The sequence below is a fragment of the Homalodisca vitripennis genome, chromosome 3, assembly GCF_021130785.1.
Source record: "Homalodisca vitripennis isolate AUS2020 chromosome 3, UT_GWSS_2.1, whole genome shotgun sequence".
Taxonomy (NCBI): Eukaryota; Metazoa; Arthropoda; class Insecta; order Hemiptera; family Cicadellidae; genus Homalodisca; species Homalodisca vitripennis.
Genome location: NC_060209.1, coordinates 197,407,861 through 197,479,949, shown reverse-complemented (window position 1 = coordinate 197,479,949; position 72,089 = coordinate 197,407,861). Strand labels below are relative to the sequence as shown.

The window sequence follows — 72,089 nt, the reverse complement described above, 5'->3', positions numbered from 1 at the left end:
TTGAATAATGTCATGTAGAAAATACTCATCGTTCTTCTGATGTGTATATTTGTTTTATATTTGAAGAACATTATTGGATTATGTCCGTACATTTCTTGTTGTCCTTCTTGACCCTGTTGATACAAACGCACTTACTAAATCTAACGAATATAATTTATTAAAAACCGTTTTAAATAAAATGTCTACAGTGAGGTGCAATAATTTTTCTAGCACTCGTTTTAGTTTTACTATCTATCATTGAAATCGCCAAATTAAACCAATTAGTCTATAACGGAGTATATATTGTTTCGTCAATTTATATTTTACAGCTACGGCCATTAATGCTACGTGCTGTAAAAAACGGTCATATAGCCCCAGCAATTGCTATCCGCTTACAGCTAGTCCTCAAGTCCATAAATTTTGATACGCCATTTCTTTACAACCAATATAAGAGAGACGACGCACACTGGTGGCGCCTTATACATTATTGCTTCGACTCTGAAATATAAAACGTTTCTTACAATAAAACCATGATAACATCTGGTGTTACTATTAATTAATCTGTTATTATTTGCGACAGAATTCACCTTTAACTTTTTGTATTTCCTGATAAATGTTCATTTTACTGTTGTATCTCACGTTTCTTTCTTCATTTACTTTTCATTACCAATACTTAGTGTTAACAAAAGCTGGTCGTAGATTTTAGCACATTATAGGCAAAACGTAGAATATTTTCTATAGCTTAAATAGGAACTACAAGAAATATCTAGTACACAGCTAACAGATCACTTGGCAGATTTCTAGGCGCGGTGTGTCAGCAACTGTGTAAACATGTAAGTGTAACATATTGTAAGCAGAATGAATAATATTGTACATAACTCAGAGTGGCACGACAAGAAATATCTAGTACACAGCTAACAGATCACTTGGCAGATTTCTAGGCGCGGTGTGTCAGCAACTGTGTAAACATAAAGTGTAACATATTGTAAGCAGAATGTATAATATTGTACATAACTCAGAGTGGCACGACAAGAAATATCTAGTACACAGCTAACAGATCACTTGGCAGATTTCTAGGCGCGGTGTGTCAGCAACTGTGTAAACATAAAGTGTAACATATTGTAAGCAGAATGTATAATATTGTACATAACTCAGAGTGGCACGACAAGAAATATCTAGTACACAGCTAACAGATCACTTGGCAGATTTCTAGGCGCGGTGTGTCAGCAACTGTGTAAACATAAAGTGTAACATATTGTAAGCAGAATGTATAATATTGTACATAACTCAGAGTGGCACGACAAGAAATATCTAGTACACAGCTAACAGATCACTTGGCAGATTTCTAGGCGCGGTGTGTCAGCAACTGTGTAAACATAAAGTGTAACATATTGTAAGCAGAATGTATAATATTGTACATAACTCAGAGTGGCACGACAAGAAATATCTAGTACACAGCTAACAGATCACTTGGCAGATTTCTAGGCGCGGTGTGTCAGCAACTGTGTAAACATAAAGTGTAACATATTGTAAGCAGAATGTATAATATTGTACATAACTCAGAGTGGCACGACAAGAAATATCTAGTACACAGCTAACAGATCACTTGGCAGATTTCTAGGCGCGGTGTGTCAGCAACTGTGTAAACATAAAGTGTAACATATTGTAAGCAGAATGTATAATATTGTACATAACTCAGAGTGGCACGACAAGAAATATCTAGTACACAGCTAACAGATCACTTGGCAGATTTCTAGGCGCGGTGTGTCAGCAACTGTGTAAACATAAAGTGTAACATATTGTAAGCAGAATGTATAATATTGTACATAACTCAGAGTGGCACGACAAGAAATATCTAGTACACAGCTAACAGATCACTTGGCAGATTTCTAGGCGCGGTGTGTCAGCAACTGTGTAAACATAAAGTGTAACATATTGTAAGCAGAATGTATAATATTGTACATAACTCAGAGTGGCACGACAAGAAATATCTAGTACACAGCTAACAGATCACTTGGCAGATTTCTAGGCGCGGTGTGTCAGCAACTGTGTAAACATAAAGTGTAACATATTGTAAGCAGAATGAATAATATTGTACATAACTCAGAGTGGCACGACAAGAAATATCTAGTACACAGCTAACAGATCACTTGGCAGATTTCTAGGCGCGGTGTGTCAGCAACTGTGTAAACATAAAGTGTAACATATTGTAAGCAGAATGTATAATATTGTACATAACTCAGAGTGGCACGACAAGAAATATCTAGTACACAGCTAACAGATCACTTGGCAGATTTCTAGGCGCGGTGTGTCAGCAACTGTGTAAACATAAAGTGTAACATATTGTAAGCAGAATGTATAATATTGTACATAACTCAGAGTGGCACGACAAGAAATATCTAGTACACAGCTAACAGATCACTTGGCAGATTTCTAGGCGCGGTGTGTCAGCAACTGTGTAAACATAAAGTGTAACATATTGTAAGCAGAATGTATAATATTGTACATAACTCAGAGTGGCACGACAAGAAATATCTAGTACACAGCTAACAGATCACTTGGCAGATTTCTAGGCGCGGTGTGTCAGCAACTGTGTAAACATAAAGTGTAACATATTGTAAGCAGAATGTAATAATATTGTACATAACTCAGAGTGGCACGACAAGAAATATCTAGTACACAGCTAACAGATCACTTGGCAGATTTCTAGGCGCGGTGTGTCAGCAACTGTGTAAACATAAAGTGTAACATATTGTAAGCAGAATGTATAATATTGTACATAACTCAGAGTGGCACGACAAGAAATATCTAGTACACAGCTAACAGATCACTTGGCAGATTTCTAGGCGCGGTGTGTCAGCAACTGTGTAAACATAAAGTGTAACATATTGTAAGCAGAATGTATAATATTGTACATAACTCAGAGTGGCACGACAAGAAATATCTAGTACACAGCTAACAGATCACTTGGCAGATTTCTAGGCGCGGTGTGTCAGCAACTGTGTAAACATAAAGTGTAACATATTGTAAGCAGAATGTATAATATTGTACATAACTCAGAGTGGCACGACAAGAAATATCTAGTACACAGCTAACAGATCACTTGGCAGATTTCTAGGCGCGGTGTGTCAGCAACTGTGTAAATGCAGTAAGTGTAACATATTGTAAGCAGAATGTATAATATTGTACATAACTCAGAGTGGCACGACAAGAAATATCTAGTACACAGCTAACAGATCACTTGGCAGATTTCTAGGCGCGGTGTGTCAGCAACTGTGTAAATGTAAGTGTAACATATTGTAAGCAGAATGAATAATATTGTACATAACTCAGAGTAGCACGACAGGAAATATCTAGTACACAGCTAACAGATCACTTGGCAGATTTCTAGGCGCGGTGTGTCAGCAACTGTGTAAACATAAAGTGTAACATATTGTAAGCAGAATGAATAATATTGTACATAACTCAGAGTGGCACGACAAGAAATATCTAGTACACAGCTAACAGATCACTTGGCAGATTTCCAGGCGCGGTGTGTCAGCAACTGTGTAAACATAAAGTGTAACATATTGTAAGCAGAATGTATAATATTGTACATAACTCAGAGTGGCACGACAAGAAATATCTAGTACACAGCTAACAGATCACTTGGCAGATTTCTAGGCGCGGTGTGTCAGCAACTGTGTAAACATAAAGTGTAACATATTGTAAGCAGAATGTATAATATTGTACATAACTCAGAGTAGCACGACAAGAAATATCTAGTACACAGCTAACAGATCACTTGGCAGATTTCTAGGCGCGGTGTGTCAGCAACTGTGTAAACATAAAGTGTAACATATTGTAAGCAGAATGTATAATATTGTACATAACTCAGAGTGGCACGACAAGAAATATCTAGTACACAGCTAACAGATCACTTGGCAGATTTCCAGGCGCGGTGTGTCAGCAACTGTGTAAACATAAAGTGTAACATATTGTAAGCAGAATGTATAATATTGTACATAACTCAGAGTGGCACGACAAGAAATATCTAGTACACAGCTAACAGATCACTTGGCAGATTTCTAGGCGCGGTGTGTCAGCAACTGTGTAAAACATAAAGTGTAACATATTGTAAGCAGAATGTATAATATTGTACATAACTCAGAGTAGCACGACAAGAAATATCTAGTACACAGCTAACAGATCACTTGGCAGATTTCCAGGCGCGGTGTGTCAGCAACTGTGTAAACATAAAGTGTAACATATTGTAAGCAGAATGTATAATATTGTACATAACTCAGAGTGGCACGACAAGAAATATCTAGTACACAGCTAACAGATCACTTGGCAGATTTCTAGGCGCGGTGTGTGTCAGCAACTGTGTAAGCAGTATGCAGAATGTATAATATTGTACATAACTCAGAGTGGCACGACAAGAAATATCTAGTACACAGCTAACAGATCACTTGGCAGATTTCTAGGCGCGGTGTGTCAGCAACTGTGTAAGCAGTAAGTGTAACATATTGTAAGCAGAATGAATAATATTGTACATAACTCAGAGTGGCACGACAAGAAATATCTAGTACACAGCTAACAGATCACTTGGAAGATTTCTCGTCAAGTTGTGTCAGCAACTGTGTAAATGTAAGTGTAACATATTGTAAGCAGAACGTAGAATATTGTACATAACTCAGAGTGGCACGACTAGAAATATCTAGTACACAGCTAACAGATCACTTGGCAGATTTCTAGGCGCGGTGTGTCAGCAACTGTGTAAACATAAACAGTAACATATTGTAAGCAGAATGTATAATATTGTACATAACTCAGAGTAGCACGACAAGAAATATCTAGTACACAGCTAACAGATCACTTGGAAGATTTCTCGTCAAGTTGTGTCAGCAACTGTGTAAATGTACGTGTAACATATTGTAAGCAGAACGTAGAATATTGTACATAACTCAGAGTGGCACGACTAGAAATATCTAGTACACAGCTAACATCACTTGGCAGAGTTCTAGTCGCGGTGTGTCAGCAACTGTGTAAATGTAAGTGTAACATATTGTAAGCAGAACGTAGAATATTGTACATAACTCAGAGTGGCACGACTAGAAATATCTAGTACACAGCTAACAGATCACTTGGCAGATTTCTAGGCGCGGTGTGTCAGCAACTGTGTAAATGTAAGTGTAACATATTGTAAGCAGAATGAATAATATTGTACATAACTCAGAGTAGCACGACAGGAAATATCTAGTACACAGCTAACAGATCACTTGGCAGATTTCTAGGCGCGGTGTGTCAGCAACTGTGTAAACATAAAGTGTAACATATTGTAAGCAGAATGAATAATATTGTACATAACTCAGAGTGGCACGACAAGAAATATCTAGTACACAGCTAACAGATCACTTGGCAGATTTCCAGGCGCGGTGTGTCAGCAACTGTGTAAACATAAAGTGTAACATATTGTAAGCAGAATGTATAATATTGTACATAACTCAGAGTGGCACGACAAGAAATATCTAGTACACAGCTAACAGATCACTTGGCAGATTTCTAGGCGCGGTGTGTCAGCAACTGTGTAAACATAAAGTGTAACATATTGTAAGCAGAATGTATAATATTGTACATAACTCAGAGTAGCACGACAAGAAATATCTAGTACACAGCTAACAGATCACTTGGCAGATTTCCAGGCGCGGTGTGTCAGCAACTGTGTAAACATAAAGTGTAACATATTGTAAGCAGAATGTATAATATTGTACATAACTCAGAGTGGCACGACAAGAAATATCTAGTACACAGCTAACAGATCACTTGGCAGATTTCTAGGCGCGGTGTGTCAGCAACTGTGTAAACATAAAGTGTAACATATTGTAAGCAGAATGAATAATATTGTACATAACTCAGAGTAGCACGACAAGAAATATCTAGTACACAGCTAACAGATCACTTGGCAGATTTCTAGGCGCGGTGTGTCAGCAACTGTGTAAACATAAAGTGTAACATATTGTAAGCAGAATGAATAATATTGTACATAACTCAGAGTGGCACGACAAGAAATATCTAGTACACAGCTAACAGATCACTTGGCAGATTTCCAGGCGCGGTGTGTCAGCAACTGTGTAAACATAAAGTGTAACATATTGTAAGCAGAATGTATAATATTGTACATAACTCAGAGTGGCACGACAAGAAATATCTAGTACACAGCTAACAGATCACTTGGCAGATTTCTAGGCGCGGTGTGTCAGCAACTGTGTAAGCAGTAAGTGTAACATATTGTAAGCAGAATGTATAATATTGTACATAACTCAGAGTAGCACGACAAGAAATATCTAGTACACAGCTAACAGATCACTTGGCAGATTTCTAGGCGCGGTGTGTCAGCAACTGTGTAAACATAAAGTGTAACATATTGTAAGCAGAATGTATAATATTGTACATAACTCAGAGTGGCACGACAAGAAATATCTAGTACACAGCTAACAGATCACTTGGCAGATTTCCAGGCGCGGTGTGTCAGCAACTGTGTAAACATAAAGTGTAACATATTGTAAGCAGAATGTATAATATTGTACATAACTCAGAGTGGCACGACAAGAAATATCTAGTACACAGCTAACAGATCACTTGGCAGATTTCTAGGCGCGGTGTGTCAGCAACTGTGTAAGTAAGTGTAACATATTGTAAGCAGAATGTATAATATTGTACATAACTCAGAGTAGCACGACAAGAAATATCTAGTACACAGCTAACAGATCACTTGGCAGATTTCCAGGCGCGGTGTGTCAGCAACTGTGTAAACATAAAGTGTAACATATTGTAAGCAGAATGTATAATATTGTACATAACTCAGAGTGGCACGACAAGAAATATATAGTACACAGCTAACAGATCACTTGGCAGATTTCTAGGCGCGGTGTGTCAGCAACTGTGTAAGCAGTAAGCAGAATGTATAATATTGTACATAACTCAGAGTGGCACGACAAGAAATATCTAGTACACAGCTAACAGATCACTTGGCAGATTTCTAGGCGCGGTGTGTCAGCAACTGTAGTTTCTTACACAATATCACGTTTAGATATTACTAGACGCAGAAACGTTACGAAACAAGACTCGATCCTGGAACCGGACATGTGGAACATCGCCTTCCTACAGAAGGTCTGGAGGAGCATAATCGTTGTATACACATACGACATCATTGCAGTTACCACTACGAGGACTTCCAACGATACACTGTGGCTGCTTCACCGAGTCATGCTACGTGCACTGGCTTAGATGGTGACGGCAAAGGCCAGACGGAGGATCCAGACCGTCGTCCAAATCTGCGTGGACCCGGATATCATATAGAGAAGAGCACTGTGAGGTATCTCAGCGTGATGTCTGGTACGAAGCTCACGTCTTGAGAGGAAATCTCTGGAGCAATAAACACCTGTCACCGTCTCTTTGAGTCAAGTTGATAAGCAACATCAGTAGACCCGCTGAGTAAGTGAGATCCCGAACAATCCCTGAACCGGATGTCCTTGTGGTGACAGCAGACCTGCTCCCTTCCAAAACGAACCCTCTATAGAGGGCAACAGAGTGGTAACGCGCATCGAGGCACAATACTCACCTTAGGAACGATGGCTGTTACAATGCGGAGGACGTTGGCTGATAGGAGTCTTGTGAGAACGGGTGGAGCAGGAACACGGTGGGACGAAGTTGTACTTGATCCAGTTCCTCACTAAGTAAGCAAGTTTTCCAGGTAAAGCTCGGTATATCACTATAGAGACATGGAGTATCACTATACCATCCACACGGTCTTATCTTGCATACGGTGGGAAAACGCAAGTAGGGAAATTCATATTGTCATAGGCCAATTTCTCCTGGACACTATTGTTCTAACATGATATCTTATATTAATGGCTTTGAACTACTGTTTCTGCCTATGAAAAGGGGGTGCTGTGATGCAGGGCACTGGCTAGAATTATGTCGAACGATGGAGGTCTGTGGCAGAGCCAGAGTAGGCCAAAGCGTTCAGACTGTATCGTACTATGTCGTCAAGATCATCTCTATCATGACACCAATCCACTTAATGGCAGAGGAACGGGCAGAAATGTACAAGCGGAACTATTAAGGGCTAACAATCAACACCACGATGGCCAGTACGGCTACAATAGCACGTTGGAAAAGGCTCTCAGATGAATCCAGTAAAGGACCATGGACTTGCCTAATCCCAGGTGTTATGGCGTGGTTATAAATAAATGACGGAGGGGTAAATTATTACCTAACGCAATTCCTGGCGGTTTTAGGGCCTATCAGCATCACTTCAGGCTGGAGGTCAGCGCTTAATGTCCGGCATGCCAGCACAACGGAGAAGACGTGGAGCATGTATCTTTTCACTACTCACGTTTTTGAGGAAAATGGAAGACCCTGAAGCAACACCTTCAACAGGAACTAACTCCAGAGAACATCATTGGGGAGATGTTGGAAAATGGGTACATCAGGAAAGCGGTGTGGGAATTTGCAGCAAAAGCAATAGAGAAGCAGAGAAACGTAGAAGCCACCTAGAGGAATAGAGAATAGCCATTCCGCCCCCGTAAAGTAATGCCTGACGGCGATCCCAGACAAAGAGGAAGTGAAGTACTTTTGGTGGTGGGTACAAATAGTGGGTATGCACCCTTTACGAGTAAGAATCTTACTCTCTAGGGGGTTTACAATCAAAGAAATTCCCTGCACCAGATAGTCTATTAAAGATTTTTCCACCTTTTTACCTTCGCAAAACAAACACACAAAATAAAAAGCATATGCACTGTTATATCGTCAATCGTTTAGATTTTACTACGCGAGTATCGGAGGAATATTTTACGACTAATTCGTTTAGTTATATTTGTACAAACATCTAGATTCTATAACAAAATGTGTTTTCAGTGTTCTCCATACTTCAACTCCCAACCGTGCAAGTCAGCAATAGCGGTCGCGAGGATCTACTTCAGGGAACCGGAGAAGAAGGGAGTGAAGTCATTCGTTAGCTCAGTAAAGTATGTAAAATGATTACACTTCCTTCACTTGTGTCTCTTGGGGGTGAGCGCTCGTGTCCGTATCTTGTGCCCCCCCCCCCCCCGTGGACTGTCACTTGTTACGATTAATACTCCTCATTTAATTATCAGATATCTGTAGACTACTTTATGTGTAGAAGCACGTTCCTTTTCAAATTACATGGGACGCTTCTAAATATATTTCAGGGAATTGTATCATGGGACCTACCAAACAGAGCATACCATGCACAGGCACACTATCAACTGATTAGTCGGAATTATACTACTATACCATAAGTTAATTTTTCAAAAGTGTTAATTTTTAAGGTGTTGTTATTTGTGCCAATATTTGTGTTATATTAACCACAAGGTTTGATACTTAACGTATTACGATTAAATTACTAGTAGTTTCTATAGTATCTGTACTAAAATATGTCCACTTAATATATTAATTCTCTGTGAAACATTGGCAGAAGAATAAAATTGCAGAAGTTGGCGTTTAATGGCCATTCTAAATCTACAAGGGTAGGTAGTAAATATGGCGAGGTACAAGTTGCTAATTAATGTTCGTTTTGGGTTACGATTGTTTTTAAATATACAACAGCTTTGCATTACCTGGGAGTGAACTAAATAACTTATAACCAGTATCGTATTATTAGTTTTGTTTTTTAGTAAATATTAAATGAGCCAAATATTGTGAATCATAACATTGATTTCTTTTATCTTTTATTTCGTTTTCTATTTGTTCTCTTGCTACAATCTTAAAATTGCTTAACTCCTTTCAGCATTTGTTTCTTTTTTCCGTTTGATTCTCCCAGCAAGTTAATAAAGCTGAGTTGATCAGTGATTGAATAAACTGATTGTACTTTTTAGTGACTTAAATATTATATATGTAAATATAAGTTACACACACGCGCGCACACACACACGCGCGCGCGTAAATATCCTTGTTTTACGTATCTCAGGTGTCAAAATATAAGTTGTATAAATATTGTATGTAAATATTTATGGTTAACAGTAAAAAAACTTAATCACATAACCAACAAAATGAATGTATGAATGAATGAATGTATAAATGAATGTTTGTATGTTTGTCCTTTATGGAATCGTAAACTGTGTGACCGATCATTATGAACATTTGTATGTATATGTATTTTTCCATGGAGAAGGTTTATATGCTATGCACATTGATGTAACTCGCCACCAGGCGGCACTTTAAAAAGAAGTTTTCGAAGCGCCTGCACATTATAAACTGCAATTACGAGATAGATACGTATATTAAACAGTGAAACACTATTTGAAGGCGATAAGTTATGATGCATAATTGTCTTTAAACTAAATTGTTGGTTGAACTTAAAGCTTGAGCGGTAGACCACTTTGTAATAAAGTACATATGCATGTACAATACATTTTTGACAGATTTTCTTCATCGTGACATGAAGGTAAAATCTACATCGGCGGTGGAAATATAATTTACTTCAACCAGAAGTGCTCATACGCGGGCAAAACTTACAAAAAGCGTGCGAAGCCGCGGGAAACAGCTAGTGTGTGATAAAAAACGACATTTTCGGAAAACAACAAGGAAACGTTCGGAGTAATATTTCCAAACACTTGGTAATATTTCCTTTATTAAATGTTGTCACTGCATTATACACACCAAGTTTGAGAGTTTCCAAAGAAATAAACACATTCTTTGGTAACCATAACCACAATACATTGTTAAAAGATTCGTTCTGATTTTGGCTCTTGCCATGTAGGCACATTTGAAGGAGAGCTGGACTAGTTAAATCTGTTTAATGTCAAGCACTACAGCTTCAGATAATATAAAATGGCTGCTGTGGTCAAACGGCTCATTCGCAACAATACCTCCCTGATACTTACACCAATTATGAACTCCTTTGGGGCATAAACCGTAATTTGTTTTGCCTCATTAAAAAGTTCATAAAAAATCTATATTAGGTTGTCTTTTGCAATATAGGGCTTAAATTGTTCCTCAAAATAAGTAGAACAATAATAAATAAGAAACCAAAAATTTATATTTTTTACCAAATTTGATTACTGACTCCTCTTCTAGACAACGAAAGAAATTCTGGTCTTGTACTACTATACATAGAAACAAATCACGGAAACTTTGAACGCAAGTAAATATATTACGCTATATAAGGACCCCTACGTATTTGAACGCGTATGATCCAAAACCCTTCAATAACATAAAAAAACATTGTTTAGATAAATTCATATCAAAACTAACTCATCACAATTTAAAAGCCTTAAAACTCACAAACCTTGATCAATTAGATGTCAGAATTAACCTTATATGGAATATTATTAAAATTACTAACTTTTCTTTGTTACCATGTCATCACTTTTGGAAAATCGTACCAGCTTGAGAGTAAGCTGACGAGAAGTAGACAAGTTTTAGTGACTGAAACCGATGGGATACTTTCGTTGGACATTCAGTCTGTTCCCTTAGGTAACAGTTCCAGACGGATATAAAATAATCAAATTTAGGTTGAAAGAAGACCGAACACTAAATGTGAGAACTAAATTTTGAAAGCTCATAGGAATAATGCACTAAGTGTAACTATTTTTGAAGTATAGGTACTCACCAATGTCTTGTACCTCAATATTTAATTGGTAACCTCAATGGCGTAAACTTCTTTTACTGAGAGTTTGCGGTCAAAGACGAGTACTAAAATTAAGTTTAACTTCAAGGAAAAGTTTAATAAATTTGTATTTTTTAGTAATTGAACAGATTTCATAAGTTAAGTGCCGGCACAGGGAAAAACAGGACGTGGACTTGGTCTGCTCACGGTATTATCAGCCAAACACTTTTATGGAAAATACATCTTTTCGATATAAATCTTTATTATAAACTGAAACAATGTTATAGCTAACTAAACAACGAACAAAACAAGACTAAAATATAATTAGTTTTATATCCGATAAAACTGATTATATTTTAGTGCTGATCCGTGTACAGGGAAGATCTTTGGGGACTTTTCGTAGACGTTTGAAGATATTTTGTATTTTTACTGGGCTATCATATCTCAGACAGTATAATAATATCAAACAGTTAGCTCCAAGAACACAAGGAAGAATATTTTGAACTGTATTAGTCTTTATAAAAGTACAACATATGAGAGTAAGACGATGCTTACACGAGACAGAGTTGTACATTGCCAAACAAACGATGAGGGGTGGCTCTCTAGGGATGTTGAAAGTCAACGACTTTAACTTCTTGGTGAAGGGTCTCCCGAGACGACGAGCTAATGGCAGAATTACAACACATCGAGACTCAACATTTGTGGCGACGCAGTCAACTCCCACATGCGACATCCGAGATAACTTCACTTATAACACATTAGTTCTGACTTTGCCTACATTATTGTTGCGAGATAATGATACACCAACGTCTGGGGGACCTTATTTAGTGTGTGTTTCATAAACAACTCCATACATCACGTACGAGTACAATCTCATATTTTATAACAAATCAGATTAGGTTTTAGCACTCAGCCAAGAAAGAAAGCACTGTTGAAGTTGACAACTTCTTAAGATTATATAATAACTCATGCTTAATTTAGCTCGTGTAGCTGTTATTGTAGTACAAATACAATACACTGAGTGCGCATTCCATGTTACTGTACAGAGTATTTGAAAACGAACTTCATTGTTTTGATACTCGAATCTGTACAAACTGACATACACAATTCTAGTTAGTGGTGTTTGATTCATCGACCTTCCAAGTTTGGTTCCCTTGCAGTTGGCAAGTCTGCTTGACCTCGAGAACAAGCTCCTCAGGAGACACCTAAAAGGGCTGATCAGCACACTTGGAGTGATGAAGTGAGAAGGGGAGGGGGGCAGAGCCGAGCAGTCCCGACGACCACCGACAAACCCCGAACATCTACGAGTCGCCATGGAACATCGGAACGGTTCTGATTTCTATAATATATTACGAATTAATGAGTAGTTAGGTTATAATGTTAAAAAATGAAAATGCATCTGGTTTTAAACTTCATTTTATTGTAGGTTTATATCCCAAAAGATCTGAAAAATATTTAAATTATTCCTTGTTTGAAGTTTATATTTGACGATGGAAGGATTGTGAAAGAACAGGATTTTTTCGGACATTTGCCATCGTTCAGTGAAACAAAAAAATCAGTAAAACTACATTTCATTGACTGCAACACCACGTATACATTGAAATTATATAGAACGTATACTGCAATAAGGTTTTTTCAATTAATTATAATGATATTGAACATATTTAAATACTGTATTCACACAGAATTATTTATAATTTCTTTATACCTCCAAAGACACTTGAAAAAATGTGAGATGGTGCACAACGAATATTTCAATAAAGTTTCTTAATTTTGCACAATAGACTTAAAATAACTGTAGCTATATACTTTCATTCATTTTTGTATTGCATTGACAAGCCATTGCAATTAATAGGACAAAGCAATACATTCATATGCATCAATGCAACGTAACTTAATATAGGGTCGTTAATTGATAGTACGGTAACAATTACGTTAAATAAGGTACAAAAGCTGCAACAAAGAGGTATGACAGTAGATGGGTTCATGACTGCGAACTAAGTAGATCAAACGTGAAACTTGTGAGCTAATGTATTTTGGAGTCACTACGGATCGTTATTTAACTAGTAAGCTAAGATCAGAAATATAATCGAATATTATAACGAGTTTTTAATTTTTCACTTAAATGTTTGCATGCATGATTACACTCAAATGAGTAAGTAATCAAATTCAAAATAGGTACAATTATCCTGTGAATGTACTTTTAAAGCACTTTTCTAAATTTTGCGAGTAGGGCTCTTTTTAACCTCCCGGATATTTAATCCCCCCTCGAATTTTTTTCTGGCAACGCTATAGCGAGAATACTTAGTTATATTAGACTTCCTTATGTCTTGTCGAATCATTGATACTCCTTTGTATGTAGACAAGATTAACGCATGTCATTAATTAAGTTGTAAAAATCGAGTTCAACGTAATTGTGACGCATCCTGCAACATCCAGCCTGAAAATCAATTACAATATATGTATGCTGTACCAAACTACTGGAAGGTGTTAACTCAGATTATAAGCTGAAAACTCAGTGCAATTTAATAAGTTTGCCAGGTAATAAATTAAATCGAGAAGAGTATGGAGCAGCATGGGACAGCTCAACAGCTGATTCCACTATTCCAATACAAATCCTATCTGTAGTTGGCAGGAGGGGCCCCTCCATCCCCACTCTTTCGCTCCGAGTATGCTGATCAGTCCTTTCAGGTGACCCCTGAGGAGATTGTCAACCCTCTAAGTTTGGCTCCCCTGCAGTTGGCAGGCCTGCTTGACCTTGAGACGGCACCAGTTCTGTTTAAGTCCTCTGTTCCCTCAGTTCAGTCACAACTCAGCATCAACGTGTACTCCGCAATAGAAAGCGCAGTGTGTTATGTGGCTTGTGAAAATTGAGTCAGTTGTAACAGTGCAACGTAATTTTAGACGTCAGTATGGTGGTGAACCACCTCCAGCAAAACCAACCCGTCATTGGCTAAAGTCTTTCAAGGAAACCGGTAGTGTTTCAAAAGCAAAATCACCAGAGATACCGAGAACTTGTGAAGATGTTATTGAACAGATCCGTGTTTCATGTGTTCGGAGCCCGAAGAAGTTATTGTGTATGATGTTGTGTTTTTTACGTAAGACTTTAGTTTCGTGCCTTCAAATTTCAATTAATACATGAAACCAAAAATACTGATCAAATTGAAAGTGGTGAGTTTGCTGTTGACTTTCTACACAGAATCGACGATCGATGATCATTTTATGCCAGTGGAACAGTTAATCGTCGTAACTGCAGAATTCTGGGGGAAGTGCATCCAAATTAAGCATTCATTAAGCAGTTATTAAGCATCAAAGTGACTCCAAAAGCTAATGTGGTTTGATGGAAGATCGTGTGATTGGTCCTTTCACTTTTTAGAAAAGCCAGAAAACGTGGACGATTAGTAAGACATGTTCATAGAGTACGTCTTTCCACAAATGGAAGATATTGAGGAGGAAAGAGGTTTGCGTTTTTACAACAAGATGGCGCTGCACCTTATTACCGTAACCACGTGCGTGCGGCTCTGGACACTCACTTTCCAGGAAGGTGGATAGGCAGGGCTAGCCCAATACCTTCCCTACCATGAAGTCCAGACTTAATTCCACGGGACTTTTTCTTTTGGGGCCACACAATAAATGGTTTATACAGTGAAAATATCAGACATCGATCGTGTACGGGTAAGATTCCTCGCGGCGGTTGGGACAGTTAACCCCGGAATGTTGGTAAATACACAGCGAGAAGTGGAATATCGTGTGCAGGGTAAGAAATGAATTCCACATTGAAGTCTACTAACAAAACTTGAAGAAATTCTCTTTCATGATATGTACTCATTGATTTAATTTTTTATTAATTTCCCCATTAAATGCATACTTTAAACTAGGGAGTTCTTTTTCAAACAACCTGAAAAAGCCACTATAACTGTTGAAGAAACTATACACTCCGCGTTAGTGTTTTAACACAGCGTTAGTCTATACAAATGCACGTTACATTCCAAGTCAGGCTACATACTTAACGTCAGTGTAGCTTAACTCATCAGCGTCTACACAGTAACACACGTTAAAATATACTGAGTGTACACCCCCATGTTAGTACTGTACTGAACGTTTGAAAACAAACTCACTAATTTTAATGTATCCTAAAATCTATACAAAGTGACATACGCTATTCTGACATACACAGCTTCATTATAATACATTCAGCATTAGTATAAAGATGTAGGCCTACTTTTTTTCACCTATAATGTGGACATTATTAAAAAGTTACTAGAGTGGAACTATTTCAATTTAAATTAATGTAATTATATCACATGCAAAACAAAACTGAGATCATTTTATTCTTCTTATATTAATGTTACGAACTCTACATAATTTTGGTATATAAGGATTGATTCAGTAGATTGATTCAGGTTCACTTAAACTCACATTTTCTAACTATCTAAAATATAATCATTTGTACGTATTTTCCAAGAAATGGGAAGTTATTAGTTTCGCTTGTTACTGGACTGCACATAATAATCTATAATAATATCGGTGTTACTGAAGCTCAACATTTATATATACAGGGGGAAGATTATTGATAATTAATATGTCAAAGAAAGGAAACCACAAAAATATAAAGACAACATAAAGATATTGAGAAGAATATTCAAGTTTTATTTATGAAAAATGTGGTTATTTTTTATCCAGCTTTTGAATAGCATCCAATACGCTGCTGTAGAATTTAGCTCGCTCAGCGATACAGCTTTTCTGACGAGGGAAGAGAAACGCGATGTGATCGAAACAATCAATGTCTTGAAGTCTATTGTCAGCCACGAGGTTGGGCAGGAGGGCGACCAGGTCGTCTACATCCTTAACATAATCCAAACACGATTAATACTCAAAAATAAAACATAATTATTGATTAATGTTACAGCTAAATAATTTGAATTACCTTCTTTACTTGTTTTAGAAAGATACAATAAGGACAAAAATTGAAATAAATGGTAGAATGTTGCTGGCATTTGCCTTGTATTTCTCTACATCCCGAGTCCCAGAATGTCGTAAGTGGATAGATATTTCCTCGACTACTGAACTTTTTCTAGGGTTAATAATTACTTTTGGAGTATTATATGTTAGCCATTCTTAATCAAAATTCTGTTTTGAATGAATTTTTAAATATACTTAATGTTTAAATAAGCAATTTAATCAATCAATTCGACTTAAATATGGTGATTCACAGACCGCACAACTGTATCCAATCTATTCCTGATCGATCAATCAACTATACTTAGATATGGTGATTCACAGAACGCACAATTTTATCTAATCTATTCCTGATCGATCAGTCAACTTAACTTAGATATAGTGATCCACAGAACGCACAATTTTATCTAATCTATTCCTGATCGATCAGTTAACTAAACTTAGATATGGTGATTCACAGAACGCACAATTTTATCTAATATATTCCTGATCGATCAGTCAACTTAACTTAGATATAGTGATCCACAGAACGCACAATTTTATCTAATCTATTCCTGATCGATCAGTTAACTCGACTTAGATATAGTGATCCACAGAACGCACAATTTTATCTAATCTATTCCTGATCGATCAGTCAACTTAACTTAGATATAGTGATCCACAGAACGCACAATTTTATCCTATCTATTCTTGATCAATCAGGCAACTTAACCTAGACATATGGTGATCCACAGAACGCATTACTTTATCCAATCTATTCCTGATGGATGTTAATCACTCATGGTCGTCACTTCTGCACAGAATACTTGTTCAGTTCGCGGAATGATAAAACTCAGTTTCAGTAGTAAATAAACATCGGTTTTGTAACAACATGCTTTTTGAGGCCGAAAACTGCGTCAATTACTTCAATATCCTAAATCTAATTCCTTTCAAAGTTGTTATTAATTTGCTTTGCGCTCAAGATCAGGAACGATGGGCCAGGTTTATCGGTTACGTTTGAGATCCTTAACTAATTATTTTTCTAGTCAGGTTCTGATAACGATTTGCCTATATTTACGCCCACCTTAAAACTAAGAACAGTTGTGGAGAGTGTTCATAATTGCACTATTTGAATAGTTTTGTAAGGAATCCTGTACTAACATTGCTGTGCCGTTCCTCTACGTCTTGGATACAAGTAACCCAAATACATATATACATATATGAGGCTAAAGGCAGAGGTAATCCTAAATTAGTAGACACAGAACGGAAATTCATGAAAATGTCAAGTGTTTATATACCACTGAGGGATTTGTTAATGACATAAACAAATTGCCCTAAGCCCATGGCGTTAAAACCCCTTTTGAAACTCTTCTTAATTTTATAAATATTTTATAACATTAAGGAGTTTCTGGCATTAATCTTGAAGACCACGCTATAGCTGATCATTAACAGTAGGAGAATCAGCAAGTTAGTGGATGATTATAAAACTAGTTGTACGTTTAAAATGAGATTTCTTGTCGCTTGTACATCAGAGTTATACTTACATATATTTTGAATTTTACTTTACATTATATAATTGCCAACCAAAAGACTAATATGATTTTACGCCACGGGTATTATTACATCGCCCATGTACATAGCTTGTTTACTGTAGTTACCTCAAAATTGGGGTATTAAAATTTGATGAACAGAACAATTTCTCTGATGCTTTAACGCCTGAGTAGCGGGTTAAAGACAGGGGAGGAAGTCAACTATGACTTAAATGTTGACGACTACGGCTTTTAATACATATAATGAATTTTGACCAATGGATTTGAGACCCAACCAAGCTGAAAATGGAAACTAAGCAACACAATACCTTCGTCATCACTATCTGATCTACGTCAGAAGACCATAGAAGAGTGGGGGCGGTGATTTTCTTGAAATTGTCGGTGTATGGCGGGGGTTCTTCGCTTCCGTACGCCTTCTTGTTGTCTTCTGCCGAGTCAAACTTGTAGTGCTTCATTATCCCTGGACAGAGCAACACTAACATTGTTACAATAGTGCACACAAACTATTACACTCAATATCATTAAATGTGCTCTAGATACACAACAATGACTTAATAATGACTGATTAACGTAAACTTTTGTGTTTGAAGAACCTTTTCTTTTTTTAAGATAGGTTCACAGCACTCATTGCTGTTGGCTGTGAAAATAAAAAATACATTTTAAACCATTTTTTTCAAATGTTACTCAATCTAGAACTAATCATTCGAATTATCTCTTCCAAAGATTCGATATGTGTTTTTCCTGATCATAACTCATTGCTCCTTGGCCTTCCAGATCCCGCGATCTATCAGAGTGTGGCTATGTACTTCAACTGCAAAATATGTGCCAATGGAAGAACGCAATTACATAATACTTTGCTACATAACTGCAAGTATGTTGAACTGTGTGGTGCAGGATCCGAGACGTGCATTCGAACTGACGGACATTACGTCGACTACGTTCTTCTTCTTCTATAGGGTGGCCTACTGCCATGCGCTTAAGCCTGAAGGGCCTTTTGCGCACCCCGGAAGCACAACATGACGCCTACCAGTCTGTGATTATCCACATCCGCCGAAAACAACCTATCCAGTCCTCCTGGGGAAATTCACCACGTTAGTTTTTATAAATAAGTCGATCGTACATAATAATTGTAATTAGTGAGCTTTAATTTCGTATTAATAAACATATTGAAATAAAATATAGTAATTTATACTATTTAAAATGGAAAGCGTACACAACTTTGATGTACTCGTAATTGTTATTCTACATTAGACAAAAACATTTGATGAGTATGCATCATGGCAGTTACGCAGATGTATATGAATACATATCACAAATGGTTCGAAAACAGATATTCTGAATGATTAAACCTAAGATTCTATATTATTATTCCAAATAACTTATTCGAGAGAAATATATATTTTACACTTGTGTACATACATTTTGTAACGGAAAGTAAATTGAGTAAAACGTGTTTGAGGAATTTGCCATATATGTATCAGTAGTTAGCTAATAGTTTTTTTTTTAAGAATTAAAAACCAAACCGTATAAAATATTTTAAACTGTTCTCAATCAAATGTGTCGTAAAACAAGTAAAATCGAATCATGTGTTTGTCTGTATTGCAACCATTGGAAGTGAAATAATCTTTAATAAAGGAGATATACAAATAAAAAGTCAGTTTAAGTTAATGTTAATATACAGTAAAAGTTGTCTGGAACTGTAGAGAGTTAGAAACGGCTCAGATCTGAATGAGTTACTTGCTTGTATTAAGAAACTTATGAAAGTAAAATACGAAACTAGCTCGCCAGCTGTTCAGCTAAATCAATAAGTTTCGCCGAGAGTCACTTAGTGTTACATATTAAAATAAGTCATTGAGCAAATTTCGATAATACACACTACATAGATAACTGAGATCCTAGAGCACTGCTTTGGTCGTTCATGAGAAATATGTGGTAATTGTATAATGTACGTTTAAAAATGACATATAGATAATTGAGTACCTAGTATATTTTTAAGAACAAATAATTATTCCTGCTGAATTTGGAAATGATAAGAATGTAATTTAAAGTGGTCATGGTCAATATAATAATGTAAATAAATAAATATAATATAATATAAATTAATGTTTGTCTATGTTCTTTATAGAATCGTAAACTATTTGAGCCATCATTATGAAAATTTGTATGTATACGTATATATCTAAGGAGAATGTTTTATATGCTATGCTCATTGATTTAACTCGCCACCAGGCGGCGCTGTAAAAGATAAAAGATTTCAAAGTGCCTGCACACTATAAACCGCGATTACGAGACAGTTACTCATATTAAATAGTCAAACTCTATTTGAAGGCGCTAAGTTACTATGTATATTTGTCTTTAAGATAAATTTCTGGTTGAACTCAAAGCTTCCGTGTTAGATCACTTTACAATGAAGTACAGAGTGTCCCATGAAGAGGTTTAAACGTTTGATTTTATATTACTTGTCCATTTATGCACCAAACATTTTCAAACTCTACACAATTAATAAAGTAATTTTTTTAATGTTCAGTGAAAATTAAAGCTCCCTAACAATTATATAAACAAAATGGTGACATTTTGAAAAAACTATACTTTAAAAACAGTATTTTTTTTTGGTTTTGTAAAATTACTTATTGTCATAATTATAGAGAAATAAAGCATTTCAATCAGGAGAAGAGAACATATTCCGAGTTTTCATGTATTAGATGTAATTTTTTTTTAATGTGGACAAAATAATTATTATGATATGGAGTTCCTGAAGTTACTTTATCTGATTGAAACTATGATTTATTCTCTACTTGTTACAAAAGTACGATAAAGTACATGGAATATCCCTAGCCATCATTTTACAGACTAGTATCATGGCTAGACAGTACTTTACTCGTAAACTAAATCAGTTTACCTTGTACTTGTTTCAATTGATACGGTGGACTTGTGCCATTACACTAAATTAAAACAAAAATAATGGAACGATTAAAGATTATAACAAGGATAATAACAACATGAATCACTAGAAATTACTATCAATAATAAATAATTCTGTGGCTTGGTGCTGAAAAGGCCAATGTCCAAAATGTGCTATTTTCAGGTTAAGGTGCCATATAACATTTACTGACCTGTTCTACCTAGTGCAAAAACGGCCAATGTCCAATTACAAAAATAAAGAAGATTCAGAGTCTATGTGGTCCAATGTCCATAATAGTTTCTTCCAGCCATTTTATTAAAGAAAGGCCAAAGTACACATTGGCCCAAGCATGGTTACCGAATCTTGATGCTAGAAAGGCCAAAGTCAACATTGGCCCTTTTACTTCTCTTTGAAGGTATTACCTCTTAATACTCTATAGAATGGACATTGGCCTTATCACAGCTGATACATTACAGTGTTTCCATTTCATTCATGCTTTCTTTCCACAAATATAATCATAGTAACCACTGCTCTGTTTATTATTGTTATTGAGTTTTAAAATGAATTCAAGAGGAAGAAAATTAGTAAACATAGCGTTGTTGGAGTACAACTCTCAAGGTAAGAATGCATTTTCTATCTATTATACATTAATTATGTTTTGGTTTCTTTCAGGTTAGTGAGGTTATGAAATGTTAGGCTATAATCAACTTAGCCATAAAACACCCGATAAATATTATGTTTAAAGATTATTAACAGATTTACCTAGTAGGTATGTATAACTTTATTGGTTTCTTTGTGCTTTTCAGGTGAAATGAAAGGATATATTTTAAAATGCAGAGTTGGGTCTCCCTAACTCTGCATTTTATGGACACATATTCTTAATTGAAACTAGTTTTTGTAATACCAAATTTTGTTGTAATTTCAGATGAGATCAATGGACCCGTCGCTGGATCTTCAAATGAAGACAAGTGCAAGAGCCAGTCTACTCAGTTGGAACATAGAAACGACTATGTTGGAGATGAGAGTCCAGTAAGACTTGACTTTGGCGACCCTTTTGATCCATCATCAGATGAATATCAACCACCAGACGAAGATGATTGTTCTAGTAGTGAAGACGAGACATTAGTTAAAAGGAGAAAACGACACAAGAAATCAAGTGTTGTAGTGATTCAACCACCTGTAAGTATGATAATTAGTGATAATACTCCAGGTCAAAATAATGACTGCTTGAATGTCATCAATGAAGCAATTGATGCTTCTAGCACTTCTGGGCGTAAAAGTAGAGGCCGAAAGAAAGTCGAAGGATTTTGGACCAGAAAGCGGATAAGAAACCCTAGTTCTTGGATTCGCAATGTAAAAAAATGAAAAATGAAGGACTGCAATACAATACTGGAAAGGGTAAAGTGGTTCATGCTAAATCTTTAAAAGATAGCTGTAATTGCAGGCGTTTTGAACAGTTTTCAGACGTTGAAAGAAATATCATCTTCTCCAATTACTATACATTGCCAAGTGAAGCAAAAAACCATTTCATTGTTGGCTCTATTGATGAAGTAAAAAAGCAACGAGAGAGATTAAGAGAAGAAGATGGGTGTATCAGTAGGCGTCAGTTTATTCGCCACTACTTTCTTCCTCTAGATGGAAAAAGAATTGAGGTATGTCAAAAGATGTAACAAACTCTTGATTTGACTCTGAAAAAGGTGAGAGTTATTGTGGAGAAGAAAGGATCTTCAACATCAGGTCTTTGTCTAGAATACAAAAGAGGAAAGCACGGAAACCATCCAAAAATATCTGAAGATGCTAAAAATGTGATTCAGGACCATATTAAATTGTTCCCAGCATATGAGTCTCATTACTCTCGCTCACATACACAAAAGAAATATCTCTCTCCAGACCTTTCGATATAAAAAATGTACAGAGTGTATTGTAAATATTGTACAGACAATAATATTATACCAGAGAAAGATCATATGTACAGAAAGAATTTTGTTGAAGAATTTAATTTGCATTTTAAATATCCCAAAAATGATACTTGTGCAAAATGCGACAAATATGAGATGATTATAAAATCATCGGTAATAGAGGAAGAAAGAATAAATACACAGAAGTTAAAAGATGAACATTTAGAAATGGCTGATTCTGCTTATAACCAAAAGAAGATTGATAAAGACATATCAAAGACAAACTTTGACACTGTAGTGATACCTTTTGACTTAGAACAATGTTTACCGACACCTTGCCTTGTTAATGGTATATCGTTTTATAAACGACAACTATGGACCTATAATTTGACTTTATATGAGACCAGAAATAGACACCCGAATCCTTCCAGACCTATGTGTTTTTGTGGGATGAAACTGTAGCAATGCGTGGCAGCCAGGAACTTGGATCGTGCATTTTCAAATATGTAAAAGAGATTTTAGGAGATGACGTAAAAGAGATAATCTTTTACAGTGATTGTTGCCCTGGCCAAACTAGAAACATCATTATGAGCTCAATATTTTTGCTTCTGGTTAGGGAACGACAAGCACGAAACAATCCTCTTGTGATCCACCATAAGTTTCTTGTACCGGGCCATACACACATGGAAGCTGACGGTGTGCATGCGCTCATTGAAAGATCTAGGAAAAGAACAGTAACTTGTTTAGAGATACCAAGGGACTGGTCCAATTTCATAAGATGTATTGAAGCACCCCAAAGATTGAAGTATTTCAGATGGAACAAACTGAATTTTTACATTTCAAGTCATTGTTTAAAACTGAATTTGTGCACAGAAACCAAAATATTGATAGTGAAAGGGTGTACTGGGACTCTATTCATTGGTTAAAAGATGAGTACAACAAAGAAAATTCTTCCCAAATTTTGTACAAATCATCGTTTAAGGAATCTGAAGAGTTCAAGGTGTTGGGCATAAGTAGAAAAAAAAAACGCTACGGCATACCCAAAGGTGTATGGTTGTCCCCATCAATAATACGCCAATTAATTTGTCAAAAGAAAAAGTAGAAGATCTTACATCTTTAATGCCATATATTAGTACTAATAGCAAACTGAACTACAGTGCTGTTATTAATAGCCTATAGAGTAGTTCCGAGGTTGAAGATATAAATCCATTTAAAGACTTTTCTGACGAAGTTGGGGAAGAAAACTAAAATAGTGGTGTATGAAACCATTTTGAATAACATTGTTATACTTTAGATAAGATTCATTCATATTCTAAGACATGCTTAGCTTATATTAAAAATGTTCAAACAATATGTGTGAAAAACAATAAATATGACATGAATAGATCATTGATTTTTTATATACCTGAATTAATTTCCTTTGTGCTAATAACAAAATAGTTAATTTTCATCAGAAACTACTGTTATTGAGTAACTAAATTTAAACACCATATAAAATTACAGGGCCAATCTCCAAAAAGTTTGTAAACATTTATAATTACCAAAATTAAGAAAAAAGGCCAATGTCCTAAACAAAAGTGTTTAAAAAATATTACAAGCACGTAGTTATTATCAAAAATATCAGTTATAAAACTAATATTAAGGTAGAAAATTTCATTTAAATATATTTCAATTTGACTTCACAGTAAATGTTTGAACAAATGAAGAAATGTTGTGCAGGCCGTATTGAAAAATCAGGTTTTTGGACTTCGGCCTTTTTTGCACCAAGGCACAGAATTGTACCCATAAAGATTATTAAATGAAAAACACTAACAACAGTAAAAGGTATTCATATAATAAAAATTTACCAGTTTTACCATGCTTATCTAATCTAGTCACTTACTTTTGTTCTAAATATTAGATAAGCGTCAGGATTGTGGTTCCTTAGAACAGCTATCAATGTCATATCGCTGGCCTTTCACAGAGTACGTCAGTCTTTAGTCGAGTTCAGAGCAGTAACCGTGCAATGTGAAAATTTCATACGTTTGTGTAAAATACAAAAGTATAAATAAAATTAAAACGCGAGTGAATTGTGCAGTATATAATGAAAAAAAAAGGTAAGTTAATTTTGGCGTTGTTTAGTAGTTTTCCTTATACTAATTATTTTCCTACTTTAGAATATGTGTTAGATACATTGTTTTCTATTTTTAAACCCCGTTTGTTTCCAGATATCAGTGGACGAGTGAATAGTGGTGTTCATCAAACAAGAAACTGAGAAGAGTCTAAAACTTTTAAAATATTCTACCTCAGAACAAAGATTCGACACTTGCATTGCCAACAGCACAACTCCATGACTATCAGGATTTGGATCTGTTAATGAGAAGGAAATTCACGACCATAATACTTTAAAAGAAACACGAATTAAAATCAAGAATTAGTGTATGTATTCCTTATCAGAGAGCAGAGGGATATTGTTACTAATGTGGCTTCGAAATCCACACAATAAACCAAAATAATTTTGTTTGTAACGTAATGGACTGTTGAGGCTATTACTGTCCTATAGGACGTTCCTGGTAGCACATTCGGTCACCTGAATTTAATTTCAGTTCACCAGACATTAACCCATCAAAAACTATGGTAAGAACTGTTTTTTTGGAACCAATCATTGTGTGTGGGCAGAGGAGTTACCTGTAACTGACATCTGGTAGAAGTGTTCCATTGTCTTTAAGGATGTTCCGGCTGGGATATATGCTCCTCCTATTACCTTCTGAATCTCCTATGAAAAACAATGCAAGATGTAAAAGATGTTTAATATCATTGATTTTTGTATGTACTATCTACTTACGTTATTACATAGGGGGTTACTACTTATGTGAGTGAAAAAATGCCTTAAACGTTGAACAAATGTTATTCAAATTGGATAAAGAAATTACTTTATTACATGTACTTCTACTTTTATCCCTTCAAAATAGTCTAAACTACATAAGGCAGTACTTTATGGACAAGATATGCCACTATTAAGAGGTCGGAGGCTACTTTAAATAACTTAGCTAAATTTAATCTGTTACTAAAATATAATGAGTTTGATTTAAGTAATTATTTAGCATAAATGTGCTGGTAGTATGAATAAAATAAAGTAAAATAGTTTCTACTCAACAATAATTAATCAGCGGAGTCAGTATATGAAGAAACATGAAAAATGTACAAGAGAGACATTTAAAACTCACCACGTATGTGTCACAAATTTTTGTATGTTTTTAAACATTTATTAATTCTAACAAAAATGTCATATAAGTATATGCATACAAATATCTCGTTTTACAAAGATCTATTTTTAAAATCTGCGAGTTGCATTTAAAAAGTTAACCAATATTAAACAGATGTTAGGTATGAAGGGTTATGAAGGTAAATAAGGAATCGCGGCCTTTTGGTTGTAATCCTTGCTTAAAACCTCGTTGTGGAACCTGTAAGATCATGTCAACAAGGAAATATGTCCAAAGTATTATAACCAAACAAGTATATGCTATCAAAGGAAATATCAACTGTGACACCAAACTTAATTTTTTTTCTGAAAAACAGTATGTCGGGCAAACATTGAATCGATGACAGTGTAAATGAAAACTAAATACATTACAATGTAAAAAAGGAAAACTGCACACCAACTTGTAATCAAACAAGAAATCAAGAGTTCTTCATTTAAAATAAATTTCATGCTTGCTACTTATTCACAACGTCAACTTCACGGACCATCAATTGCTGATCTAATCATGTTGTATTTATTTACAATGTTTCTTTTTCCTGTTTGAATTCTCACTTTCTCTGTCTGCTATTCTTGTTGTATACATTTATCTGAAAAAGTGTACAAGATACACGAAAATTTATAAATGTTTTGAACCATTATACAATGGCTTTTTCTTAAAGAGAATTGACCTGTTTTTGTGTTGTGTATATAGTACTTATTTATCCAATATTATAGAAATTATATGCATGTATATGTCCTTGTATGTAGGCCAAAACAACACAAACATGTTAATGTGCAAGTATGATGGAGTGTACAAATACGTGAAGTATAAATTGTAATTAGACATTTTGGTGCCATTTAAAAACCAAATTCATATTACATAGTTTGTACGTACAAACTACTCAATATTTTTAAATACATTCTCTTAAAAATGAAATTAAACAAACCACCTCCTGAAAAATTTGAGTTTATTTAATGTCTCTATTTCAAACAGGAAATGAAAGTATCGAGTTACTAGTTCTTAATACTTCGCTGCTATTCTACATATAAAACCCTACAACTAATCTCAGAGCACACACATATCTACTGGATAATAATTCCGTTCCTCCACATATGTTTATATTGTCCGTGTGAAGAGAACACACTTGTGTAGTGTATAACTTATTTATTATTTACATTCACACTACTGAGGGGTATGTAACATGTTAGTAACAGAACAACTGTACACATTGACATAGGTTTACCTCTATCTTATCGACACACATGTCTCGGTAACTCTCTTCCACGTCGAGACAAGTGATCTGCGACTTATCGTCGGTGGCCAAATCTTTCCTGGGAAACAGCTCCACTTTCCCAGAATCCTTCCATTGTTTCTGAAAGATACAGTTCTAATAATGTAAACTGTACCAAATATTAGGAAAATATATAGGAGTGAAATAGCATAGTAATGCTTTGAAAGATATATACCAAAAAACATCACAGCCCATCCCTTCTCACTCTTATACGAGAGTGTGAGTGAGAGAGTGTGTGTGAGGGAGAGAGAGGGAGGGAGGGAGATATGGAGGGAGGGAGATATGGAGCGAGAGAGAGAGAGAGAGAGAGAGAGAGAGAGAGATATCATGACAAGAAAACTACGTATAACATACTTAACATTTTTTGGACTGTGTGTGTTTGTCTATGTACTCGTATATATTTACAGTAGTTCCATAATTATACTGTATAGTACAATAATAAGGTATTAAGACTCCGAATATAGTGTTTCAGAGTAAAAACTACTTTAATAGATAATCGTCTGTATGCTCGTATATCTTTACAGCTGATCCATAATTATACTGTATAGTGCAATTATAAGGTGTTAAATCCAAATAATGCGTTACCACAGGTAGATATATACTGGCTGGGCACTACTATCAGTACTATCTAGACATACAGATACTGTTGTCTACAACTATACCTGATACTACTACGGTACCAGTACTACTACGAATACAGGCCTAGTAACTATGTTGTGATAATAGTAATTGTAACTAATGCAAATAGTTACTGTCCATTGTAATAATACCAGCCACTATGCTGGGCACTACTACTAGTAATGACAGGGGCACTCCTACTGTTAATTTCGCATGGTACTACTACTATAGTGTTAGCAGATACTACTGTGGCTGGGATACGGGTAGTTTTACTCTAACAGACACGCAAACCTTCGTCTTATTTCCGCCCTATTACCTGTCTAGACCACCTCGTAGAGAGTGAGAGGGGTGGGAGGGAGAGAGAGGTAGGGGGAGACATATGGGGGAGGGATAGAGAGGGAGAGGGAAAGGGAGGGGGGGAGAGAGAGAGAGAGAGAGAGAGAGGAGAGAGAGAGAGAGAGAGAGAGAGAGAGAGAGAGAGAGAGAGAGAGACAGAGAGAGAGAGAGAGAACATGACAAGAAAACAACGTATAACACACAAAAATTGTCACAGAGTATTGCTTAGTTGCATGCTACGTTGAGCTTAGTAGCTTAGGACGTAAAACAGCATGAGATGGGCTGGCCCCAACCGTAAGTGTCGTGCCCTGGCGCTCGTGAGTGTAGGGATGCGTGCGTGCGAGGCAACTATCTAGCCTTTCAGCCGCAATCCCTAATTTCGAATACTATAATGACTACGAATGGTACCAGTATTTCCCAGGCACTACCACTACTAATTATGCAGCTTATTATTACTATTATTAACATGCAAAAGTTCATAAACAAAATTTTACATCTCAATTTAATTTGAGATTCAGGTTGAGTTACGCGCCGTCAAGTGAAAGTTCTCAAGGGAGCATTCGTATACTGATCCAATCGAGAAAATACTGAATGGAATGCGATCTTCCGAATGCATAGCTCCATGTACAAATGTTCTTGTTTTCGATTATTAAGTTTTAACAGGTCTTGTATATTAATAAAGATTATGAATAACTCAGGCATTTCAAGGTGCTAACTCACCATGTACTTATTTGCCATCTCCTCCACCATGCCCTCAGGCCCCACCATCTGTACCATCTTGCTGAGGAAGGCCACTGGAGCCAGGCCCACCAGTGACTTCAGCTTCTGGTTGTACTCGGGTCTCGAGCTCGCCATCACGAAGCATACCGTGGTGCCCATGGAATGGGCTATAAGATGTAGACTGGGCTGACCTGTGTTGTTCAGTACGTAGTCTATCGCAGCCGGGAGATCTATCATCCCCATCTCGTGCCAACTTGTAGACAAACATACAGTTTTAATATATGTATATTTATTTAGATCTATCTTTATCTTTATTTTTTAAACTATTATGAACTTGGGCGATAAAGCCTTGCACTATCAGTACGCCCCCCCAATCACATTGTAGAAGTACTCTACATTTGGATCCACCTTTCACTTTTATCTTTATTTTTATAACTATTATTGACTTGGGCGATAAAGCCTCCTTGCACTATCAGTACGCCCCCCCCCCCCCACCTAGTAATTCGACTTAATAGCGTTTATTTGTTAATTCAATGTAATGCACTGTAATTGTTGTATATGAAACTTTGCTTTTGTTGGTCGCATATGAAATTATGTTGGAGTATACACTCCATGACTGTATGGTGTTGTCCACGTTGTGTTGGTAGCGTGCATTAGGGGACTTGGAAGTGTACACTGTACGATTCAACGGTCGTGAGCGTAAATTCTATGGTACAACATATTAATAATGTACGATCGAGGATTTAACATGTTGTCAGCGTGCAGTGAAAGATACGTCGTATTGGAAGCGTACACTCGAGGATTCAACGTGTTGGGAGGCGCATTCAAGGATTCAACGTGTTGAAAGGTACACTCGAGAATTCAACGTGTTGGAAGCGTGCTTTCGAGGATCCAACGTGTCATAAGGTGCACTCGAGGCCAATGTGTCAGAAGGTGCACTCGAGGATTCAACGTGTCAGAAGGTGCACTCGAGGATTCAACGTGTCAGAAGGTGCACTCGAGGATTCAACGTGTCAGAATGTGCACTCGAGGCCAATGTGCCAGAAGGTGCACTCGAGGATTCAACGTGTCAGAAGGTGCCCTCGAGGCCAATGTGTCAGAAGGTGCACTCGAGACCAATGTGTCAGAAGGTGCACTCGAGGATTCAACGTGTCAGAAGGTGCATTCGAGGCCAATGTGTCAGAAGGTGCACTCGAGGCCAATGTGTCAGAAGGTGCACTCGAGGATTCAACGTGTCAGAAGGTGCACTCGAGGCCAATGTGCCAGAAGGTGCACTCGAGGATTCAACGTGTCAGAATGTGCACTCGAGACCAATGTGTCAGAAGGTGCACTCGAGGATTCAACGTGTCAGAAGGTGCACTCGAGACCAATGTGTCAGAAGGTGCACTCGAGGATTCAACGTGTCAGAAGGTGCATTCGAGGCCAATGTGTCAGAAGGTGCACTCGAGGCCAATGTGTCAGAAGGTGCACTCGAGGATTCAACGTGTCAGAAGGTGCACTCGAGGCCAATGTGCCAGAAGGTGCACTCGAGGATTCAACGTGTCAGAAGGTGCACTCGAGGCCAATGTGCCAGAAGGTGCACTCGAGGCCAATGTGTCAGAAGGTGCACTCGAGGATTCAACGTGTCAGAAGGTGCACTCGAGGCCAATGTGCCAGAAGGTGCACTCGAGGCCAATGTGTCAGAAGGTGCACTCGAGGATTCAACGTGTCAGAAGGTGCACTCGAGGCCAATGTGCCAGAAGGTGCACTCGAGGATTCAACGTGTCAGAATGTGCACTCGAGGCCAATGTGTCAGAAGGTGCACTCGAGGATTCAACGTGTCAGAAGGTGCACTCGAGACCAATGTGTCAGAAGGTGCACTCGAGGATTCAACGTGTCAGAATGTGCACTCGAGACCAATGTGTCAGAAGGTGCACTCGAGGATTCAACGTGTCAGAAGGTGCACTCGAGACCAATGTGTCAGAAGGTGCACTCGAGGATTCAACGTGTCAGAATGTGCACTCGAGACCAATGTGTCAGAAGGTGCACTCGAGGATTCAACGTGTCAGAAGGTGCACTCGAGACCAATGTGTCAGAATGTGCACTCGAGGCCAATGTGTCAGAAGGTGCACTCGAGGATTCAACGTGTCAGAATGTGCACTCGAGACCAATGTGTCAGAAGGTGCACTCGAGGATTCAACGTGTCAGAAGGTGCACTCGAGACCAATGTGTCAGAAGGTGCACTCGAGACCAATGTGTCAGTAGGTGCACTCGAGGATTCAACGTGTCAGAAGGTGCACTCGAGGATTCAACGTGTTTGAATTATACACTGTACGATTCAAGGGTTAGGAGCGTAACCTCTATGGTTTAACATATTGGTAATGTAGTCTCGAGGATTTAACATTTTGGTTGCATGCTGTGAAGGATTCAACTTGTTGGAAGCGTGTAATCGAGGAGTCAACGTGTTGGATGCGTGAACCCGAGGAGCGAACATGTTGGAACCGTACACTATACGATTTAACTGTTGGGAGCGTACATTGTACGATTCAACGTGAGAAGGGTCGATTCAATCCAAATCCAGACAGCGCTCTTTTCTAGTCTAGATGTCTGATATTTGAAACGATTCAAATAATCCTTTTGGACGTCTTCGTCACTGACATTTCTTTTGGATTTGTTCATAAAATTTCAGGAATTAAAACTGTGACATTGTCAGATTTCACACGTTGTACTCTAAACAATGTGAATTGAAGCAAACTCTACCTTCACAAATATATTTGATTTGGATTAGTGGTATCAAATTTACGACATAAATTAATTCTATAAAAATTAGGACTAACTTAATAATTTTCCTCTTTTTACAATTTTACGTGAAGTGGTTTCCTGTTTGTTTCCACAATAGACCTTGTTGTACTCCCATTATAGAAGTGGCGACTGTGTCCGACACGGTGACCATTAAATTAACTCACCAGATTGGTTTAATTTACATAACCAGTAAACTTCCTTTGTCTAAATTTAGTTATTGACTATGGGTGATTTGACAGGATAACAGATTTGTTCATTTAACATTGTTATATATTGCAATACTAGACCAGTACCTTTCGAAAATTTGAATCTATCCTCTTCTTTAGGTATCAAGAAACGAGAAAAGGGTTAGTAAAACAGTATAAATCTCTACACATCCAACATAGTACACCATGGAGAGATTTTTCAAACGTGATGTTATGGACCCTATGGACTATGCATTATGTCAACCCTCCATTGAAGGTACGCCACTTTGACTAAACTAATATTTTTTTAGTAGATAAGCAGTCACGGGATTGACCGACAGAAGTGACTACTTCTTACAACAGGTTGTGAATATATATCTTGAACAATTACGTTTGTTAATTAGTAAATCGTTATTTTTCAAATTTTAAAATCATATGAGACACTCAATTCTCTTACATAAAAACCTTAATATTTTCTACTTATTTTTGTAATATTTGTTACATCTCATATATTGCAATGATCACAGACTTCTAAATACTAAAGTAATAAATATTTATACATTTTATTTACTATGGTTTGTATTAGTTTCTATAATTCAGTCAGTATCATTTTTACTATAACCTTGTATTTCCAAGAAAATTTATCCATTTTCACTGTAACTATATGCTATAAATGAAATTATGGCTTTATAATAATTGAAATAAGAAATAAAAATTCTGGAATAAAAAAATTGTGAAATATCTTGTAAACACTGCATTTATAGTTTTTTCATATCTTGTTATTTTTTATCTTTGACATTATTTCATTTAATTTACCTTTTAAAAGTCAATTAATGATCTTCTCATTTTACGTTATTTATTTTTTAAGTGAGTATAAGGTAAAGTCCAATGTAATTGAATGAAGGTTATAATTGAGGAGCAAACTTTCAAAACGTGTTTTGTCCCGAAAAATAAAAAATGAGTTATGCATTGAGAAGTAATTTTTTTGCTTCAAGGAAGGTCTTTAAAAGCCAATATCGATAAAAAAAATCTCTCCTATTATAAAATAAGGTCCAAATATTACACTTTCGATCAAAAAGTGTTTTGTCTTCTGACCAGTTTAGGTCAAAGCATGTTTTGTCCCACAGCCAATCAGAGTGAGCCATACAGTGCAGCTGATTGATTGGCTTAGTCACATGACCATACACCAGTTTTATTTGTGAAATTGGAGGTTAATGTGCATTTTGATCTTGAGAGCATATTATTTTAGTGAAAGTTATAAATTATTTGTGAGGTTAGAGTCAGTTGTGAGGCATGGAAAATAAATTTAGTATTGATCAATTGGTGTTCCTTTAGGTTCTATTAACAGTGGATCCAGGAAAAGGAAGAAAATAACAAGAAAAGTTGATGCTGCCAAAACCAAAAGGTATTCTACTCCTTCAGGAGTTAATATATTTGTCCCTCGCAATCATTATAACAGGAAATTACAGTGTAAAAACATTAATGACCTAGAGACGCTAAATTAATTAAGGAAAATATTTATAAACAACCTGTAAAACTTCAACAAGATGTAATTGTTTCACATCTAGTACAGATCAGCCATGTCAAAAGGCGTAGGGGTAGAAAAGCAGTTGCAAACCTAGATTGTGATGGTAACTTCAAGGGTAAACATGCATTTGCTACAACATATTTCATTCCTTCTGCAGTAAATGGTAAGAGGATTCCTGTTTGTAAAAATGTTTTCTTGGATATAACAAAAATTGGCAGAACAAGGTTGTCTAATATAACTACAAACTGATGAAAATAGAGGCGGAGACCGGAAAAGTCACAAAAGTGTTCATGAGAAGGAGAAAGTTCGTGCATTTATTTCCTATTTGAAAGCCACTGAAAGCCACTACAATCGAAAAAATATATAAACGGGTTTATTTAAACAGCCAGTGTAGCATCTCAAAACTCCATCAGGTATATGTTTCTACATTAAGTGAAGAGGAATCTTGTTTTAAAGTTTCCTTTGCTATGTTCAGAAATGTCTTTACTAACGAGTTCAATATTGGCTTTCGAACTCCAGTATCGGACGTCTGTAGTACATGTCTTGTCTACTTTTAAAAGGGAAAATAAAAAGAGCTCTTCTCAATTCTCAAGAAAAAAATAATCTTATGGCTGAAAAAACTGTACACAAGAGAAGAGCCAAAGCTTTTTATGGCGCTCAAAAATTAAGCATGAAGATACAGTAAGTTTATGTTTTGATTTACAACAAATACAGCCTTTGCCCAGGTCATGTGCTAAAGAGGCTTACTATCTACGCCAAATAAATTTTTATGCATTTGCAATAATCAACTTGCCCACAAAATATCCAGTATTTTACACATGGACTGATGTACAAGGTGGAAAAGGGAGCACCGAAATTAGTTCTGCTTTGTTAAATTACTTAGAGAATTCGGATTTCCATGGAAAAACCAAACTTCGTTCATTTTGCGATGGTTGTGGAGTACAAAATAAGAACAATATTGTAGTACAAACCCTTTCATTTTATATGCATCAACCTAAAACTCAACTGGCTGAAATAAGAATGTACTTTCCAGTGAAAGGGCACAGCTTTTTACCGGCTGACCGCGTCTTTGGGCGCGTTGAAAAAATCCTTCGTAAGAATCCCATAATCTTGTCAAAGGGAGAGTATGTTACCCTATATAAAACTGTTGGAGATGTTAAACAGCTTGGTGAAGATTGGCATATTTTTGATACCAAATCGACATTAGCAAATTATTTTAAGAATTTGGAGAACATTAGCAACATGAAAAGAATACTTTTCAAAAGGGATGCAATTGTTGAAAAGCAAGTTGTAAAGAAGATTGGGACAGTCACACGGACATTTAAGTTAACCGTAAGTGTTAAGGGACTACAACACTATCGTTTCCAAGAGGATGTGAATTATTTGTCATTATACAAGAAAGGTGTTAAAGATGAAACCATTAGGAACAACGTGAAATTTCAAAAACTTCCTCTCAACCACTGTATAAGTGATGAGAAAAAAAGACGTAAACAAACTGTTAGGTGTCATGTTCGGACCTGAGTGGAAAACTTTACCAGGAGATCAGTTTGATTTTTACAAAAATATTTTGAACTAATTTGAAAGTATTGTAGATACTGAAGAAGGTAATGAAGATTATGAACTTTATGAATGTTTGGAAGAAGATGGTGCTGTCAGGAATTAAGCTTTTTTATGCAATGTTAAGTAACTTTGTATTTGTAATGAGTGAATTCTTACAGGGTACATAAATAATGTTACTTTGCTATGTTTTCTACTACTGGAACAACAATGTATAAATAAAAAAATATTATATTATTTGTACCATTAATTTACTTTACTTTTTTACTCTACCCCTATATGAAGTGTTCAAAAAGTGTTTTGTCCGGTTTCCAAATGTTCAAAATGTGTTTTGTCCATATTGCTTGTTCAAAATGAGTTTTGTCCTGCTTTTGAAGTCAAATTTAAACTAAACTACAATATTTTTAGGACTTTTACTGCTTGATAATCATTTAAAATTGTATCATTGTGTAAATAAACATATAACACTTTATATACTTGACACAATAACTTACTTACAGGTTTTTTTGCAATCCCCAGGGTAAGCTTAAGGATTTTCCACGTACAACTTTTGCAGTTGTTATCCATGACTTAAATGGGTCCATCGCAACATATTTAATAGACTGAAAAGGGTAATTTTCAATCTTCAAAATGTAGTATTCTATTTATCCAAAATTCCAGTATACTTTCAAGTAAAAGTGAGTACAAACCTAAAATCCCAAAACTCTTTGTCCTCGGGTTTAAGTTTGGCATGGCTCCTGGAGTAAGCGTTGCCTCTAGCATTGGTCATCCAGACATCGTAGCCAGCATCGGACAGTCTAAATGCTAAAAAAAAACAATTGCAATTCACTTCTTTGACATTTTATATCTTACTTATGCAATATTCCGAAAATGAAAGATGTATCAGAGAAACTGCATTTTCAAAACCCTCTCCACTATCATTTTTTTTATTATTAACTATTTACGACAGCTGTAATTTTAATTTTATTCATTTATTCATTTTCATTTAAGAATTTAGCTATTAACGAAATTGCCTCTAAAGGTTTACTTTCACACCACTGCACGTATAAAATGTTAAAAAAAATAAATCTGGATTCTGCAAATTACATAATGACATACACTACATAAATAACTGCGTCCTCATAACCCTCAGCACATCGAAGGCATGCTACAACTAACGTGTTACCTCCGGTTCACAGGTACGACAAACAATCACGCTTGAATTAAAGGTATTAGTTTAAAGATTAAAGATTTTAAAGTAACCTATATAAAATCGTATACGTTTTATACATGACAATATGCCAAGTCTTATAACAAAATCTACATATGTTATGAGGAAAACTAAATTTAGTGTCAGCATCGATCAAATTATAAAAGTATTAAAGATTAAAGAAAGGAATAAAATACTATACGTATAGACATAAGCGTACTTGAATAATTGTGTAGTTGGCGTTAGAAACCAACCTAATGATTCAGGATCGGTGACCCAGGCATCTGATGAAGCTTGATAACCGTGCTGAAATAAGACCGGTATGGCTGGCTTCTTGGCTTGAACCACCCGGAACATTGTCAGCTTGTAGCCATCCTCAGTCTCCACTGTGTGACTCTCCCCTGTGTGCTTTCGCTCCTTGATGATTTCCTCCTAGAGAAAAAATTTAAACAGAAACTTGTAGGGTTTATCCTTTACAGGGGTGAAGCAAAACCAAGGATATAGCTGACTTCTTGGCTTAAACCACCCGGAACACTGTCAGCTTTTTAGCCGTCCTCAGTCTCCACTGTGTGACTCTCTCCTGTGTACTTTCCCTCCTTGATGATTTCCTCCTTGAGAAATAATTTAAACAGAATCTTGCAGAATTTCTCCTTTCACTGGGATGTAGCAGTAACACCGGTATAGCAGGCTTCTTGCCTTAAACCACCCGGAACACTGTCAGCTTTTAGCCGTCCTCAGTCTCCACTGTGTGACTCTCTCTCCTGTGTACTTTCCCTCCTTGATGATTTCCTCCTTGAGAAATAATTTAAACAGAATCTTGCAGAATTTCTCCTTTCACTGGGATGTAGCAGTAACACCGGTATACCAGGCTTCTTGCCTTGAACCACCCGGAAAACTGTCCGCTTGTAGCCGTCCTCAGTCTCCACTCTTCTATTTATTTTGATGAACATAATTTACAGTACTCAATACCCAATACAAGTAATCGGGACAATGCGTTTGTTTTAGATGTAGTGTAAATGTCTACATACCGTAGTGTACATTCCTCCGTCAGCTTTCACAGGCATTAAAGGTCCTTCGATATCATCATCATCGCCAAGCGAACAATGCGATAGTAGCACCAGAAGTGCCACTGTCAAGGTGTAGGTCTGTAGGTACATTGAATAGTGGGAGTTATAACCTGAAACAGAGTTCGTATTAGTAAACAGCTAACAGGTCATATAAAAGAAATATTTTAAAAAACAGCAAATTAATACAATAGACGAGTTATTCCAATTTTTTACGTTCCAAGGTCACGTAATTTCACCTGTATATTATTGAAAGACAATATGGTTAGACAGGTATACCAAGAATTGAAATTCTACTACAATTTTGCCAATTTAGCAGGTCAAAGAAAACTGTTTAACATTATCACACGATATTGATTTATAATTGAAATTCATTACAATTACCTGTTGTCTGTTGTTGTAATTATAACAGTTATTTACAAAAGTTAGTAACATCTTCCAACTGAGAAATTCTTTGCCATTATTCATTGTGTAAGTGAGAGATTTGTACAGTATCAACGCTGCTAGCCCATGTTAGATCGACCATTAACACCTCTATCAAAAAAATAAATTTTACGTATTAGTCAAAAAGATTCGCTGTATAATTGGGTTTTCCAAAAATCGTTTACAAAAGTTGGTTCACTGACATGTTCATCCAAAAACTGAAAACATTCTACTTACTGTTTGTTTCGTCTCTTGAAGATCACTTAAAGAACTGCAACTGAAAATGTAAAAATAAGCATAACAGTTTGCTGATTAAAAAAAAAGTAAAGAACGTCTTATTTTACCAGGCGAAGTTAGGGCTACGAAGCCCTCTCTAAACACTTAACCTGGGGACCAACGGCTCAAAGGTGACTTCCGAACCACCACCAATGGCCGGGCAGGCGGGCCGCTTGTAAGGACAGGACCGCTCAGCGGTCACCTGTCCAAGCAGCGGCCACTATTAATGTATTATATATTAACATGGTATATAATATAATTACTTTAAAATAATATCCTACAAGATTGTAAGTGCTATTTGAACATTTTTAGTTATCCCCCACCTCCTTTCTCCTGAGGGTCAAAGGTTTGAAAGCTATCATTATTAGTGTAGCCCTTTGTAAGAGTACACGTATAGTAAGAGTAAGAGTGCCACAAATAGATTTCACATATCTAAAATAATATAATAGTTCAGGGGGGTGCAACTAATATGTATGTAATTAATAGTTAAGTCAGCCCAGTTCACTTACAGTACTAATATCCACCTGTTGACGTTGCTTCACTATTGACGGCAATTAATTTTTGCCGGATGAAACCCTCTCGCGGGCTGTAATTTGGAGACTCCTGCGGTAGACTAACAAACACTTAAGTTTCCGTTTTAGGTATAAATGAAGCACCATTAATTTTTATACTGGAATATGATGATTATGGGAAACTGCATCAGAGGAACCCGTATTATTAAATCACTTTTTAACTATTACATCGGGATAAGGTGTGTTTATTAATATTTATCTTAAGACTGATTAAGACTATATCGAATTTAACGATACTGAGGAAGGAGTAGTACTGTGGTTTAAAGGCGTACAGTTTTTAATTATTCTACTTATCGTTTGTCGTAAAAACGTAGCCAGGAATAACTTTTTCTTTTTTTTTTGGGGGGGGGGGTCAAGACGACTGATATTTTTTCGTAGTATAAAGAAAGTAAGGCAAGTGCAGTCGCTCATTCCCCATTTTAATCCTTAAACGTTGTTTTACCGTTTCATGCCGAGAACCATCTTTCAGCAGTACATGTTAGTAATACTGAATCATTTAAATAATAGTAATCGTTTGCTAAAAAAAAGTAATTGAAAAGGTAACAATTTGAGGGGTCCGGGTCCTTTGGACCCTCTCGCTGGCTAGGTCCTTGGCTTTTCCTATTGAAACGTTTCTATTAGAATGTAAAAGCTAAATTTATAAAAAATACATTTCAATGACGTTGTTACTACTATAAAGGAATCTACTACTAAAATGAAATGATCCTTGAGTTTTTTCAGTGTGATTATTAAAAACACTTTCATCCACTACTTTGTTACTTTTTATAAGTTGTAGTACATTATCTTCGTTATCTGCTTATTCAAATTTGGCTTTCATTTATAGTCACAATGATACATCAGTTAGATAGAAGCAATCCGTTTTCGGATGCGTTTTGAATAAGACTCGGATGAAGCACAAATTAAAATATCTGCTTGCTCTTCAAGCTTTACTGACGCTCAGACAATTACGAAATTTTACGTCCTTACAATCTAATGTTTAAGTATTACTCCTGTACAACATTAGTTGTTTAAAACACAGAACCATTAGGAAAGTTTATCTCCCGTACAGTTTAAAATCCACTTACTTGTTCTGTACTGTAGTATTATTATGCGGTATCAGTAAACGTGACAAGAGTCACGATGAAACGTGACGGGAAGCTGTTTTACACTGTCAACTTAAGCTCTCATCATGGTCTTCTAATCACGTAAACCGAGCAGTGCTTGATTACGCAAAGCGGTGTGTTAACAGGTACAACACGTGCTTAATGCAACTTTAACTTTCATGTTAACTGCTAACTATTTTCAGCTTATCCTGTATATGTACATTCGTAGCGCATATTTAAGTGAATACATTGTATTTTATGTTCACGCAAATATCCTCGTTGATTGCTGAATACATTCCTTTTATTATTTTGAATCAGAAGAGTAAACAAAAAATCGAAGTTTTCCAGTTTAAAGCATTCTCATGAAGTTGCGATGGTAGTTGTTAGCCAATGAACAGAGGTCATATCACATAATTCGTGAATGCTACAAGAGAGAATATAGACTACAGTAGACTACAGAGACTACAAGAACAGAGAGATGTTCCAGCTTTGTTACAGTTCACTCATGCGAGTATGGAGTGTTTGACTTTCAATTTTCAATACAACTTGTAATTAATTATTAACCAAGCCTATCGAAGTAGACCTTTACGTATAAACTATGTAATAAAAATACAACATCATATTATTCAGTCCAAGTGTTTCAAAATGAATTTGTACAGAAAAATGATAATTAATTGTTATCAGTTATATTGTCCATAATACCATACTAGGAACTGACCTTAGTATCGTGAAATTGACTAAGTTTTTCCAATAAGGTATTTTGTTATTAATAATTTGCTACGCATGCTAGTTCAGTGCAGGATAGGAAATTGGAGGGTCACGAAAGAATTGGAAATATCATATGATAATTCTATTCATATCATAAAAATATGATAATGCTTGACACATTTATCCCTTGGATATGTAAATTTTGATAGATCTTAAGTCCTTATTAGGACTATTTGGCTGAAAAGCCAAATCCATGTGTGCTGCCTTGCTCTGGAAAGATCAACGATGTCGGCTAAGTGGTGAACTCCAAGATTGTATGTCTACACCTGACAAGAATAATCGACTCCCATTTTTGTGCCTAAATGTCCAGCTTGGCGAGTCTGATCAGTGCTGCAATCTAGTGGCCGATCGTGCAAGTTTGCAGGATTAAGGACGTTCCGCTATGCGTATAAGCGCCAGGGTGACAGTGAAAAAACTTGTTTTTACAATTTTACACTTACAACTTTGGGGCATTGCGAAATAAGAGCTGAGTGAATAACGTTTCCTTATTTGCTAGTTACTATAAGATCGTAAGAACGTAATTCTCTGAAACTCTCTTTTGATAATTAAAGATGATTGGTTAGGTCATGGAAATTTAGGTTAAGTTATTAAATTCCCACGAGGTGCATGGTGGGGTAAACGGTGCAGAAGTGTTGAGTATAGCCCCGTTACACGTGGCAACATTAATAATTTGGATTTATGACAAAAATTTCGTAAATATTATACTCTTGCTCAAAATCTAATCGTAGCCTATTAGAATCATAACTAGTCAGCTATAAAATGAGGAGCTTTTTTGAAGATGATTCGTAAATATCGAAGAATCAAATGGGCAGACGAAGCAATGAAAGCGGCTATAGATGATGTTGTAAATAACGTCAAAACATTAAGAGAGGCATCCAGAGTTTACAGCATTCCAGTTGTGTCACCGAGTGATAGACTTAAGACTCGTGATTCAACAGGTTAGCTTAATGGTTTAAACATGTATGCACAAAAGAGCAAGAAAATACAATCGGGGAACAAGTTTTACTTCTGGCTAGATCGATTTATGGTAGTTCCTCGGTTGACTTCCAGCGATTAGTGTTTGAATATGCTGATAAAAATGGTGTTCCAAACAAATTTAATAAATCAGTCATATTAGCAGAGCAAGATTTTTGAAGCGAAACCCGGAAATCAGCATTCGGAAACCAGAAGCCACAAGAATGAATCGAATTACTGCTTTCTTTAGCAAAGAAGTGGATTTTTTTCAGTAAACTTAAATTGGAAATGGACAGACACTTATCAAGGATATATAATTTTGATGAGAAAGAGAACTCCACAATCCAAAAATTAGGACAAATTTTGGACCCGAAAGATACTTAGCAATTGGGTGCTGCTACTAGTTGGGAAAAAGGGAGATATCACCGTGGGCTGTGCAATCTTTTTCTTTCTTTGCAAAAGGATGAGCACTAATTTAGTTAAAGGAGGGCCACCAAATGCAATGTATCATTCTAGTAACTGAACAATTGTTGGTTATCTGGTTACACCATTCTATTCTCCATGCTAAGCCAACCAACGAGAATTCCGTGCTTCTGGTATTAGACAACCACAACACCCACACTACCCTAACAGCGTACAATGTAATAATAATAATAATAAATCTTTATTGTGTTCAAAATTTAAGCAAATTGTATACAATCGTCAATATACATGTATTAAAATGAATTAAACTAATAAAATAAATCAATTTAAATGCAAGTCAATTCTGTCATTAAAAAAGTTTTTCAGGTATGCTGATTACAATTTAGAACAGAACTAAAGGACTAGCCAATTTATTTCAATTAACTTCAAATTTAATCCCAGCGGCTCATCATAAACTCTTCAACAGAGTAGAACACCCTCGACACCAATAGGTTTCTCAATTCGAGCTTTGAATTTTTTAGGATCATTTAAATTTTTTATCTCATCAGGGAGCTTATTTATGAACCTTACGCCAACCTCGGATGGTAGACATTCGAACATGGCAGTTCTGTGCTGTTGAATACGGAAATTGTCCCGGCCTCTAGTCCCGTATTGGTGAAACGTCCCTGCCTTGGACCAACTCACACTTGAATCGGCAGTACAGAGCAACCTCAAGGATATAGAGACAGGGCAAAGTCAGTATTCAAGCTCCCTAAAGGAATTTTTACATGAATCTCTGAATTTCAATTTTGAAATTAGTCGGACCGCTTTCTTTTTGAATTCTAAATACTCTTTCAAATTTGTATTTAGAACAGCTGCCCCACCAGTCTCAGCCCGTATGTTATATGAGGATATACAAGGCCAAAATAGGCCGTTCTTAGTAAGTCCAAGGAGCAAAAACTTGGAGAGATTTCGTAAAGCATAAATGCCCGAAGAAACCTTTGAACATGATGCTTTCTATGTGATCGTCCCATGTCAGGCCTCGATCAAGGCACATCCCTAGGAACTTGGTAGAATCATTTTCCTCTAGGAGGACATCATCCACCATCACAGCAACGCAATCCTCGGGCTCATATTGTCGAAGGCAAAAATTTAACACATTTGATTTGGAACTGTTCGCTCTCAGATTCAATGTTGAGAAATACTGATACATGAATTCAGTTCTAAAAAAGTATTGATTTCTAATTGGTTCTTTGTTTTAGCTTTGAAACAGAGCGTTGTATCGTCAGCGTATTGAACCCATTTTACCTGTTAGGAGCGACGAATTCAACCCGTTGACGTACACAAGAAATAGTACTGGTCCAAGGACAGATCCTTGCGGGACACCATAGGCCATTTTTACCTCTTTTGACAGGGAATTCGCAATCTGCACACACTGGCTCCTATCTCTGAGATAAGACGAAAGCCATTCGTGCGGCAGACCTCGAACACCACATGTCTTCAACTGGCACAACAATGTCTCATGATGTACACAGTCGAATGCTTTGGAAAGATCAAGGAATATGCTTAGCACATGTTCCCGTCTCTCCAATCCATCGACAACGGTTTCGATTAAATTTGTGACGGCATCGATAGTGGATTTATTTTTTCTGAAGCCGAATTGATGAGAACAAAGAACACATCAAAAACGCTCAAAGAACCCCTCTAATCTCGACAGAAAAAGCTTTTCAAAAATTTTGCTTATGACTGGAAGGATTGAAATAGGACGATAGTTGCTTGCAAGGCAAGGATCGTCTTTTTTGAAAATTGGCGTGACTTTCGCTGTTTTCAGGGTGGAAGGAAAAATGCCTTGAGCGAAAGACATGTTGATCAAATTTTTCAGTGGAGTCAAAATGTGCTTAAAGCAGCGTTTGAGCAGCCACATAGACATGCCGTTAATGTCACATGAATGTTTTGGTTTGCATCTCTGTATCAGACGAGACACCTCCTCCTCACTCACTGGAGACAGTGCCATGGAAGAGACCGGTCCCACCAATGACACTTGGTTGGAAGCATTTGAAAGATGGATCGGATAACGCAAACCGACGAAAAAAAAGCGTTGAATTCACCTGCTACTTTTAATGGATCTGTAAATTAATTCATTCTGTATTAAGAGTTTTGGAATTTTATATTGTTTTGATTCTTTGGGCTGTGTTGTTAAATTTTTTATGATGCTCCAAGCAGTTTTTGGAAAAATTTCCAGAATTTGATAGCTTCTTTTCGATTTCACGTGCTTTTGCTGTTTTTATTGCTTTTCGATAATTGGTCTTGAAATTTCTATAAAAAAGCTTTGAATTTTTTCGTTTTTTGTTTGCACGTAGATGGAATTGTAAAATTTCAAACGTTCACGTAATTTTCAAAATATCTTGAGTCATCCACGAATTAGATTTTGTCTTTTTTCGCTCTCTAAAGTATTTAAACGGGCAAGCTATGTTCAAAAGAAAAACAAAACGTTCGTGGAACGCGGAAAAAGCTTTATCGACATTTTCAATTTGATCTAAAAACGTCCATGACTCATTTTTTAAAAATGAATTCATAAGGGCGATGTTTTTCCGAACTCAAGTCCCTTTTCATTTTTGGCTGAATGAGTTATAATTTTGGGCCTGAAATTATTAATTATGGTCTCCTGAGCATAGTGGTCAGATATGGCTACATCCAGTACAGAGATTGTGGCGTTTGGAATGTTTGTGATGACGTTGTCGATGGCTGTGCTCGATGTGGTGGTCACTCGTGTTGGCGTGTTGTTTACTGACCAGATTATAGCAAAAGAATTAAGAATATCACGTAGCCGCTGGGTTAAGGGGTTAGTGTGGTCCAAAACGTCGATATTGAAATCGCCAGTTATAATAAACTTGGACGACTTTAAACTGAGAGAATTTAGAAGAATTTCAAATTTTTCAAAAAAGGTGTTGCTGCATCCATTTGGAGAGCGATATAAACCAATTATGATAATTTTGTTTTCGGGATTTAGGTTTGATTTTTACTCCAACCACTTCAAAATCTAAATCACAAACTATGATCGATCCTGAAGGGAAGGAATTCCATACCAAGTTTTACGAAAATTGCCACACCTCCCCCTTTAAAAAGTTCTCGATTAAAAGATGTTGCCAATTCATAGTTGTCAATCCTGAAATTTCCGACTGTTTCAGATCTGAAAACTGTGCTCTGTAATTACAAAGACATCAGGACTCAACTCGCCTGCCATAAGTGACAACTCGTCAGCTTTATTGGTGGCACACTGTGCATTTTGGTGTACCACCGATAAATTTTGGGTTGAATTTGGAATTTGGTTAATTTGGTTTTTGTTTTTTTGATTTTGACACTTTAGTTCTGCGTCTACCTTGTTTTTACATTTTTTATGAACATACAGTTTTTTTTGTTCAGGAATGTCAGTGTTCACTATGTGGCTTTTTAGTGCCTCGGCATAAGTTTCAAAGGCCAAGGTGTGAGGCTCAAGTCGGAACTGTCGATGAGACTGGCGGTGGCAGGGGAATGGAACAATAGCATTGAAACTACCACTACACATCAAATCGCCTCAGCCATTAGATATAACTGTCTATAGCAGCATGAAAGCAGCATTCAACAAGGAATGTGACAAATTTTCTTAGGTCAAACTAACATTATAGGATAACTCCTTATGGGATCTCTGCTATTTTTAACAATGCTTATGTTAAGGTTGCTGTAGCAAAAGGTGTAAATGGATGTGCAAGGGCTGACGTATTCCCTCTTGATCGGGAAAAAATTCACAGAAGACGATTTTGCAGTGAAAGCGGAGGTTGAACAGAGATTAACTGTTATAGAAGATATAAAAGATAATGCTGGTGGCGAAGGTTCCAGGGATACTTCAGTCGCTGGAGAAATGGATGTGAATACAAACGAAGACCCAACTCCAGACAATGTAGGTCTAGACGTCGGATCTCTGCAGAATTTACCAACCATACCTTGCTTGGATAAAGTTGCTCAACCTCAATCTAAGGTATCTTTTAAATCTCTCTGTCCCAAGCATTAGTACAAAATAAAGAAAGAAACTTCAAGACAACAAAATACAGTTATTTTTACAAAGTCCCTAAATAAAACACAACTGTAAGAGTCTCTTAAAGTAAAAAAGAAATTAAGAAAAAAATTTTACAACTGCAGAGAAAGAAGGAAACAGTTAAAAGGGAAGAGCAGACAAAATCAACTCTAAACCAAAAAGACTCAATTCCAAGACAAAAGAAACTAGGAAGTCCAAGAGCCGAAGAAGTATTAGGTTTGATGATTCGTCATCAGAGGACGAACTTCTTCACATATAAAAGACATTTGCTAAGATGACTATTTCGATGATATGGATTTAAAGGAGTTATTTCTTGAAAACCGATTTAGAAAAGAGAAGTCTCGGGTTCATAGGGTATATGCATCTTGTGCGTAGATTATGGAAAAGTTTGTTGAGTTCGTGTAAAATAACACTAACCAGAAGCAGGCCAAGTGTTATTAGTTCCAGTAATGTATAGTCACCTTATTGTATACCTTTAGAACTAAGAGTACTATCTGTAGGCAAAGTTTGTCGAGTTCGTATAAAATACACTAACCAGAAGCTGACAAAGTTTTATTGGTTCCAGTAATGTATAGTATACCTTATTGTATACCTCTGGAACTAAGAGTACTATCTGTAGGCAAAGTTTGTCGAGTTTCGTAATAAAATACACTAACCAGAAGCTGACAAAGTTTTTATTGGTTCCAGTAATGTATAGTATACCTTATTGTTTACCTCTGGAACTAAGAGTACTATCTGTAGGCAAAGTTTGTCGAGTTCGTATAAAATACACTAACCAGAAGCTGACAAAGTTTTATTGGTTCCAGTAATGTATAGTCACCTTATTGTAAACCTTTAGAACTAAGAGTACTATCTGTAGGCAAAGTTTGTTGAGTTTGTAGTAAAATACACTAAGCAGAAGCAGGCAAAGTGTTATTTGTTCCAGTGTCGTATTTTCAACTTATTATAAACCCTAAGAATACTATATGTAGGCAAAGTTTGGCGGATTCTAGTAAACTGCACAAATCAGAATCAGTCAAAGTATTTTTTTCTAGTGTTTAACTTTCATCATATTACATACCCTAAGAACTAGGAGTACTACCTGAAAGCAAATTGTTGTACTTAAACTACTGAGAGTAGACAATACCATCAGTTCTGCAAAGGGAACAACACAAATTGAGTGAGCTTACCGTTCAGCATATGCACTGGCAGACAAACACTGACTAGGTCCCGTACACGCCATCCTCACTTCCTTTTCCTGGTAGAATTATCGTAAACGATCGGTAAAAACTATACGATATCATCATTGGTGCAGGTTTTTATTGTGTACGTAATTATCTCTCTCATATATCAATATACTCATCAAATTTGTTTTTGTTAACTTGTGTTGTGTAATTTCCTTGTTATAGGATCAAAACCATGACACAGAAACAAGTATTATCGTGGTTTTTATCCTATAACAAGGAAATATATATATATATAATGTGATTCAAGTATTTTTTGTTATTAAATCACTATTGAAGCTATATTAGGCTATTGCCACTTATAAAAATTTAAAATATATATAATATTATATATATATTATATATAATATATATATATATATATATATATATATAAAACCCTAACAATACCTTCGATTATTGGTACCTGTTACACTTTACCAAAGATACTACTCACTGATTGCCATTTTTCAAGAACAAAACGTATGAACTTGAGACTTGGTAATTTGGTATTTCACTTACGCGACTAAGTAATTTATAAGAAGGAAAAACAAATAAAGAGAGTTTGGAATGATGAAAATGCTTACATGAGTACTTTTTGGTCCCTAGAAGCCACCACGTATGTAACTTTAAAAAAAAATGTATGTAATATATTAAGGAAAAATCAGCCCTCAGAAAAAGGTGGCGAACATAATGCTCTTCTCCTTGACATTTCTGATTATTTTACACACTGTGTGTTCTTTCTTAAGGGGTTTAGTCCTTAACAATCACAAACTCATTATTTTTAGTTCCTGATTATCCAAAATCTTGCTTAATATTTTAATCACAATAAACAAAAAACATCATTTTAGTAATGTTTTGCATTACACTGTTTAATGTTATTATACTACATGGAAGGCAAAAATTGTGTTTTGCTTAATTGGTGTCGGTAACACTGATCTTGTATTTTAAGCTGTTAATTCTTATCCACTTAGCTCTGGGCCCACTAATACTATTCTTCTAATATTACAAATTTGAATAATTAAAAGTATTTATATAAATTGCCCAGTTTACTTCTATATGTTTTAACTCAAACATTTTTATATTTAAAGTACTTCATGTAATACTTAAAAATATATATTCTTTTCATAACAAATATGAAATCTAATAGTTAGCTTAGCTTAAACGATATCAAAGTATGACTAATGATCTAAACGGTTTAATCCCGGTGTTGTACCCATGCAAACTTCCTTAATTTGTGTGCTTATTCAGGCAGTTTATAGGCCTTCACGTTAAACTGTTACAAAATACTTAAATTAAATTACCAACATGTTATGTATATAAATTTTAAGATATACTCCACTGCGAGTGATAACTAACTCTGAGATATTTTTAAATTTATTTTATCTGTAAAGAGTGGAAAGCAGCATACGGTGGAATCTAGGTGAGTGTTCTTTGTCCATAATTGCGTTATGTGTAGAAATAATATTATTTCAGCCCACATAATTAAAGAAACATTTGATATAAAGACTCAAAACACATTACCACGAAACTGCAACACTTTTGTGAAAAGAATAACTGATTTAAGCTTAAAAGTATGCCGTATAATTAATTTTTTATAGTATTTTTGAATACATATTCTCGTTCAAATAACACTTTAGCTAAAATAAAATGCAAAAAATAAATACTTCGATTGATAATTGAGGGATAACAAAATATGTAAATGCCCGTGCATTGAATAAATGTCGCTTGAAAAAGTTTTAACTTGTAAAATTTAAATGAATGAAAACATTGCAATAATTTCGTCTAATAAAAAACCAGTCGTTTTTTAAGTTGGAACATAATGTGGTATATAAGGACATATAATATTTACTGATATTGGGTGATAAATCAATACACATTAAAATTTTATACGAAACAAGACACAATCGATTTTGTCCATAAATATAAAAACCCCTGGTATAAGTAATTGGAGTCACCATAAAAACATTTTTAGGATTTTCATATCCAATATCAAGTTAGACCATATATAAGATAATGAGTTATAAGTATGGTTTCTATTGCTGTGCGGTAGCTACGGCCCATTTATTTTTGTGCGAAACATAAGTGTAGGGGGAGGGGGAATTATGTAAATATTCAGACAAATTATTTTGGCTTTTCTTTAAAACAAAGCTTTCTTCATATCGAACCACCATAGCATACCAAAAAAGGGGAAGAGGTGGCAGAGATTCCCAGTAGAACGAATGAAAGTCGAGTAATTTTACAATTCCACCCGCCTTGAGGAGTTCGCAGCATATGTCGATGTTGCCGGTTAGTGTTCTGTTGTTCGTGGTCTTACTGACAGAGGCCTTGGTGCAATTCAGGATCTTGGTAGTGAATATGTGAGGTTCCTTCAACACAGGATTAAGGCATATAGCAGCGAAATATTGCTCTAAGAAGGGCATAGTAAGAACAAGAATCCGGTCTTCACGTTATACTCCTCAAAAATCTGAACTGAGTTCACTCACATGGTTTGCCAGAACTTCAATCAGACCTCCAATACTTCTGATGAGGCTCTGCATTACAGACTTGGTGTAGTTACTTAGGGATAGTTAACACGTGTTCGGAAAAGTGTCACACTGGTCTTACATATCAGTGCTCTGATGGAACCACATCTGGATGGTGCCGACTTGAGGGTTGCAACGTGATACCGATGCTCTTCATGAGGCTCCGTACGACCATGTGCAACGCCTTCCCGAGTCGGACGATTCATCCACACGCAAAAATTGAACGTAGAAGTCCACGATATCTTCTCCTTCATCCTTCATCCCCTCAGAATCGTTGTGGTAATACTTGGTGCTAAGGTATTTGGGAGTGAAGCCTGCAGCTTGATACATATCCAAAACAGGGTAACGCACACACACTCGTCAATAACCTGCTGCCACTCGTCACTGACAAGCATGCCTTAGGCGGGGCGCACATTGAGACACAGTCGGGGCAGAGCAGAGCGGCGCAGTTTTTGTGAAACGTGTTTGGTAGAGAGCGCGCATGTTGCCGCACAGGGCAGGGCAGATCAGTGCGGTGTTGCACGTGGTCTGCCCCACACTTGTGGCTGTGACACAGAAACTGTGTAGCTGGAGCACTCCTGACTTGAGTTATTTTGTTGGTGTACTACTATTTGTCCATATGGAGGAAAAATTGATCGAGTTAGTGCGTAAATATCCAGTGTTGTGTGATACCAGTAATTTTAATTACATGAAGACAAAGTACAAGCAAGAAATATGGAAGAGAATAGGAAGGGAGCTCAAATTAGTGGATGGTAAGTTACAAATTTAAAACAATCTTGTTTATTAATAACTTATTTTATTTTGCACTAGTTTTACAGCGAAATCAGAATAATTGTGCTTGGGAAAACCCTTTCTTCTTGCCAAGACACGCTTCCACCCGAGTTAAAAGTATTGAGTAAATTTCTTTCTGATTGCAAAAACCGCTTGTACACACCTTGTTTGGTTCCTTCTAACTGGAATCAATCACTTGTTCTGTTGGCAAACTCTCAATATCCTCATCCCTTCATTTTCGCAGTTTACTGAAGCATTTCTGCACAAGTAGTTGTGCATAACGCAAGCTGCTTTAACGACATCAACAACGGTTGTAACTTTAATCTCAAATGGTCTTTGGAAAACGCGGAAGCGTGAGGCTAGGATGCCAAATGCACATTCTACAGTTTGTCTTGCTCGTGAGAGCCTATAATTAAAAACTTTATTTTCATGATTGTTTGTGACTTTTTTTCTCGGGTACGGTCTCATCAAGTTGACCTTCAGTGGGAATGCCTCATTCCCTACAAATACATAAGACAATGTATGTTGAAAAGAAGGTAGCTGAGAAGGGAAGGGAAGTTGTAGATTCCCCATAACCATTTTCTTTTCCAATTCAAACTTGAAAAAATACTTCCATCGCTAAATCTTCCCATGGATCCTACATCAATGAAAGTAAATTTTTTTTTTGCATCTACAGCTGACAATAAGACAATGGAGAAGTCGTGTTTGTAGTTGAAGTATGATGATCCAGATTTATTAGGCTTCTTAATATAACGACATGCTTGCCATCTATTGCTCCTACACAATGTGCAAAATTCCACCTTGAATCAAAGTCATTGGAGATCGACTTCCACATGTCTTCTGTTGGCTGTGGTAAATAAATCTGTTGCATAGCTTTCAATATTGCGACCGAAACCTCACTCACAATTTTAGCTACTGTTCTGTCTCCCATGCGAAAAGAGTAGCCTAAGATTTTACACCTAACTATTCCCAGAGTCCAGATACCTAGAACAAACAAAAAATTCCATTTTATGTAAATTTTAAAACAATTAAACTTCGAAAAGTATTTAACATTTTTTAAAGTTTTTTTTATTTGAATTAAACAATATAACATCTAAATAAGTGTGTAGTATTTTTAAAACTACTTAGGCAACAATAGAATAATGCACATTAGTGAAGATAACTTATGTTTCAGTTTCACCAATTAAATTAATAAATTACCACTATCCCATAACTTGAATATATTGTTATAATTATGTAAGAAAATTATAGAAAATTACAAATTTGTTTATTTTTTATAGGAAACAATACTTGTGTTCTAAAGTAAAATTAAATATATTGAGTTGTACTACTTTATTTCATTTGTAAAGTTCACCAACAGAAGTTATCGTTTATTTTCAGATTCCGGAGAAGACGCCAAATCTGCCTGGAAGAAGCTGAGAAACAACCACAGAGATGCTCTGCGACGCCGTAAGCGTATGAAAAAAAGTGGTGCAGCAGCAGCAGACATCAAACCATGGAAGTTCGAAGCCCAAATGGAAATTTTGTTGCAGTTCATGGTAAATGAAAATCGTGAGACAAATTTCACCAGCGACGACAACAATGCTGAGGTTGAGGAATTGACAGAACAACTACTGGACGAGGAGGCTGTAGACAACCCCGATGAACAGGTTGTTGGCGAATTTGATGGTCTCCTAAGACAAAACGAAGCTGATGTGGGAGAAGATATTACAACTAATGAGCCTACAAACGTGGCATTGGTAAAACCACCATCTTCAACCAATAAGCCTACACACTCACCATTGGAAAAACCTCCATCTCCAACTAATAAGTCAACAAACGCGCCATCGGAAAACCCACCATCGGCAAAGAAACCCAGGACAATGAAAAAAGGAGAAATCGACAGTTTAATTGTTAAGTCGTTTGAACTGCGTGAACAAAGACAACAAGAACGGGATAGGGAAGGAAAAGCAATGGCAGCAAAAATCGCTCCGCCGAACGATGATCTTTATTTGTTTTTTATGTCAATGTATGAGTTGACAAAAAAATGCCTCCTTTTTCACAACACATCGTAAGAAGTAACGTTTTTTCTGCGGTTTCTCAAGAAGAAGCACGTTTACTCAACATCCAGTTAAACCCGATTGCTCCACCAGCGCCCCAACAACAGTCTTATATTCCTAGTGGACACAATAGTCAGCCTCAGCCAGGAAATGACCAACAGCTCAACTGGTGGTGGTCACAAGCTACGTCTCCAAGTACCACTACCTATAACTCATCAATGGAAACTACCAGTTTCAACTAATTACAGTAATAACGTTTCACTTTAGTGTAGTATAAAGTCTATGTAAAGAGCAAGTTTTTTTTTTACTTCAACATTTTTTCAGTATTACTCGTCATTTGCTAACCATAAAAAATGTCATGATAAATAAGTCTCCTCAAGTTGGTTATTTCAGATTGTTCTGTTGAAAAACTGTATTAATAAATTTTAAACATACCTTAAAAAAGCTGTGAGTTTTTCTCCAGTTCCCACGGGCTTTTGGGCGTTACATCCGTTTGAGGCTATTAACGGCCTAATCAACCGGTGTACTTCTTCAAACTCTTCTCTGCTAAGACGACAAAAGTTTTTAAACTGTTCTGGTAATAGTTCTTTTGTCATTGCAAACGCTCCATGTGTGTTCCTTTTTTTTCAAGTAAGCACTTTTCACTCGCTTTGTCCTCCTCGACCTAATGTACAGCAACAGTAAAAATGAATCAAACTCATTATCCGAATCTGATTCTGAGCTTAAATCAAGGAATCTTGAAAACATTGTCACAAACACAAAACACCAAAGTACGTCCACCTGCGTCGAACCACTGCATCAATGACAAGCATGCCTTAGACTGACAGTCTGCCTTGCGAGCCGGATTCCGTAAAGGAGCATCGAACAGTCACCCAATAACCTGCTGCCACTCATCAATGACAAGCATGCCTTAGACTGACAGTCTGCCCTGCGAGCAGGAGTCCGTAAAGGAGCATCGAACAGTCACCCAATAACCTGCTGCCACTCATCAATGACAAGCATGCCTTAGACTGACAGTCTGCCCTGCGAGCAGGAGTCCGTAAAGGAGCAACGAACAGTCACCCAATAACCTGCTGCCACTCATCAATGACAAGCATGCCTTATAGTGACAGTCTGCCCTGCGAGCAGGAGTCCGTAAAGGAGCAACGAACAGTCACCCAATAACCTGCTGCCACTCATCAATGACAAGCATGCCTTATAGTGACAGTCTGCCCTGCGAGCAGGAGTCCGTAAAGGAGCAACGAGCAGTCACCCAATAACCTGCTGCCACTCATCAATGACAAGCATGCCTTAGACTGACAGTCTGCCCTGCGAGCAGGAGTCCGTAAAGGAGCAACGAACAGTCACCCAATAACCTGCTGCCACTCATCAATGACAAGCATGCCTTAGACTGACAGTCTGCCCTGCGAGCAGGAGTCCGTAAAGGAGCAACGAGCAGTCACCCAATAACCTGCTGCCACTCATCAATGACAAGCATGCCTTAGACTGACAGTCTGCCCTGCGAGCAGGATTCCGTAAAGGAGCAACGAGCAGTCACCCAATAACCTGCTGCCACTCATCAATGAAAAGCATGCCTTAGAGTGACAGTCTGCCCTGCGAGCAGGATTCCGTAAAGGAGCAACGAGCAGTCACCCAATAACCTGCTGCCACTCATCAATGAAAAGCATGCCTTAGACTGACAGTCTGCCCTGCGAGCAGGAGTCCGTAAAGGAGCAACGAACAGTCACCCAATAACCTGCTGCCACTCATCAATGACAAGCATGCCTTAGAGTGACAGTCTGCCCTGCGAGCAGGAGTCCGTAAAAGGAATTTTAATTTCTAGAGAAAAACTAAAGTTTTTCTCAGAAATTCAGAAAACATCACACAATGAAGAATTCAAACTGTTTTTTCGAAATTACAAACTAATTTACAGAAAAGTGATCCAGGCGGCAAAGGCATATGATGTTTCTAAATCAATTATATTTTCAAAAAAATATTTCTAAAACTGCTTGGAACATCATCAACAATAAAAACAAATCATGCAACAATCAAATCACATTAAAAAATGGCGACAGACTTGTGGAGGACGCGGTTGAGGTTACGAATAGGCTTAACAGATTCTTCAAATCTGTTGCTTGTGAGCAAGGCCCTTGCCCATCACCGCCACAAGGAATCCCAAGACGGAGACAGTGTCCAGTAGCCTCCATGGCACTGGCACCTGTCGTTGAGGAAGAGCTTGAAAAAATAATTCAGCAGCTCCCAGCCAAAAAATCAAATGATTTAAATTTAATGTCGATGTGGCTAATAAAAACATGTTCAAAGCATATTGTGAAACCATTAACCCAATTAGTAAATTTCTCTTTTGAACAAGGAGTTTTCCCCTCACTCCTAAAAACCGCGAAAGTGAGCCCGATTTTTAAGAAAGATGAGCCCCACTCCCCACACAATTACCGGCCTGTCTCAATTTTGCCAGTTTTGAGCAAAATATTCGAAAAACTTTTCTTGGTAAGAATGTTTCAATTTTTAAATAAGCACAACCAGCTATCTGAAGACCAGTTTGGCTTCAGGAAGGGTAAGTCGACAATAGACGCAGTTGTACGTCTAGTCGATATGGTTGTAGAGGGGCTAGAACGTCGGGATCCCACATTGAGTGTGTTCCTAGACTTATCGAAAGCATTCGACTCTGTTTTGTATGTCTAAATGTACCATGACGAATGGCCGAGACATACATGCGTATGAGACTAGAGGCAGAGATAACTACCGAACTGGTAGACACAGAACGGTGGTTTATGAACGCTTGCCTTCACAGGCAGGTGTTCATTTCGTCAACAAATTACCAAATCCATAAAAAACGCTCCAACGCCCAAGGTGTTAAAAACTCGTTTGAAACGTTTTTTAGTGTCACAAGCATTTAATAATGTAGACGAGTTATTAGCATATGATTGGGAGACCACCAATTAAAAAGACTGACTGAATCCGCCGCTGGAAGTGGGAATCATTGGCGAATGAATGGATGAATGTAAATTTGTAAATTGTATGTCTGAATGAGATCTATTGTTGGGTGGATGACAAAATTCTAGCAAGTAAAAAGTTGACTTTTGCCATGCATTATAGAATGTTCCGCAATAAAAATCTGATTTGATTTGATTTGCGAGTGGTGGTTGTATACGAAAACGTGTTAGGTGTTCGTGTACCGTATGTGAAACTGTTATTGCTAGAGCACGTTGTATGTGCGACCCATACTGACATCACTCATACTGTACAGAGATTGAGGCAGTGTCGGATACTAGGTAGTCCGAGTAGTTGGTGATAATGGCTACTGCTGCTTGTGATGTGTTTGTGGCGTGCGACGTGTGTGGTGTAATGGTGAGGAAGTCGAACATGGCACGTCACCATAACACTGCTAAGTGCAAGTCAGCCGAAGGAGTCGAGCCTCACGTGTCGAAGACGAAAGAACATTGTGTGCACTGCAACAAGTCAATAACAACGTCAGGCTCGCCATCTCAAAGTGTGTGGATCGGCTAAAACGTCTGTGGAACCTCAAACGCCGTGCCCGCATTGTCAGCAACCGATTACTATGTCTCATTGAGCCGTCACATCAAGAAGTGTTCACCAGGCGGCTTAAAGCGTAAGCATGATGATGAGTCTCCAGCACCTCAGCCTAAAATCATGAAACCTAGCAAACAAGGGGGTAATATTAAAAAGGTACAGCAAGCGTTCAATGGTCGTATGTTAACGTACATGATTCAAAACAAGCATGGTATCAAAGACCCCAAAAGATTTCTCAAAACATGTAGAAAGTCAATCACTCGCGAAATAGCACAACTCGTTGATGAACACAACATCAAAGCTAACCTCGTGTTTGAAGCCGAATACACAAAACCGACGAGTGGCGTGATTCAAAAGATGAATTTCAAAACAAAAAACACCGTGATTCTTCCAACTACGGACATTAGGGTTTACGTTACAACAGCAATGAAAAAGCTTTTGGTCGAAATGGAAGAGTTCTACGCCAAGGGATCTGGTTGGACCTTGCACAAAATCCTCCACCTCGAGTTACGAATTAATCGTTACGTTCCACTCCGAGGCTCCAGTTACATGGAACTACCCAAAAAGATCTCAGCTAAGAAAGCAGTCGTAAACTGTCAATAAACATAATGAACAACGATCAGAAATGTTTTGTATGGTCAATCTTGGCCGCATTGTATCCCGTGGACTGGCGAAACAATCCATACAGAGTGCAACACTATCAACCATTTCAGCACGAACTAGATGTACATTTGGACGGCATCACTTTCCCTGTGAGTCTCGACAATGTCAAGCTCTTTGAAAAGCGATCTGGAATGTTCATAAACGTATACTCGTACGACGAGAAACTTGTCGTCTATCCGCTGTACGTGACACGAGAAGAGAAAGACACACACGTTGACTTGCTGTATAATAGAGATCAAAATAACTCGCACTACTGTCTCATCAAGAGTTTGAGCCGACTTGTTAGCTATCAAGTATCAAAGCATGTACATAGGACCTGGCTCTGCAAGCGCTGCCTCATGCATTAAGGTACCGAGGATCTACTAAACAGACACAAAAAACTGCAGCGAACATGAGGCAGTGAAGATCGTGACACCGAAAGAAGGTTCCACCTTACAGTTTAAGGATTTCAAACACGCGATGAGAGTTCCATTTGCGGTGTACGCTGATTTCGAGTGTATGCTGACTCCCGTAGCCAGCAGCAGCCGGGATCCCGATGCAGGAAGTTCTTACACCGAAAAGTACCAGAAGCACGAAGCTGTAAGTTTCTCGTACTACACCGTGTACTCTGACGGTGAGTACAAACCACCAGTTTGCCATTTTGGAACTGACGCGGCGCAAGTGTTCGTGGAAAGCGTTCTGAAGGACTCCAAGGAAATATTCCAACTGTACTCTAGAGCTGCTGCCAGACCGATGGAGCTGACTCCAGACGATTTACACGCAATAGCCAACTCTCGGCAGTGTCACATCTGTGGCAAGTCATTCAACGATCCCAATGATTACGAAGTTCGCGATCACGATCATCTAACTGGCAAATTCAGAGGTATGGCACACAACTCTTGCAACCTCAACTACAAGAAACTGCATTTCCTGCCGGTGTTTGTTCACAACCTGAGCGGATAGGACACCCACCTGTTTATAAGATGTTTGGGCTCAATAACGAAACCATCAAGGTAATAGCAAACAACGAGGAACGTTACATCTCCTACACCATCGAGGTTGAGCGTGGAGTGAAAATACGGTTCTTGGACTCGTTGAAATTCATGGCAAGCAGTCTAGACAAACTAGCAAAGAACCTGTTTGCCGATCAGTTCAAACACACTTCCAAATTCTACCAAGGTGAGAAACTTGAACTGTTACTTAAAAAGGGTGTCTATCCCTACGACTACATGGACAGTTTGGAGAAGTTTGAAACTTCGTCCCTGCCCGCTCAGAACGACTTTTACAACAAGCTGAACGATGCTCACGTAAAGCCAGAAGACTACCAACGTGCTGTCAACGTTTGGAATACCTTTGACGTTCAGAATATGAAAGACTACACAATGCTCTACAATCAATCGGACGTACTACTACTGGCAGACGTCATGGAGAAATTCCGCGACGTTTGCATGCAGACGTAAAAGCCCCACACACTACCGGACCAGACATTCAGACCAGACCGTCTGGTCTGGTGTCAGGCACACTTGTCGTATCGTGTGTGGGGCTGTCTGCGGACCGATTTTCTCGGACCAGACTGTCTGCGTGTCTGAAGCCCCCCACAGACTGACGAGCATGTTCGCGAGCATGCTCGTGACGGTGTTGGCGGCGAACATGCTCGCCCGTGTGTGGGGTCGACGAGCATTCCAACCGGCGAGCATGTTGGGCTCGGCGCTCGGCTCGTCGGAACAGGCGAGCCGAGCGCCGAGCCCAACATGCTCGGCCGTCTGTGGTGACGACCAACATGTTCGCGAGCATGCTCGCCGGTCACCCTCAGCTGGAAGTCTCGTGTCATGTGGTCAGTGGGAATTGTTGGTGGGAATTGTTGTTATTTCGGTTGGCAACACTGATGTTTTGTCAGTCGGAGCGTCGGAGGGCGGGAGAAAGAGGTCAGTGTGCTGTAGGCTATTGTTCTTGTTGAGGAAGTGGTGGCGAAGTGTAGCTTGTGCGGTTATAGTGCAGTATTGGTGATTTTTTATTTGTCTAGTTGACAATATGTCGTTCAGCGATAACAAACCATTTTGGACTGAATTTATAGAACTGTATAGGGAACAGCGGTGTTTGTGGACGTGAAAAGTCCAAATTATTGTAACAAACATTTACGAAAGGAAAGTTTTGACGTGTTTAATAGATAAATGTAAGGAAGTATTTGTGAAAGCTGATGAGAAGTTCGTCAAAGCGAAAATTGACTCTTTGCGTGCGTCGTTTCGACGAGAACTAAAAAATTAAATGCCTCGAAAAGCACAGGGAAGGGACTTGACGAAGTGTATGAACCATCATTGTGGTATTTCGAGTTACTTATGTTTACAACAGATGTGGAAACGGCGAGGAAAGGTTTATCTTCGCTGCAAAAGATAGTTGCCCCGCCCGAAGATTCAGAAGATAACACTGAGATGACGGACGAAAACGTAAGTTGTAGTTTAGTTTTAGTTTAAGTTGTAGTGTAGGGCAAAGAGAACTCCCCCGTCAGACACCCGTCCATTCACTCCACAATTTACGTACATAAATTCATAGTTTGCGTTTACCACAGCCAATAATACAACGCTGAAGAAACCTTTGTAATTGAAGAAATACGAACCACTTCCAGGAGGTTGAAGGATGGCAATATGCTTTCCATCAAGAGCCCCCACGCAGTTTTCTACTTGCCAGTATTTTTTAAAATCTGTAGCAATATTCATTCCAGTCGCTTTCATTCTCAGGCAACTGAAAAAGAAAAAAATATATACTACTATGTTTTGAAGATGTGTCGTTATAAGTGTACTATTTCCATTGTTCTTTCACAGGAGGCCGAGAACTCGCCCAGTATCCTGGCCAGTCCAGACGGAGGTTCATCCACCCCTGCTACGCCTACTAGTTCGCTCTCACAAACACCTGCTCAGAACATCAGATCACAAACATCAGACTCCGCGAGCAATGTACAACGGCGCCAGCGTAAAAGAAAAAATGTCTCGGAGTATGATCGAAAGAAAGAATCATTTTTGGACGTAGCAACCAACGCTTTGAATCAACATGTTAATGAAAATCAAGCATTTGGGAACAGTATCGCCTTCCAGCTGGAACTGGAACATACTCCTCCAAACAAAACGAAACCCCCACAAAGGGCCACCACAGCGTTTGCATCCATTTCGCACCCGCACTGCAAAACTTGACTATCACACCGTAGAGAAGCAACAGTACTGAGCGGCGACGGCGAGCATGTTCGCGAGCATGTCCGGTCGTGTGTGTGGGCAACGCCGAGCATGTTCGCGAGCATGTACGCCCAGCATGCTCGCGAACATGCTCGTCAGTCTGTGGGGGGCTTGATGGTTGAACCCTCCGACCACCGACGGTCTGAGGTTCCCCCACCACTATGTTTTGTCCGGTCTGTGAGTGTGTAGCGCTGTCTGTCGGACGGCCGGCCGACTGTCGCGACAGTCTTCATCCATCTGTTGCAGTGAGTGTTGCTGTTCTAGCGCAACATCGTGATGTCTTCACAGCAATTCCCAACCGAACAATGAAGCTGAAAAAGAGGTTTTAGTGGAGCTTATTGAGTCACTAAAAGAGAACCGATGTTTGTGGGACACTAAGTGCGATGCCTATGCGAATAGGGATCTACGGAGGGCAGCACATGGTTCGCTGTTGGAGATATACAAAAAATTCCAACCGAATGCAAAAATTGACCTGCTCAAGAAGAAGATAGAAAATCTCAAGTGCAGTTTCAGACGGGAATTGAGGAAGGTAAGCTTCACAACATTGATGTTTGTATAAATTATCCAATAATTTATTAACTTCTTGATTTTATATAATTTTTATTTATTTATTTAATAATACTAGCTGAGTACCCGTCTTCGTACGGGGATCTTATTGTTAGTAATGAGATGAGTACAGACATAATAGAAGCATGTTCTAAGTTACTATAATGTAGAATAGTCAGTAAAAATATACTCGAAAACAGTCCTAACGGTATTTTATTCGAGTATTTCTCAGTATTTATAAACTTCTTTTCATTTCTGGAACTAAAACTAATAAGTCTAAAAACTAACCTCGTGGTTGTTATCGTCTGGAAAAGAAAAATTAATTTTAAAATACCTGCCATTTTGAAACGGTTTGGCCGATCTTTCTCATATACGAAATTCGCCTCAGTTTTATTACTTCCAAGTAAGTATTTTAAAATCAGTTTATTATGTACAATACCTGATGGGGATTGCAAATAAATTATTTTGCACACGATTAGTATTTTAATAAGGATATAATGATTACAAAGGGGAACATACATTTCCCCTAATAGTAAGCTAATAATAACAAAATAATTGAAATTAAACATTCATTGCAGGTAAGAGCCAGTGAAACAACTGGAGCTGGCAGCAGCCCAGATATATACACCACGTCTCTGGTTCTATGAACTCATGTCATTCTTGGAAGAGAAGGAGATGATCAGAGAAGGATTGGATACTCTGGAAGAAGACGAGTCACAAATGGATGCTGTGGTAAGCAATTTAGCAAAATCACGTTATTGCGCTCTTAACATATCCTCTTGAAACGTAAGGGCTCCTTTGTCGTTGTAGTAGTCAAGAAAAAACATTTTCGAATGTTCTTTCCTTGTTTAGAAACAGTTCTTACACTCGATTGCTGCATTGGTGCCAAGGACCGCACCTCACGCCAATCCCCAGGTCGTAACTGCATTGTATTAACATCTTCAGTGTCAACAGATGAAGGGGTTTATGTACATTGCATTTCTCTGAGACAAGTAGTTGTGTAAGGCGCAACATGCAAGAACAACTACTTCTACATTTTCCACATTGATTGCAATGGCTTGTAGGGAAAACGCGAAACCGTGATGCTAATATGCCAAACGCGTTTTCACAACCCTTCTTGCTCGTGATAGTCTGTAGTTGAAAAATTCTTTGCCCATGAGTAATATTTTTTTTAACGGGTAAGGCTTCATTATGTTAAGGGCTAAGACTAAACCCAGAGTCTCCAAGGAAAACATATGGGACGCACTTATTCGTACCTGGTAAAGCTGTTGGCGCTGGTAATCTCAATTCATCATTTATAAGTCTCTGGTAAAAAACTCGAGTTTTGGAGAACTGTAGAATCACACACACTCCCATTGGCCCCAACATTTACGTACATAAACTGATAGTTTGCATCAACGATAGCAAATAACACTATGCTAAAAAAACTTTTTATAATTGTAGTACTGCGATCCGCTTCCTGTTGGTTTTTGTATAGCTATGTGTTTTTCCGTCCATTGCTCCAACAGCGTTATTGAAGTTCCACTTGGTCTCAAATTGATGTGCAACAGTTCTCTATTCATCCTCAGTTTTTGGAATCTGAAAATAAAGCATACTAAATTGGTATCGTTAATTTCAGGAAACAGTTGGTGACCCAGGAAGTGGTGCAGCAGTGGTGCAAGAACAGAGCAACCAACGGCAGAACGCAGGTCCTTCTACTATTGTAAATCCGGCTGGGACTAGGGCTCCAATTCTACGAAAAAGGAAAATGAGTGCATTGGACAAAAAAAAGGAAGCCATGTTTGACTCTGTGCAAATTTACTGTCTGCAACCGAGGCCGAGTGGGAGGTGATAGGTAAATCGCTTGGCTTACAACTCAGCCAACTCAATAACGATCAGCAAACCATTGCCCAAAAATTGATTTCAGATATAATTTTTTATGGAAAGCGTGGAGAAGAAGCTGACTGACATGTCATGTATTAATCTAGCCCCAAATTCTTCGCCTCATTTCTTTCAAACACCACACCCATCTTTACAAAGCATGCACGATAATCACAGATTCAAACGTTCAACACCTCCTTTCCCTTCTCAAAAATCGCATACCCTTGTTGCAAGCCCATCTCCACCCTTCATTCCACCACTCACCATCTTCAATAACTACAAATGAGTCCAATAGTAGTGCACAAGATGACTACAAACATAACAGAGTTAAATTCAATCCAAAATCCTCGTGGTTACTACAATCCCGATCACGAATATTATTAATATTTTGTAAAAGTTAATTTTTCTGTTAATTTCCCCACTATAGTCGTACATTTGGGTTCCATTCAACTAATAATTATGATTTTTTTGTAATTTTTTTAATGTCCTGTTGGACTTTTTAAAATGACAAACGACTGTTTCAATGTGTTTGGACAGTATATGAGATTCATATGAGTTGTTTAAAACTACCAATAAACTAATTGTTATTGAATATTGTGTGGTTTATTTACCTTTATGTACTTCTTCAGACAGTGGTAAATTGCAGCACAGGTTTCAGGTATGATTGATGACAGGAGCTGAGGCGAAATAGCAGCACTGAATTTTAAGTCTTCGTAACTCCTCCAGTTGCCAGATATCGGAGAGTTACAATCAGCCTCTCCTCAGCACTCACAGAACTTCTAAATAAAGTGTTTCTTTTTCTCAATGAAAGGCTTAACCATATAGAGTAAATCGGTAAAACACTGCTCGTCCATTCGCAAAAAAATTTCTAAAATCACTCTCGTCCAGTTCTTTTAACAGATTTAAGTGTGTAAACCTTTTTTCGATCATGAAGCCCACTGCTTAGCCCATATTTTCCGTTTCTTCCAGCGTCTTTCCTCAGTTATCAACATACAATTAAGAGCTAAACCTATTTTCTGGTTCCTAGACAACACTGGTGCCATGACGTTCAGGTGTTCTCATCACGGTGTCTCAACTACGAATGTTTGGTCTGGGAGTGTGTAGAGCCGTCCAAGACGGCATGCTTGCAGCCAGACGGTCTGGTCTGAAGGTCTGGTCCGGTAATGTGTGGGGCTTAGTACCAGCTCGACCCTGCTTGGTACTACACGGCTCCCGGACTCGCTTGGAGCGCGATGCTCAAGACCACTGGCATCAAACTCGAGCTGCTTACTGATTACAACATGATCCTGATGATCGGAAAGGGCATTCGAGGCGGAGTGTCACAGTGCTCTAACCGGTACGCTGCAGCCACCAACTCGTACATGGAAGATTTCGATGAGGAGCAACCGACTTCCTACCTGACATACTTGGACGCCAACAATCTGTACGGCTGGGCCATGAGTCAGTACATGCCGTATAAGAACTTTAAGTTGTGCAAAACCAACATTGACGTTACAAAAGTTCCGGACGATTCACCAACTGGCTACATTCTAGAAGTCGATCTAGCGTATCCAAAGAATTTGCACGACTTGCACTCTGACTTGCCTCTTGCACCGGAACGTCGAGTACCGACGGGATCGAAAGAAGAGAAACTCCTCACTACACTGTTTGGCAAAGAAAAGTATGTTGTCCACTACAGGAATCTAAAACAGTATTTGTCGCTCGGCATGAAACTTAAGAAAGTCCACAGAGTGCTGAGTTTCAGTCAATCTGCCTGGCTCAAGCCCTACATCGACTTGAACACCCAGATGCGTACGCAAGCCAGGAACGAGTTTGAGAAAGATTTCTTCAAGCTCATGAACAACAGCGTTGTCGGCAAGACAATGGAAAAAATCCGGAACAGAGTGGACATCCGACTAGCCACAAAAGACGAACAGGTTGACAAGTGGACGGCACAACCCAACTTCAAGAGCAGGACGATATTTACCGAACAGTTGGCGGCTGTTCACATGAGCAAGACTAAGCTGCTCTTCAACAAAGCCATCTACGTTGGCATGAGCATTCTGGACGTGTCGAAAACGTTGATGTACGACTTCTACTACAACGTCATCAAGAGACGGTACGGGGAACAAGCTCAACTTCAATATACGGACACCGACTCGCTCACTTACCACATCCAGACGGTCGACTTGTACCATGATATAAAACATATGATTGATCTGTTCGACACCAGCGACTACCCCCAGCCCAACCGATACAACATGCCTCGAGTCAACAAGAAAGTGTTGGGCAAAATGAAAGACGATCTCAACGGTAGAATAATGTTTGAACACGTGGGACTCCGGTCGAAAATGTACGCCTCCAGATCTCTTGGTGATAGTGTCATCAAAAAGTCCAAAGGTCTAAAAAAGACAGTGATCGAGAAACACCTGACCTTCGACGACTACAAAAAGTGCCTTTTCAACAGAAGTGTACAGTACAGTTCGATTAACATGATCCGGAGCTACAAGCACGACTTGTACAGCGTTGAATTAAACAAAATTGTTCTGTCAGCTCACGACGACAAACGCTACATTCAAGACGATGGCATCGGGACTCTGGCCCTGGGGACACTACAACATTCCCGAAGAGGTGATGGCTGAGCTGGAAATCCGGTCTGCTCTGTCGACACAGTGAGACTACCTACGGTAAAACAAATGTAAATATATATTTTTTTTTACTGTTTAGCTGTACGTAAATATTTCACACATTGAGATGTACGTATTTAAAAAAATGTATATTTTTTTAAATATTTTTGTTGCTATTTTCCCTTGGAATTTCTTTTCAGATTTCGAGTAATGTACTCTGTGCTTAAAATCACAAAAGAAAGCTAAAGTCTGATATAAAATAAATGTTTAATTAAAAATGAAGTCTTGATAATGGAAGCAAACGAGCTGTAATCTGTAAGGTCGTGACCCAAGATAAACCGTTCCGAGCAATATTGTATTGCGAATAACTTGTGTGTAAAAATATAGTATTAGACCTGCCTTACGAAAACACGTATTGGTGCGTTGGTTCACAGAACCATGCGAATGACGTTTCGCGTAATGTCGTACAGGAACTCTGTCTGAGACACCAATATTACGTACGCCGTAGTGCCCACGTCGCCTTGTGCGGACGCAACTGCTGTAGTAAAATCCAATTCGACTTGTATATCGTTTCTGGACCTGTCTCGGCTGGTGGGATGCAAATGCGTGTCAATCACAACGAAGGGGTACCTCGACTTAAATTCGTCCATGTTGACATACACGTCCGTATCGCCGTATATGAGTTTTCTAAATGCCAAGTACTGGTCGTACAACAGCCTGTAGTTTTGAGTCGTCATATCGCAGTTGTGCATTTCTGCCGGATAGCGGTGTCCGTTGATTTTTACCGACACATTCTTTAAGTTGCAATGATCGAATCGACTTGGGTTTTTCTTCTGCTTGTTGCTGCGGTCGGTTTGCATTGCAACGATAATGAATTTGGGATTGTACACGTTACGATAGAGGCCGGTGACGTCAAAGTTGAACGTTGAACCGAACACGCCTTTCTTATCGATACACTGCCACTGCAAGTAAGTGTATTTCAGCGAATCCTTATCACTCATTTGTTTGAGACCGGCAATCAGCTGGCTCTTGGCGTTTGTCTCGTACTCGACCAACGGAACACGCAACACAAACGACTTGATTACAACTTTACCGTCTGCCGGTTCAGTTGCTCCTTGTGCGTTACCCGACCAGTGGAATATAGCGTCATTGTCTTCGGCTCGAGTGAACGTGATCTCGAACCCACCTTTGTACATCGGGTTACGCTAATGGCCAAAGAATCCCAGACCCAAGTGGCCGAGTGTGCCCAACGCTTCGAACTTGCTGCCGCCATTAAACTTGGAAATGAAACCGCTAGTCGGCAACATGTACATTTGGGATTTACTGTAGCTCACCAATCCTTTCACTTGACTCGTAATGCCGGGATGGTCCACACTGTCGAGCAGTGTTGTGTTTTTTTTCAGTTCGATTCGCGAAAACAGGTACGCTGGAAAATTGTCAATCAGTTGAATTGTCGACGCTGCGGGGTATTCGGTACCGTCCTTTTTTACCAACTCACCGTGCACGTGGTACATTATGCGAGAATCGTAAAACGCATCTCCGTGATCCAATTTGAAAACGGTATAGTTGTTTGGCGTATTGAAGTTTAGGTCCGAGACCGGCATCACGGTCCGGTACTCGCTCCGCTCTATTCCAGTAACTTGTTCGTCGTACAACTTGTCCATTCTCGATCTAACATTGCTTTACGACATTACTTGTGTTCAATACGATATACAAATAAAGTTTTACTAGTGTTTAAGCGTCAGATCTGAGGTGTAACAACTTTGATACCATAACGTGCAATTGTTTCAAAATGCTATCTTCCATGCAACTGATTTGCAACACGTCAAACAGATTCAGCACCGTACGAGTTACACGTTTCGAAAATTCATTGTACACATATATAAGCGATTCAGTCATAAAGTACAGCCTCCCGTTAGTGTATCGAAATGCGCTCGTGATCTTTTTTGGTAGATCCGGGAACACCGTGGTAAAAACGCCGAGCAATTTAGCTTTTAGTTTTCACTCGTCTACTTGGAATACGAGATCGCTGGCTAAAATGTATGTTAGTCCTGTATGACCGTTCACCACAGCGTTTATCTCCACGTTCGGATACTCGAGAAACGCTTCAACAGTAGATTCAAAAATCTTTTTTAAACTAGGATAGTGGATGAAATACACTTGATTTCTGGTGAATAAAACTATTTCACCATTAGGCCGTCCATAAATAGCAGTTATGTTTACAAAGTCGTGCGGCAGAAATGGTAACCACTGCGTTATTATTTTGGGTCGGTTGAACTGTGACGGCTCACGATCTGTTTCCTCCATATCTACTACCCATACCTTCTTGTTGTGAAACATGAAGATCTTGTTATTGACTATCAGAACAGTTTGTAATTTGGTTTTGTAATCACACAAGTTGTTAGTCGAAACTCCTCTATCGGAAGGTGGTCGCGATGTAGTGGTGGTCGTAGTAGTTGTCGTCGTCGTCGTGGAAGGAACGGGATAACCGTAGAGATATTGGATACCGTAAATATCGTCCTTACCGAGATCGAGTTCAGACATGTGTGTGATGTTTGGTGGGATTTCGTAGTATGGATACATCACGGAGTCCCGTTGTGACGAGTGACTCAATCCCAACGCGTGACCGATCTCGTGAACCAAAACAGAGAAGAACGATGTTTTTCCAGGTGCCGGGAGATTCATACCCATGTCCCAGTCTTCGTCGACGTCGAAATGAATATCAGTCTGGTTTTTCAAGACGTCTGGGAAAAAGGCGTGTGCCAACACCGATCCGCGGCCGTCGAACTTATACGGACACGATGATCTGGTAGCGTACATGACGTGGAGAGAATCCAACGATATAGGAATGTTGGAATCGTAGAAAGAGCGATAAAAAACGAGGTTAGTGTGTATCGCCCAAACACCAACGGTACGAACCGCGGTTTGCCCAACCAGTTCAAAGTTACTATTTCGGTACCTACTCCATTTGGTGTTGTTGCTCAGTATTCTATATGGCAAAGGATTGTCTTTGTTCCCGCATCGCGGGCTCCTCATAAACGCTTCTGTTTCAGGGTTCATGGACCCGTCAACTGTGAGATTATATTTAGCTTGAAATGTCTCTATCGCCTCCTTTAAGATTTCCCCGTCTACCAACGAAGTAGTGTTGTCATTCTCTAAATATCCGTAACGTTTCAAATAACACACAGAGTCTTCATTTGCATAAACTAGGGTGGCTGCAATAACCAAATACGTGCAGTAATACATCCTGTCTACTAATGTACTACATTACCAAAGTTGTGAATAGATTACGTGCAGAGTTTGCTGGTGTCCGAACGAAAGAACAGTTGGATACACGAGCTAAAGAAAAACAGTACGAACCAATTACGCGCGCAATCAAAGACACGCAGGTATCAGAACAGAAAGAGAAACGATTGAAACAACTCAAAGCTGTCACGTTACAAAAACGATTGCGTAATGATTTCGTACCATCGGCCATGAGCACACCGAGTCGTGATGTCACTACTGCATCTGACACACCGCCACTGAAGATGATGGAAGATGACGATAGACCAAATGAATTGATAGACCAATCGATACAGAAGTACGTGGAGGAGAAAGGACCTGATCTTGGACCGCTGGCTCGCGAGTACCTGGCACAAGCTAAGGACCAAGTATTTCGTATATGGTACGACATGAGTGATCGTAAATTGAAAATTGGTCATTCTACTATTACAGTAAAAATGGATGATATACTGATGATAAAATAAAATAAACAATACAGAGGTACAGTTGGTTTATGGAAACTACTGACCGACCCAGGAATAATCAGTGATGATGAATACACCAGCGAGGATCGAGACAACTACAAAGATATATTGATCGTGTCAGACGCGCTGTACCAGAGGAACGATGTCACGACACAACGACCCAAGTCAAGCGTCGGTGCAAAGTGGAAGTATTTAATCAAACCGATCTTGGACGAACATAGACTCGAGCAGATGCGCGCCACGACATTTGGAGCCAGCGGCTCGGGACTGAAACGTTACACCAACTTACCGATCGAGTACAAGTACATTGACAATTTAAAAGATCTAATCGATAGGCTGATGTACATACAAGCACAGGAAGCGGCCGGCAACAACAATTTCCACAACGAGAAAATGTCCGTGGTGCAGTTCATGAACGATCGCATGGAAGAATTGGTGACGAAACCAAACGGTCTCAAGTACGTCTTGATGTGTCTCTGGGCGTTGCCTGAACACGTCATAAACGGATCCGGTCTGTTGAACGATATCATAAACAATCTGCCGTTTGAACTGCACGCCCCCGGTTACAATTTCCTGGGACCTGGAACTCGACTCCAAGAACGCATGAAACGTAACGACCGCGGTGTGAACCCGCTTGACGAAGTCGTGCGCCACCATGACATCTGGTACAGCAAACACAAAAATACCGAGGACCGATGGGAAGCGGACAAAGTGTTACAGGACAAAGCGTTCGACCGTGTAATTTGCTCCGGACGCTGATCTGTCCGAGCGACTGTGGAGTCTGGGCACGGGCTCGGCAATGTGGGCCAAGCGTAAGCTCGGTATGGGACTGTCGACATCGCGTTGTGTGTATCCCCACACACACACTGCAGGTTGATGCAGGCGTTGCAGACAAACTGTGTAGGGTGTCCCTTATACCGCGTGTCAAAATTCTCGTTGCTAAAGTACATGGCATTCACGATCATCAGTCACATCGCTCAAAATGTATAGACACAAAGATATGGTTGGATCACTAGATAGATTGACTGACTGTAACTATGGATCTAAAGACTACGCTCAACCGGTTGCAAGCACCACGCTACACACGGCTCACCGACTTGAATCCCAACGTACCGTACCGGGTAATGCAATTCGAGCGCTGCACCACACGATTAGGAGAGACCGTCATGGCTATCCTGGAAGATAACGAGGACCAGTACCGAGTGTTTCTCCCCTAACGCTATCTGCATCCACTTACAGACGATGACATAACAAAGTACAACACCAAAGACGTTGATCGCATGTCACTGAAATACTTGGGCAGAGGCAAAGGAATCGAATTTGTGTAACCATAGTAATAGTACACACACAAGACCAAAAAAATGGTCCCGTTCGGACAGCGTAAACCGAAGTTACTCGGCGGAGGCACAATCTCTGATTACACACTCTCCGATCACCGAAGAGAACCGACCGGGGTGGCTCCAAGGTGCAACCTACAACGTTACGTTTAGAGATGACATCTTGTCACGTCTTTAATCATTTTTTTTTTTTTTAATTTTTTGTATTTGATTTCGAACTGTATTTGGTTTTCGATACCCTTGTAAACCAGGTGTATTACGTCGAAGGCTCCACTGTTGTAACTCGATATGATATCATTAGTCAGTATGTCGCCGAAATGTCTAGGCAAGTAAACGTAGCACACGTTAAGCCACCTAAATAACGCAATGTTACCAAAATGGTCGATCCGTCCTTAGAGTCGACTTTTTCGAGTTTCTCGACTTTGTAGTATTGATGAGGTGTCAGATCAGAGACTCGGACATGGTGCCCGGGTGTACAAGTGTTCAACGCGCTCACTAGACTGATCGTTGTTACGTTGGCTTCCTCACAATCAGTTCGTAAGTCGACTCCTCCGACCGACCTGCATGTGTTGGTTCTCTGATGCCGATCACATGCACCTTTTAACCACCACTTTGCCACACACATCACATGCAGCAGTTTTCGCCTTGGGCATTGCATCATCATCACCCGACACGGTAGCCATGTTGGTACTGGTCAACTACCCGGACTACCTAGTATCCGACACTGCCTCAATCTCTGTACAGTATGAGTGATGTCAGTATGGGTCGCACATACAACGTGCTCTAGCAATAACAGTTTCACATACGGTACACGAACACCTAACACGTTTTCATATACAACCACCACTCGCATCTTATTACCTGAACCACCGTCCACTAAGCGTGCACCGCTGACTCATACTGCGTTGTGTAACTCGGGCACCGCTGCACTGCGCGCACACATGTCAACCGCCGCCACTGGTTACGTTAGGTTAGGTAACCTTTGAACACGCACACGTGTCTACCGCCACAATCGCTGCCACTGGTTAGGTTAGCTTAGGTTAGGTTAGGTGACCTTTGAACTCATCCCTCTTTGGGGCGAGTTAGAACCGGCACATCTATACTACTCACATGATTTGTGCCTTCTCCCACTGTGCAGCGAGCAGATCCTGGTGAATGCTGAAGAAGGGTTAATACCACATGATTTGTGCTTTGTCCCACTGTGCAGCGAGCAGATCCTGGTGATTGCTGAAGAAGGGTTAATACGTCATGGCTTGTGGTTGGTCCCACTGTGGAGAGAGCAGATCCTGGTGAATGCGAAAGAAGGGTTGATACCACATGATTTGTGCTTTCTCCCATTGTGCAAAAAGCAGATCCTGGTGTATGCCGATGAAGGGTTGATACCACATGATTTATGCTTTCTCCCACTGTGCAGCGAGCAGATCCTGGTGAAAGCCGAAGAAGGGTTAATACGTCATGATGTGTGCTTTGTCCCACTGTGCAGAGATCAGATCATGGTGAATGCCAAAGAAGGGTTAATACCACATGATTTGTGCTTTGTCCCACTGTGCAGCGATCAGATCCTGGTGAATGCTGAAGAAGGGGTAATACGTCATGACGTGTGGTTTGTCCCACTGTGGAGAGAGCAAATCCTGGCGACTACCGAGATAAGAGTTAATAACACATGATGTGTGCTGTGTCCACTGTTCAGAGTAGATCCCGTCGACTGCCAAAGAAGTGTTAATACCACATGATTTGTGCTTTGTCTCACTATGCAGAGAGCAGTAACTAGTGAGTGCCAAAGTAGGGTTAATACCACATGTCGTGTGTTTTGTCCCACAGTGCAGAGAGCAGATCCTGGAGAATGACGAAGAAGGGTTAATACGTCATGACGTGTGCTTTGGCCCACTGTGCAGAGAGCAGATCCTGGTGAATACTGAAGAAGGGTTAATACGTCATAACGTGTGCTTTGGCCCACTGTGCAGAGAGCAGATCCTGGTGAATGCCAAAGAAGGGTTGATACCACATGATTTGTGTTTTCTCCCACTGTGCAGAGAGCAGATCCTGTTGAATGCTAAAGAAGGGTTGATACCACATGACGTGTTTTTTGTCTCTCTGTGAATGCCAGTTTCTAGTGAATGCCAAAGAAGAGTTAATATCA

The 72,089-nt window shown here is 38.4% G+C and overlaps 2 protein-coding genes across 3 annotated transcripts; both read right to left on the bottom strand.

Moving 5' to 3' along the window:
- Positions 1-16,220: 16,220 nt before the first annotated feature.
- Positions 16,221-47,172, bottom strand: LOC124358002 (lipase 1-like). 2 transcript variants are annotated; one of them, XM_046810211.1, is made up of 10 exons: positions 47,090-47,119; positions 38,032-38,071; positions 37,336-37,484; positions 36,562-36,739; positions 35,808-35,922; positions 29,068-29,320; positions 27,346-27,474; positions 25,549-25,636; positions 18,390-18,541; positions 16,221-16,438 (listed from the first exon to the last, which is right to left on the bottom strand). In XM_046810211.1, exons 3-10 carry the CDS (start codon positions 37,462-37,464, stop codon positions 16,262-16,264), a joined length of 1,221 nt encoding a protein of 406 aa, XP_046666167.1. In that variant the 5' UTR covers positions 37,465-37,484; positions 38,032-38,071; positions 47,090-47,119; the 3' UTR covers positions 16,221-16,261. The 2 variants fall into 2 exon arrangements, with proteins under 2 accessions (XP_046666167.1, XP_046666166.1); XM_046810210.1 differs by lacking the exon at positions 38,032-38,071 and having other exon boundaries at positions 47,090-47,172.
- A 19,692-nt stretch (positions 47,173-66,864) lies between these two features.
- On the bottom strand, positions 66,865-68,109 carry LOC124358542 (matrix metalloproteinase-2-like). Its single transcript, XM_046810842.1, has one exon. The coding sequence runs from the start codon at positions 68,107-68,109 to the stop codon at positions 66,865-66,867; it is 1,245 nt and encodes a 414-aa protein (XP_046666798.1).
- Between the last annotated feature and the right edge of the window lie 3,980 nt (positions 68,110-72,089).

Coding starts and splice junctions, on each gene's coding strand:
- LOC124358002 (XM_046810210.1), bottom strand. Junction 27,475..29,067: donor AGATGGCAAATAAGTACATG/GTGAGTTAGCAC, acceptor TGTATCTTTCAG/AAACAATGGAAGGATTCTGG. Junction 16,439..18,389: donor ATCAGATAGTGATGACGAAG/GTATTGTGTTGC, acceptor GATTATGTTAAG/GATGTAGACGACCTGGTCGC.
- LOC124358542 (XM_046810842.1), bottom strand. CDS start 68,109: ATGTATTACTGCACGTATTTGGTTATTGCAGCCACCCTAGTTTATGCA.